General features: G+C 49.5%; 2 long non-coding RNA genes across 5 annotated transcripts; one reads left to right on the plus strand and one right to left on the minus strand.

Moving 5' to 3' along the window:
* The first annotated feature begins 15,999 nt into the window (after positions 1-15,999).
* Positions 16,000-38,511, plus strand: LOC149990048 (uncharacterized). Of its 3 annotated transcripts, none has more exons than XR_016508977.1 (4): positions 16,000-16,160; positions 18,045-18,152; positions 21,447-21,538; positions 38,426-38,511. It is a non-coding gene; the product is annotated as an uncharacterized LOC149990048 (long non-coding RNA). The 3 variants fall into 3 exon arrangements; XR_016508978.1 differs by lacking the exon at positions 38,426-38,511 and adding an exon at positions 28,186-28,222; XR_016508976.1 differs by lacking the exon at positions 38,426-38,511 and adding an exon at positions 25,325-25,384 and having other exon boundaries at positions 16,001-16,160.
* Positions 38,512-43,901: 5,390 nt separating this feature from the next.
* On the minus strand, positions 43,902-56,121 carry LOC149990049 (uncharacterized). Of its 2 annotated transcripts, none has more exons than XR_016508988.1 (4): positions 55,964-56,121; positions 53,972-54,079; positions 50,586-50,677; positions 43,902-43,938 (listed from the first exon to the last, which is right to left on the minus strand). It is a non-coding gene; the product is annotated as an uncharacterized LOC149990049 (long non-coding RNA). The 2 variants fall into 2 exon arrangements; XR_016508987.1 differs by lacking the exon at positions 43,902-43,938 and adding an exon at positions 46,740-46,799.
* Between the last annotated feature and the right edge of the window lie 15,523 nt (positions 56,122-71,644).

Consider the following 71,644-nt stretch of genomic DNA (forward strand, 5'->3'; position numbering starts at 1 on the left):
ACCAAAATCTGGTGTCTGTTTATGCGGTTCTGAGTGTCCTCCAGGCCCATTAAAAAGTGTGGCGGGACCGACTGTGAATATAAGTGGTTTGTCCACAAGTTCAGGGCCCCTATGTGATTTCAAGTTGAGCACTGACATGGCTTTAGATTTCAGAGATCCAAACCAGTTTCACCACCAAAGGAAGGACTCTTTTACTAATCGACTAATAAAAAGGAATGAAGGCCTCAATTATAAAGAGACTCTATGGTCTTCTTGGGTTGGAGTAGAGAAACAACACAAAGTATTTCCAACCTAAGGACTTGTGTTAGGAATCACATATGCAAACTCTAAAATCAAGAAGGAAGTGATTTGAAAAACATACTGCGGTCTTACCTGTTAGAACAGAAGTAGCTGAGAGAAGACAACGCGGGAAGAGAGGCCGATTAAGCTGGAGCAGGGTGTCTCAGTCCCGGCGCTGTGCACCTTTTGGGGCTGGACTGTAGGGCACGGTGAAAGCTGAAGTTCCAAAAGGAAGGCCAGCTCGCTTGGGCGGGATCAGGTATTTGCAAGGTCTTGCCTGGCCGAATATGAGGGCTGGAGCCGCGCCGGCTGGAAACAGCAGGAACAGGGGACATCCTGACTACTAGGTTAGAGCAGGAGCTACTTGCGAGATATCTGAGAACTTACTTTTTTTGATGTTATTTGTTGTGTTTATTGTTTTACTTTTTGTCTTGAAATGAGTTTGCGCAGCCCTGACGAACCGGTGCCGCGAGTCGGCTGGGCATCGTCCAGCAAAGTGAAAGGTCATCCATTGGATTCGCGGTCAGGTTCAGTCCCCAGGCGGGCTGCATTCCAGATGTCCCCCATGATCCCCAGCCTGGCCCACCTGCACCCAGCCCTCGCTCCCCCTCCCCTGGCCTTCCCCACACTATTTCCTGTGATGAACTGGGCCCATCGCTGCTTTCTCCATCATCACTTACAGCCAGTGCCACCGCCTTCGGGAAAACACAGTCATTTATGTCATATTTACAGATTCTAGAGGCATCTAATCACTCAGGTCAAAGGATGTCTCACTCATTATCGGGACTATACAAAAGACTCCTAGGGCAATGAAGCAGGTTTCACTCGGTGGCATAAAAGTTTGCTAAGATCATAGAAGCATCACAAAGTACCTCAATCCTTCTGACCGGCTGAGGTCTTCTGCTCCCGTCGGTGTGTATTACTTTGCTTGCAGCTTCTCCATCTCCGGCTGGGGCACGGGTAGGCGCATGCGAACGTGGCTTCTGTCAAAGACTCCGCCGCTGATCCGACAGGCGGGGCCACCGACCCTACACCGGCCACCGCTGGCTCTCCGATGGCTCTCCGACGGCTCTCCTACCTCTGCTGCCGCTGGGACCCGGGCCGGCGGCGGCTGGAGCGGGGGCGGCAGGAGCGGTGCGTGGCAGCGGCTGGAGTGGTAGCGGTGGCGGGGGTCCCAGTGGCAGAGGAGGTAGGAGAGGCCGACGGAGAGCCGGGGGCGGCCGGTGCAGGGTCGGTGGCCCCGCCTGTCGGATCAGCGGCAGAGTCTTTGACAGAAGTGGGGACGGCGGCGGAGGTGTATCGGCGGGAGGGCCCCGAGCGGCGGCGGCGGGAGGGGCGGTGGCCGATAGCACTTCCACCGCCGCCCCAGCTCCCGCCGCCGCCGTCCCCGCTCCCGCCGCCGCCACACCCCGGGTCCCTCCGCGACCCCACCCCACCCCCCCACGCTCCCGCCCACCCTCCGACGGCCTCTCCTACCTCAGCCGCCACTGGGACCTCCGCCGCCGCCGCCACTGCTCCCGCTACCCGCCGCCCCCAAGTCCCACCGCCGCCGCCCCGGGTCCCAACGCCTCCGCCCCCCGGGTCCAACCGCCGCCGCCGCCGCCGCCGGGTCCACCGCCGCGCCCCGGGTCCCGCCGCCGCCGCCGCCGGGTCCACCGCCGCCCCCCGGGTCCAACCGCCGCCGCCGCCGCCGCCGGGTCCACCGCCGCCCCCCGGGTCCAACCGCCGCCGGGTCCACCGTCGCCCCCCGGGTCCCGCCGCCGCCGCCGCCGCCGGGTCCACTGCCGCCCCCCGGGTCCCACCGCCGCCCCCCGGGTCCAACCGCCGCCGCCGCCGCCGCCGGGTCCACCGCCCCGGCCACTGCCACCGACCGATATCACCTCCGCCGCCGCCACTGCTCCGGCCACCACCGCCCCCGGGTCCCGCCGCCGCCGCCGCCGGGTCCACCGCCGCCCCCCCGGGTCCAACCGCCGCCGCCGCCGCCGCCGGGTCCACCGCCGCCCCCCGGGACCCGCCGCCGCCGCCGCCGCCGCCGGGTCCACCGCCGCCCCCCGGGTCCCGCCGACGCCGCCGCCGCCGCCGCCGGGTCCACCGCCGCCCCCCGGGTCCAACCGCCGCCGCCGCCGGGTCCACCGCCGCCCCCCGGGTCCAACCGCCGCCGCCGCCGGGTCCACCGCCGCCCCCCCCGGGTCCAACCGCCGCCGCCGCCGCCGCCGGGTCCACCGCCGCCCCCCGGGACCCGCCGCCGCCGCCGCCGCCGCCGGGTCCACCGCCGCCCCCCGGGTCCCGCCGCCGCCGCCGCCGCCGCCGGGTCCACCGCCGCCCCCCGCGTCCCGCCGCCGCCGCCGCCGGGTCCACCGCCGCCCCCCGGGTCCCACCGCCGCCCCCCGGGTCCAACCGCCGCCGCCGCCGCCGCCGGGTCCACCGCTCCGGCCACTGCCACCGACCGATATCACCTCCGCCGCCGCCACTGCTCCGGCCACCACCGCCCCCGGGTCTCACCGCCGCCGCCCGGGTCCAACCGCCGCCCCCCAGGTCCCACCGCCGCCCCCCAGGTCCCGCCGCCGCCGCCGCCGCCGGGTCCACCGCCGCCCCCCCGGGTCCCACCGACGCCGCCCCCGGTCGCACCGCCGCCCCTCCGACGGCCTCTCCTACCTCCGCCGCCACTGGGACCGCCGCCGCCGCCGCCTCGTCCGTCTCCGCCGCCTCGTCCGTCTCCTCCGCCGCCGCCGCCGCCTCCTCCACCGCTCCGGCCGCTGCCACCGCTCCCGCCAGCGCCATCCCCGGGTCCCACCGCCGCTGCCAGGGGCCGACCGCCCCCGCTCCCGGGTCCCACCGCCGCCCCGGGTCCCACCGCCGCCGCAGTCGGGTCCCACCGCCGCCGCAGCCCGGTCCCACCGCCGCCGCAGCCCGGTCCCACCGCCGCCGCAGCCGGGTCCCACCGCCGCCGCAGCCGGGTCCAACCGCCGCCCCCGCCGGGTCCCACCGTCGCCGCCGCAGGTCCTACCGCCGACCCCCCGCTCCCGCCGACCCTCCGACGGCCTCTTCTACCTCCGCCGCCACTGGGACCACCGCCGTCGCCGCCAGGTCCCACCGGGTCCCACCGCCGCCCCCGCCGGGTCCCGCCGCCGCCCCCGGTCCCACCGCTGCCTCTCCCGCTGACCCTCCGACGGCCTCTCCTACCTCTGCCGCCACTGGGACCACCGCCGTCGCCGCCGCTCCCGCTCCGGCCGCTGTCACACACCGCCGCCGCCACCGCCGCCGCAGCTGTAAGTACCCTGCTGGCTGCAACACCAGCCCACCCAACCCGAAGGTCCCATCCCCACGCCCCACCTTCCTTGCTCACACAAGTGACCTGCCCTTTGCCCCCACCCCTGGCTTCCATTGGCCGAGGGCTTTGCTACCTGAAGCTCTGGGCTGCCATTGGCCGACAGGGCCGCCCATCCCGGCCCCGCGCTGCCCCGCTGGCTTTCTCCATCCCTGCGCCCGCCCACCCGGCTGCCCGCCCCGGGAGTGCGTGAGGCTCCGGTACCATTTGCTGCGGCCGCGCGGCGTCGGGGGCACTGGTGGCGGGCAGAGTGCAGGGAGGCAGAGGGCCGAGGAGGCCCCGTCCATGGGCCCGCGATGGCTGGGCGGCAGGGACCGCGGGCTCTGTGAGGGCGCGGGGCGCGGGGCGGAGGTCCCCGGGGGCGCGCGCGCGGTGCATCCGGGTACCGTGGTGGCAGAAAAGGCCTGGCTCGCAACCCCGGGGACTGCATTCCAGAGGCAACGGTAGATGTTTCTCTCCCTTTCTCCTTCCCTTCGTCTCGCTCTAAAAATAAATGAAAGTCTTTACAAACCAAGTTTGTGCATTTCAAAAGCTTTCCTAGGCAACCCAAGACGAAGTAGACTACCTGAGGCATTTAGTTCACTTTATTCCCTACTTACACTAAAATAAACAGACCAAAGGCAGGCCTGAATAAAAGACTTCATCCTATCAATTATGTTGCTTAACAGAGTTATATTAATTATGACTCTTTCATATTGAATTCCAACACCTATCCCATTTCATCTCCCATACCAACAAATCAGAAAAGCAAAACACAACAAAGAGATAACACCCGTAGAGTCTACAATGAGCTTAGGACCAAGGCCTAATTCCATGCCCTGGGTTCTATGGATGTGTATATACACAGTCAGTGCACATCTGTACCTCTTGTCAGTTAGAGACCCTCGGTTACCTGTCGCCAGTCTGCATGTTCTCTTCCCTCACAAGGCCCACTCCCTCTTTTACATTCCTCAGGAGAGTCTGTTTGTTTTCAAATCCTGAGGGTTTCGTGTATTGTCCTTTTCACTGCTCTGGCACTGACTATCTGAGAGCCGTGCTAATGAGAAAAAGGCCTTCAGCTTTCCATTGCCTTTGGCTTTTACTTCTGACACTGTTGACAGATGTCCCCCGTGGTCCCCAGCCTGGCCCACCTGCACCCAGCCCTCGCTCCCCCTCCCCTGGCCTTCCCCACACTATTTCCTCTGATGGGCTGGGCACATCGCTGGTTTCTCCATCATCACTTACAGCCAGTGCCGCCGCCTTCGGAAAACGCAGTCATTTGTGTCATATTTACAGATTCTAGAGGCATCTAATCACTCAGGTCAAAGGACTACTGACACTGATGCTTAACTCGTTGCAAAACAACTCTGATGCTGACAGTTTACATCTGTAAAGAGCCGTGCAGAAACAAAGGGCTCTGTACCATTTAGAGATCATTACATTATGCTTTTCATGTTACACTGACTTAGTGAGGTAACTGTTTCCAAAATGAGTGAAACGAAAGAACGGAGAAGGAGAAACGCGAAGGTAGAAACCATTGGAGAACTGAGGTCCTAATATTTCCTGTGGAGTGGTTGGGGTACAAATGAAGAGCGAAAGCTGACAGGCACATTCCTCAACCAGCTAATTTTGTAGATATAGGAATGGAGACATTATCAGAAACTGCATCCCCCAGTTCCCAGGGTGGGATCCTGGTCCTCAGGTCTGGAGAAAGCAGAGCAAGACCTCTTTGCTAATGATCGTGTAGGCAGGTCTGTTCTAAAGCCGTCTGAGAGCTCCCTGAAGGCTGGAAAAGCTACGGGCATTGCTTGAAGCCGTTAAGCTGGCCAACAACCCATAGCTGCCTGGACCAAAAGATTCTGGTGGAGGCATAATAGCACAGGTGGCAAAATGCCTATGGGCGGAAATTGGGGAGAGAGCTTTTATTGGGAAATTAGAGCACTCAAAATCACCCATATATTTGGGGAATTTAGAAAGCCACATGCATGTCTCGGGTAAGACGCTTGCTCAAAAATTACCTTTGAAGAAATAAGCTTTCACTTTGGGCTGGTCCCTGGGCTCAGTACAAACCCGGCTGAGTGCTGAGGGACAGCCCTAACAGCCAATCTTCAAAGACTGAGAAAAGGTTTACTCTCTCGTTTTCTGGCTCCTGGTATTCAAGGAGATCTCTGTCCAAACACTACCCGAACATACGCTGAGGAGCAGTCTTCAGTGACCACGCATAGCAACAAATACATCCTCTGTAAAAAGAGTTCAGTAAACCCCTGAAAAATGGACTACTATAACCTTCGACCATCACAAAAAAATAAGTCAAACCCTGGACAAGGGGAAGATCTGACTTCCAAAGTTACAGCATAAGAGTAAGACACGCCATTTTCAAGAAGAAAATCACAAGGCATTAGCAAATTTAAAAACTATGGCCCATTCAGGAATAAATATACTGACTGAAACAATTCCTGAGAAAGTTCAGGAAACAGACTAGTCAAAGACTTTAAACAACTGTTTGAAATACACTGGAAGAGCTTAGAGACCACAAAAAATTAAGACACAGCATACCTAAACTAATGGGATGAAGAAAAAGCACTTGTGAGAAATAATGTGCGCCAGTAAACACCTACACTAAGAAACAAAAACAAAACAAAACAAAACAAAACAAAAAAACTTGAACTCTGGCTGCGGTGGCTCAGTTGGCTGGAGCATCATCCCATAACTGGAAGGTCATGAGTTTGATTCCTGGTCAAGGCACACACCTAGGTTGTGGGTCCATTTCTTGGTCAATGCACGTACAAAATGTCAACCAATGGATGCTTCTCCCTCTCTCTCCCTTCCTGTCTTTCTCTAAAAAGCAGTAAAACAATCATCAAGGGAGGATAGAAAAAAAAAGAAAGAAAGAATAAAAGACTTGCAGAACACTATTAAACACTGAAGAAGAAGTAACCTTGACATCTTTCAAATTCTTCCAAAACAGAAAAGAAGGGAACTCTTCCTAACTCATTCGATGAGATCACCAGTTCTTTTTCCTACCAAGGCCAGATAAAGACACGCCCCCCCCAACTTATAACGGCCAGGATAAATTTTAATGAGCATAGATGAAAAACTTCTCAACAAGATACTAACAAACTGAATCTGAAGCATGTACCAAGGTTTATACACCGTGAGCAAGTAGGACTTATCCTAGGAATGCAAGAAGGTCAGTATGAGAAAATCAATCCATACAATAGACACTAATGGAATGAAATTAATTACTGACCACCTCAATAGACACAGAAAAGGCATTTCACAAAATCTAATGCTCTTTCATGATTGAAAAAATAAAAGTGAGAAAACCATAAGTAGATTAAAAAACACAAACAAAACAAAACACTGAGGAAACCATGAACAGACAGGAACTTCCTCAACATAATAAAGGTGACCTATGAAAACCCCACAGAAAACAACAAAATCAATATTGAAGGGCTGAAAGCTTTCCCACCAGGATCAGGAACAAAACAAGGGTCCTATTTTCACCACTGCTATTCATTACTACACTGAACTTCTAGCCAGAGCAAGTAGACAGGGAAGAGAAACAAAAGGCATCCAAATCGGAAAGGAAGAAGTAAAATTATATCACTGATGGTATGATTCCATATATATATATATATATATATATATATATATGTCTATATATATATATATGTCAATATATATATATATATATATGTCAATATATATATATATATATATATATATATATATAATCTTTCAAAGAATCTACCAGAGATCTACCTGTGGCAACAACAAATGAAATGAGCAAATTTGCAGGTCATAAGATCAACATACAAAAATCTGTGTGTTTCTATACACCAGCAGTGACAATCCATGAAGAAAATTAAAGAGCAATTCCATTTCAATGGCATCTCAAAGAACTAAATACTGGAAATAAGCTTAACCAAGGAGATGAAAGTCTTGTACATTGAAAACTATAAAGAATGCAGGAAATCAATTTAAAATGTCCAAATAAATAGAACGGTATTCCGTGTTCATGGGTCAGAAGACAAATGATCGAGATAGCAATACTATGAGGACAGATTCGATGCGATTTCAATCACAATGTCATCCCCCTTTTTACATAAATAGAAAAGCTGGTCATCCAATTCACATGGAATTGCAAGGAGCCCAAAATAGCCAAAGCAAAGTCGAAAAACAACAAAATTAAAGGGCTCCCACTTGTGAAAAATATGTGCCCAGAATATGTGAAAAACCTTTCAATTAAAACAACAAGACAAAAACCGCCCATTTAAGTGAGAAAGACGTCTGAAGATTCTGCCCCAAAGCAAACCTGTGCATGCTAATCAGCACAGGAAAAGAAAATCCTCATTCATCACTAGGAAACCACAAATCCATACCCCAAGGAGATACCAGTGGTTACCTATTAGAAGAGTTGGCATAAAAAACAAACGTTGACACTTGTCAGACCTTTCATGGCACGTGAATAAACAAACTGTGGTACAGCCATGCGACGAAATACAGGTCAACAAGAAAAAGTAACACACTGCTGATTTAAACAGGAATGAATCTTAAATGAATCATTCTGAGTTCTTCTAAAATATCAATTCTAAACGAGTAATTGGGGCCCTGCAGCCCTACCAGAAGCAGAGGCGGATTGAAGGGTGGGCGCAGCGGGCGCGCACCCTGGGCCCCGACTTCTGAAGGGCCCCGCAAAACCCCAACTTGACACTTTCCTCTAATGACACCAAGTTTGCTTTCATTACTACGCTGCATAAAATATGGGAAATGCGGATTTTTCTTTTCCCTGGCTCTCTCCTTGTTTTTAAGGGGCCCAACCAATATCTACTTCCCCGTCGGGGGCCTCCACCCGCCTTAATCCGCCTCTGACCAGAACTCAGGAACTGCAGTGCTGAAGAGGGGAGGAGGCCGTCAGGCTGAAGGCCACTCCGGGGAGCAGGGGTCCCGGCCCGGCTGCCAAACCCAAGGGGCACCTTTGGCATCAGCACCTGGGAGACTGTGCTCTACTTTTTTGTCCCCTCAAGTCATACAACATGACATAATGTAAGAGGAGAAAGTCGGCCATCACAGGGACGCAGATCCTTACCGTTTGTGCTCCTCTTCTTTGATTTCTCCAGCTCCCAGCTTCCTCCTTTCCCAGAAAGCCCACAAGGATTCCTCCTTCTTAATAGCCTGCACCGCGCCTTCATTTCCAACCTCCTGTTCTCTATGCAGCCTCAGAGAGGAGAGCTAGGGAGCTGGGGTGGTGTCCATGGGGATCACCCCGCTGTCAGAGGCTGGCCTGGCGCCCGCACCGACTGCCCCAGGGATTGGTAGGCTGGTGGTCTTCTGAGTTGTTGCCGTGTGCCCAGCAGAGGCAGGGCCCCTGGGGGTGGAGGCTGAGAGGGACACCACGGTAGAGGCCACCGTGCTGCTGGTGGTGGTGCCCAGCCCTTGGCTGGAAGCATGGGAGCTCTGCTTGGGTGCAGGTCCGTGGGTGGGCATGACGGCGGGCGCAGCAGCGCCTCCCAGTGTAGGCTTTTTCCCAGCCCTGGCGCCAGGGGTCGTGACCAGGGTGCCCTGGCGGGTGCGCTTCCGGGTGTTGTGTCCGGAGCTTCCCCCAGGGCGCTGGGTGGCCGTGCCAGACGGGCCTGGAGCAGATGACGAGGCGGCCAAGGCAGGCCTGGGGCCGGCGTGCGTTCCCGGGGGGGCCTGGGCGATGCTGCCCAGGGCTGGCTGGCCTACAGTGGAGACTGGGGCCTGGGCTGGGCCTGAGGCTCCCCGTTTTCTGCCTCGAGAGCTGGGTGGAGCCCCCGAGGGAAGTGCATAGGGAGCGGGGCTGGTGTCCATGGGGGTCACCCCACTGTCAGAGGCTGGCCTGGGAGGTGGGCTGGTGTCCATGGGGGTCACCCCGCTGTCAGAGGCTGGCCTGGGAGGTGGGCTGGTGTCCATGGGAATCACCCCGCTGTCAGAGGCTGGCCTGGGAGGTGGGCTGGTGTCCATGGGAATCACCCCGCTGTCAGAGGCTGGCCTGGCAGCCAAGCCTGCCGATGTGCAGGCCGAGGGGCTGGCGCTCAGCACAGAGGTGACTGGAGCACCGGCGGACACAGGGGCACTGAGGGCAGGCACAGGCTGCGGGCAGGAAGGCACAGGCTCTGGAGCCCCGCAGCCCGAGAGGGCCCACGCCTCACCACGCAGAGCCCTGAGGATCCGCCACCGCGCTTCTCGGTCTCTGTCCAAATCTTCTGGGGTGACCCTGTACCCGGGGTCGGGACCTGGTGGCAGGCTTAGAGGGGGCCCTCGCCTGCGCGGGAGCAGGCAGACCTTCCTTTTGCGGTGCCTGGAGGGTGCTGTGTCCCCTCTGGTGGCACCCCGGCCCTGCTCAGGCTGGCTCAGCCTCCGTGGCAGGGCGGCAGCTGAGGAGGGAGCCCCAGGGCGCTGCTGCCTCAGCGTCTTCCCGGCCCTCTGGGGCAGCCCGGCTTGGCAAGGGGCGGCACGCCTCCCCCTCTCCACCGGAGGGCAGCCTCGGGTGGAGCTATAGGAGCTGGTGATGGGGTTCCTCTTCCTGCAAAGGCAGGGGGAGCCCCTCACGGAGGCCTGGGACTTACCGCGCCTTCCGTCTTCCCGGCCCTGCGCCTGCAGGACGCCCTGCAGGGGCCCAGGCCTCAGCACTGGGGCACGGAGGCCTCCCTGGGCCCCCGGGAGCCTGCAGGTAGGCGGGGCTCCCTCACAGCCCTCAGCCTCACTCTCTGGCACAGTGGGCTCCCCCCCCTCCTCACCTACCTCCTCCCCGTGCCCCCCACAGGCCCACTGGTACAGGGACCTCAGGATCCCGAGCAAACGCCACAGGCTCTGGGGGATCCTCACACAGACACTCACGAAGGCTGCAACACCGCATGTGAGCAGGTGCTGGCGGGCTGGCCCTGCAGGAGGTGGAGGAGCGCGGACAACTGGGTGCCGCTGGCGGACCAAGGGAAACTGGCCACCTGGGGGAGCTCTGAGCTGGCCCCCTGGTCCCCAGGGCGGGGGGTGGGGGCAGAGTGCACTCAGGCAGTTGCCCATTGGGCGCGTCTGGGAGCTCTGTCCGGGAGCACAGAAACCTTCCTCAGCAGCCAGCGAGAGCTCGCCAGGAAGTATCCGTTGGGGCTGTTGCCTGGATACACTTGGAACTCCCCGGTGGGGGGGCGCGGGGAGGGCGGGCACGAGGGGGGGGCGTGGGGAGGGGGGGCGCGAGGATGGGTGCGCGGGGAGGGCGGGCACGAGGGGGGGCGCGGGGAGGGCGAGCACGAGTGGGGGGCGCGGGGCGGGCGCGAGGAGGGGGGGCGCGGGGAGGGCCGGCAGGAGGAAGGCGCTCGCGCCAGCTTGCCCAGATTCTGTGGCAAGGGCGCGCCCAGACGCCTCTCGAGGTCGCTTCCGTGCTTCTCCACCTCGAGCTGGGGCACGGGCACCGGCCGCCGCGGGCCCTCCGACGGCCTCTCCTACCTCCGCCGCCGCCGCTGGGACCGCCGCCGCTACCACTCCAGCCGCTGCCACCCACCGCTCCTGCCGCTCCCGCGGCTCCCGCCACTGCCGGCCCCGTTCCGATCGCCGGCGCCCCCGTTCCCGCTGCCGCCGGCCCCGGTACCACCGCCGCCGCCCCCGATCCCGCCGCCGCCGCCCCCGCTCCAGTCGCCACCGGCGCCGGTCCCAGTGGCGGCGGAGGTAGGAAAGGCCGTCGGAGGGCCGGTGCGGGGTCGGTGGCGCCGCCTGTCGGATCAGCGGCGGCGTCTTTGACAGAAGCGGGGACGGCGGCGGAGGTGCTACCGGCGGGAGGGCCCGGAGCGGCGGCGGAGGAGGCGGGAGCGGGGGCGGCGGGAGAGCCGGTGGCCCATAGCACCTCCGCCGCCTCCCCAGCTCCCGCTCCCGGCGCTCCCGCCGCCGCGGCCGCCGACCCGGTCCCACCGCCGCCGCCCTCCCAGCTCACGCCGCCGCCGGCCCCGGTCCCACTGCCGCTACCCCCGATCTCTCCACCACCGGCTCCGGACGCAGCGCCGCCGCCCCCGCTCCCGCCGCCGCCGGCCCCGGGTCCCACAGACCCCGCTCCCGCTCCAGCCGCCCCTCCGAAGGCCTCTCCTACCTCTGCCGCCACTGGGACCGCGTCCTCCGCCGCCGCCGCTCCTGCCGCCCCTCCGACAAGTTCTCCTGCCTCTTCCGCCGCTGGGACCGGGGCCGGCAGCGGCTGGAGCGGTAGCGGCGGCGGCGGAGGTAGGAGAGGCCGTCGGAGGGCCGGTGGCGGGCGGCGCGGGGTCGGTGGCGCCGCCTGTCGGATCAGCGGCGGCGTCTTTGACAGAAGCGGGGACGGCGGCGGCGGTGCTATCGGCGGGAGGGCCCGGAGCGGCGGCGGCGGAGGCGATGGGAGCGGGGGCGGCGGGAGAGCCGGTGGCCCATAGCACCTCCGCCGCTGCCCCAGCTCCCGCTCCCGGCGCCGCCGCCCCGATCCCACCGCCGCCGTCCCCGCTCCCGGCGCCGCCGGCCCCGGTCCCACCGCCGCCGTCCCCGCTCACGCCGCCGCCGCCGCCGCCGCCGCTCCGGGCGCTCACACCGACCGCACCTCGGCCGCCGCACCCCCCCTTCCGCTCCCGCCACCGGCGCTCCCGCTCCCGCCGCCCCTCCGACGGCCTCTCCTACCTCCGCCGCCGCTGGGGCCGTCGCCGCCGCCGCTCCCGCTCCGGCCGCTGCCACCCACCGCCTCCTCCACCGCCGCAGCTGAGAGTGCTCTGCGGGCCCCACACCAGCCCACCCAACCTGAAGGCTCCATCGCCGCGCCCCACCTTACGCTAGTGACCTTACACGGCTGCCCTTTGTCCCCGCCCCTGGCTTCCATTGGCCGAGGGCTTTCTTTGGTAGCCGAAGAGCGGCGCTGCCATTGGCCGAAAGGGCCGCCGATCACTGCCCCTCTGGCTTCCTCCTCCCCTGCGCCCGCCCACCAGACTGCCCCGCCCCGCCCCGCCCCGGGAGTGGGTAAAGGCTCCGGTGTCATTTGCTGCGGCCGCGGGGCGCCAGGGGCACTCACTGGTGGTGGGTCCGACCGCAGGGACCCGCAGCGGCCCGGCACCTGAGAGGCGGGCCGAGCACAGGGAGGCAGCGGGCCCAGGAGGCCGCGTCCATGGGCCCGCGACGGCCGGGCGCTAGGGACCGCGCGCTCTATGACTTCTCTATATAAGGACTTCCTAGTTACCTTTTGTTACTGGTTTCTAGATTAACTGCGATGACAGCAAGAAACATACTTTATACAGTGTCGAGCTCTTAAAGTTTATTGAAACATGCTTTATAGTTAAATAGAGTCAGTTTAAAAAATGTTCCAAGTGTGCTTTTCTGCTGCCATCTCGTGTATGTCTTCAGCGTAACACCTTAGTGCAGGTCAACGGGAATGTTGTTGGGTATAGTGTCATGTGTATGAACGTTGACTCCAATGTGCTGTTTGTATTAAGTTGTTTATATCCTTACTGATCTTTTGTTGGCTTCTATTGTTTCTGAAAGAAGTGTGTTTATCCCTGGATGAGAGAAGTGTGTTAAATCTATTATGATTATATATCTGACCCTTTCTCTTGATCTCTTTTATAATTCCAGTTTACATTAGGGAGTGCATGCAAATTTGGAACTTCTTGATATGAAGTGCTTTTTATTTCTAGGAATGCTTTTTATTTTATTTTATTTTTTTTGTTTTTCAATTACACTTCTCCCATTTTCCCCCTATTTTTCTCCCCCACCTAGCCCACCCCTTCTCCCACAAACATCTACCTCCCCGTTGTCCATGTCCATGAGTCATTTATACACGTTCTTTGACTAAACCCTTCCCTTTCTTATCCCCCTTCTCTCCCTCCCCCCTCCCCCCTCTTGACTGCTATAGGAATGCTTTTCGCCTTCCAGTTGACTCAATGTTATTATATAATTTTATTTTTGTTTATGATTGCATAGTATACCTTGTCCCATTTTTTCATGTTCAGTGTCTTTATACTTTCATATTTTAAGGAGTTGTCAGTGTTTTATATTAGTTACGAGTGGCTCTTAAAACCCATAAAGAATTGGTTTTGATGGGGGAGTATGATGTAGGGGTCAACTCTTTTTTCACATTCAGTTTTCTAAACACCATTTACTATAGGATCCATATTTTCCCGCTGATCTAAGGAGACATCTTTATTGTTGAAAACTTCTCTATCATTTTGAGTCTATTACTGGAACTTCTGTTTCATCAGTTTGTCCGTTCACAGACCATTATCACATTCTTGTAATGACCATAGCTTCATAATACAATACACTTTTATATCTACTTGGGATAACTTCTATTCATTACTTTGGTTTTTCAGAATTTCCTTTTAAATTCTTTATTTTAACAGGTAAGCTTGTTTGGAAAACCTTTCTAATATTTATTATAGATTATATTAACCATATAAACAATTATGAGAAATTGACCTCTATGCATGATTTTTCTAATCAAGAATATGTTGTTACTTTCCACTTGCCCAACTTTCTTTTATTTGGGTAGCACTTAAGAATCTGTTCATCTAGATCATGAAAATTTTTAAGTTGGTTTTGTTGCTATTGGTTCTTTTCTTTGATTGTATCTTTAAATTACTCTTTGTCTATATAAAATATATTTATTTCTGCATGCTATTTACCCCCTTTACTAAATTGTATTATTTGTACTGTCTTTAAAAACACTTGGTTTATTTTTAGAGCAAGGGGAAGGGAGAGAGAAAGAGGCCGGAGGGAACATTCAATGTGTGTTTGCCTCTCATAAGCCCCCAACTGGGCACCTGGCGCACAACCCATGCATGTGGCCTGACTAGGAATCAAACCGGCAACCCTTTGTTTCTTAGGCCAGCACTCAATCCACTGAGCCACACCAGCCAGTGCTCTTTGTAACAGTTTTTAAGTTGATACTTGTGAGTTGTCAAGCTAAATAAGATATCATGCAATAATAAAATTATGTTGGTTTAGCTATATAAAACGTGAAAATGAGTTAAAGCTCAGAAGAAAACATGAAGAAATGAGGAGTTGAACTTTTGTGTTATAATCATGTTAATAATTGAATACATTAGCGTTTTAAATTAGTTCGGGACCCGGAGCAATGGTGTTCTATCAATCTGAAGTGTTTTGTAAGTAGAAGTGTGCCTTGTGTAGGCTATCTGAGGATCTCACAATACTGCAAACGTTCACATTTTCAAAGAGGAGAACATTAGATGGCGAATTCTGGAATCTAAAAGAGTATTCTAAGTAACTTTAGGAAAGTCATTAAAGAGCGATTTATGGGCAATGAAAAAGCAGCAGGTGACCCTCAGGTGTGTGCTGTGGTTTATGGCAGTGCGATTCAGTCTGCTAAGGCGTCAGTCGCCTCAGCCTCTGAGTTTTTGCCGCTGCTTCGCCAAGGACGCTCCTCCCCGGTCTTTGTAATGTGGCTCCCTTTTCTCGTGGTGGTTGTCCTTGAGCTCTCAGCTTCCATGCCGCCTTTCCAAAAAGAGGCACGATTTTGCAGAGTCACGTGTTGTTACTATTCTAACTTGACTCTTCATCATGCTCCATATAGAGCAGGGTTTCTCGTTCTCAGTACAATGAGTAATTTTTCTCGGTATTGTACATGTTTATTAGCATTCATGACCTCTATTCACTGCATGTGAGTAACAGCCCCCCCCCAACCACACCCTAATGACAAGCTAAAAGATCTCCACACAGTCCCAAATGTCCCCCTGGGGGCAAAATCAATCTCTGGTTGAAAACCATTGATCTTGAATCTTTGATCATTTTTGGAACCTCAATGATCTAGCCTTGGTATGCAATATTCCTATTATCATTCTGTTCAAATGATTTCTTAACCCGCATTGTGTTTTATTTTGGGAGGGTAATTTGAAGTGTATTTCATGACTTTTAAGTACTTTTTAGTTACTCATTTCTAGATTAATGGCAATGACAGCAAGAAACACTACACACACGTATATAAATGAATGCACAGATATAAATTTCAAGCCTTTGAAATTTGTTGGCACTTGCTTTATATCATAATATGGTCAGTTTTGAAGAAGTTACAAGGCCGCTCAGAAATCATCTGTCACTTGCAGCTTTTGGGTACAGCAGAGTACTTTCACAGCCTCCCCGAGGTCCTCACCCCCGCAACGGCCGGCCCGCTTCCGGAACCCTTCTCAGTCCGCAGCCTGTGCCGGTCCCCCGCCCGCCGGTGCCCTCCCTTCCCTCCCAGCGGCCGCAGACGCCCCGTCCACACGTACGCGTGCGCGGATGACCACCCCGTCCACACGTACGCGTGCGCGGATGACCACGCCATGGGCACGTACGCGTGCGCGGATGACCACCCCGTCCACACGTACGCGTGCGCGGATGACCACGCCGAGGGCACGTACGCGTGCGCGGATGACCCCACGCGCGCGTGCGCGCAGATGACCCCACGTATGGAGGCGTGGTCGGCGCAGGGCTCAGGAGGGGCGTCAGCTGCGGTGCGCGGGCGGCGAGCGCTCAGCGAGGACAGCGGAAGGGGGCGGCGCGGGCGCGCTCTGTTCCAGAACGGCGGGAGGAGGACGAGTGACTCGGAGGCTGCCAGGTGCGGGCCTGGAGGGGTGCGACGGGCGGAGGTGAAGGCGGGGCTGCCGTCCCGGCAGGTCGGGGTGGCGGTGAGGAGAAGCCCAGGTGAGAAGGCGGACGGAGGCGCGTCTGGAAGGAGGGCCGGAGCCCTGTGAGCCGTGCGGGAAGAGGTGGGCCGGGGAGAAGGCTGGACCGGAGACGTCCGCGGCACGCGGTGAGAGGGGGAAACTGGAGGCGGGGTGGGGGGAGGGCCCGGGCAGAATTGGGGCGAACAGGAGCGGACTGAGGCCTGCGGAGCGGAGACCTGTCGGTGGGCGGAGGTGACAGAGACCCCGAGAGGCTGGAAGGAGAGCTGGGGAGGCAGGGCACGGGACAAGGGGCCCGCCGCTCCCACAGGTTTGGGGGTTCCTTCCCCGTGCGGAGGAAGAGGGAGCAGAGCGAAGCAGCGTCGCCGCAAACCGGCCCTCCCGCCAGGCCTCAGCCGTGACCGGGGCGGGAGGGCAGGTCGGGCGGGTTTGCGCAGCTGGCGCCGGCTGGGGGTTCACGGCGCTGTGCTGGCCAGGGCCGCCGGGCTGCTGCTCTTTTCTCCCGGGAAGAAGAGAGACGGGGACCCTGGCGCCCCGGGAGCGTGGTCAGGAGCGCAGGACTTCTCCGGTTGCCAGCGGAGCCGGAGGAGGGAGGGAGCGGTGAGCCGTGCTGCCCCCTGGGGGCCGAAGCGGGCGCTCTGGGCGTGCGGGCGAGGGGCCGGGGCCCGCGCGCGGCGTCTGGGCAGCGGGCTCGTGGCGTGGGCGCTGTGCTCTCCAGACCGTTCTCCTGCTGCTCCGGGGCCGGGAGGGAGACGTCCTGGGGTTCGTGTCTCCACTGCAGCTGGAATGTCCCCCAACGAATGGATTTAAGCAGGACGGCTAGAAGGGGACCCAGGGCCCGGCTGAACTGTGCGGCGCCGGCCGCCCCCGTGTCCCAGGGGACTCCCGTGCGCCGGCGTCTCGCGGGTCCCCGGGCTGGCTCTGTGCTGTCAGGCCGCGTCCGTGGCTCCGCGCGGTGCCGCTGGGCCGAGGTGCTTCACCGGCTTCTGCAGCCCCGGGGGGCGCCTCCGGGGACCGGGAGGCGCAGGGGGGCGGCGGGAGCGTCATCTACAGAGGGCCCGCAGAGTCGGCTCGGTGAGGACATTCGTGGGGTTTTGAGGTTTTTGTGTGGCGTCAGGGAGAGTTTGGGTGAGGGTTAGGCGGACAGAACACAGGCTTGTTTGTGTTTTGCTGCAAATGATAGACAGATTTAGGCGATTTGAGACTTAGTAAACACGTCTTGTGGAATATTAAAAATGTGTGCTGTGAATAAGTAATCTCTAGAAGTGATCGAATTTGTTTATCAGTGTCAACCTAAAGAATACTGGTGTCCCAGAGAATTGACAATTTCTTACTCTTAGTTTTCACAAGGAATTAAAATTTTTTAAAGGTTAAGAATTCAAGTGAAAGGTCCAGAAAAAAGCCGTAAAGTACTGTGTGTAAGAGAAAGGTATTGAGATACGGGCATGTATATTTCAGAGAAATGTAATTAAGTTTGTTCTAAGTGAGGCTGGTTGTGCCAGAGTGGACAGAGGAAAAGCAGGACAAAAGCTGAATGTCAGGAGGAAAGTGGAAGGTCCGTGATGAGAAATGCAGAGAGAGGACGTTTTCTATACGGTGAAGCCGAATACGATGGGACGAAATTCCATTAAGTAAATGAATGTAAATATGAAAAGTGAGCTGACGTAGAAGCACGGTTCAGTTCTATTTTATTTTGTTGAAATGACAAAAATTTTCCCATATTGTGTAGCACCAGATAAGGTAGTATGAGAGTTTTTCTGCCTATAAAACAGAGATACTATGTTTCCTTAAAATGTTTCTGCTTCATATCGTTTCAGTCAGGTCTTTGATTACTAAAGAAGACAGTCTTCTGCATCCTAAGAACCGAAGATGTGATAATCACATACTGACCCAGAGCTGCTGTCACAGGACCCCTGCTCTCTCAGGTAAGACCCCTCCTGACACTCACAGGACTCAGAGGGGCAGTGACTGGACACCCCACACTCCCTGCCAGGACTCAGAGCTGACATTCCAGCACCCCCTAATCTCTCATGCTGGACTCCTCCACACCGTCCCATGACCAGGGCTCCGTACTCTCTCCGGTAAGACCCCTCCCGGCACTCAGAGAATCCACGGCTGAAGTGACAGGAGTCTCTATGCAGGCAGAGAGAGTGGAACCCCCCACAGGCTCAGATGCACACTCCAGGAAATGCTCTTCCCTGCTGCCATCTAGTGCACATCCTGAGACCGGCGCCTATGTACTCAGCAGCAGCTCTTACCATTTTGCAAGGGCAATATGAATCTCCAAGGCAACTCACGCCACACCTTGCTCGGGATGTCTTACAAACGCATCCGTCGTGGTAGGGCCCGCAGTACCTGTGGCAGGACCCGCTACTCTCACGTGACACTCCTCTCCATGGTGGCTCGGGGGATAGTGTTGCAGCTATGTAGGTGAGATGGAACGCTCTGAAGCCGTGTATAAAGTAAGGAAAGGATTTTAATAATGACCAGGAGTTGGGCAGACCCTGAGCCGGCCTCTAACATGCTCCAACCTGCAATGGAGTCTAAAACGCGGAGTTTTTATACTGATGAGGCCCCCTTTGCTGCTTCTTTGGCGGGAAACGGCCTTAGGAAGAGGGGGCTGGGCAGGACTGCAGGAATGTCTTGGCAGTAACAGGAACAGAAATTGGCAAGGCTATAAGGTTATCTCTGGTGGCAGCATAGCTCTTCAGCCAGGGACGAACTCCCTGCGAAGCAATCTGTCTTCAAAGGGCTAGACATTCTGCAAAGCACAACCTTCACAAATGTTCTAAACCAGACACAAGTAAATGGAAGGTGATAGAGGCTGAGGTCCTTTTAGCTTGTAAATCACCAATTGCTACACTCCTTCTGACATTCCTCTCTTCAAGGCTTTTTAGCAAGTCCTTGCTACTTTTTACAAAGAACATCTGAAGCCCCTACGTGTTTACGTATTTAGCAGACCTTTGAAACTTTTTACAGGGACTATTTGGTGCCCCTACAACAACATCCACTATTCTGTCTGGTGCGACCTTTCCCCAAACTAACAAGACATACAGCCAGTTTGACCAGACCCCCAGTTCTCCCAGAGAGAGCCCCCTGTTCACAATCACAGAACTCAGAGCTGAAGTGACATGGCCCCTTACTCTGTCAGGTGGGAGCCCCTCCTCATACTCATAGGACCCTGAGCTGATGTCACTGGACCCGCTATTCTTTCTGGGTGAAACCCCTCACCACATTCACCGGACCCAGAGCTGACGTGACACAACCCCTTTTTCTCTCTGATGGGACTCCTTCCAGTGCTCACAAGATGCAGCGCGATTTTCAGAGGACCCCCTACTCTCCCAGACTGGCCGCCTCCACTCACAGGACCTACACCTCATGTCACAGATCTTGCCCTACTCTTGGGTGGAACTCCTCATCACAGTAATAAGACTCCACACCGAAACAACAGGGCTCCTCACTGTCTCTGGTGGGTCAGCCAACGACCACAGGAGCAAAGGCTGAAGTTACCGTACCCTCTGCCGTCTCAAGTGTGACCGTACCCGACAATCACAGGACCCAGAGCTGATGGGACAGGATGACCTACACTCTAAGGGAGGGGCCCTTCCCCACACTCAGGAGACCCAGAGCTGATATGACAGAAACCACTGTTCCCGCTGGTGGGACTGTTTTCCAAACTGATAGGAGACAGAGCCAATGTGACCGGACACCCTACTCTCTCTAGTCAGACCCCTCCCCGCAGTCACTGGACACAAAGGTGAAAGGTCAGGACATTCCATTTTACAGGGAGACGCCTTTCTGACCCTCACAGGACACAGTTGTGTAGTAACAGGACACTCCAGCCTCTCATGTGTGATCCTCCCCATATTCCAATGACCCAGACCTGATGTCACAGGACCCACTATGCTCTCAGGTGGGGCCCCTCCCCTTGCTCATAAGCCCCAGAGCTGACCGGACACAACCTTTGATTTTCTTTGGCGAAGACCCAGAGCTCGCATTACAGGGCTCCATGCTCTCTTAGGTAATACTTCTCCCAACAGCCAGAGGACCCAGGGCTGATGTGGCAGGTCGCCCTGCCGTGTCAGAGTGGGGCCCCTTTGTACACTCTGCTGCACACTGCCTGCCATCTAGTGCGCATCTGTGGAATAACAGCCGAGGCGAGGCCGCCAGGAAATGCTCTTTTTCGTTGCCATCTTGTACATCTTGGGAATAGCACCTTTTTTCGAAGCATCTGCTCTTATAATTTTGCAAGGAGACTTGAAGCCCCAAGGCACCTTACACCACCACTAGCTCAGTATGTTGTGTACACCCGTGTTTCCATTCCAATTCTAATACTCTTCTGCACGTGGGGTTTCTGACTCTCATGTGAGTGAGGTTCCCATGCCTACGTATGTCTAAAATTTGGTTATTTTCATTGGCTAATCTGTGTCATACCTATTGGGTTATTGGACCAGCCTAAAGATTCTTGAGGTTAGAGGAAAGATTGCTTCTCCACCACGTAGGCAAGCGAGCAGTGAGGTATTTAATAGGTAAATTTGGGGAGTACATATATGTCACCATTTCCTTAAGTAAGGTTTAGCAATTTAGCTAAAGCAACTTATTCTCAAAACTGAGTGATTATGTCAGTGAAATATGGAACAAGGCACCATTTTAGCTTGTGGCTATAAACCTTTTATTCAAACTTTCAAAGGTGGTAATGAAGGGGGCCAGAATTTTCTACTCGGCATGTTGATTTTAAACTGGCTGTTAAGAAAGGAAAGACTGAGAAATTACTTATGTTTATCATCTCAGTTCTTCCTAAGCAGTTTAATGGCCAAAATTTGGTTTAGGAAAAGAGCTTTAGCACAATCACCTTAGCTTGAGACAGTAATAGTCCTAGCAAAAGCCCGTCCACCCTCTTATCTTACTTCTTGTGTGTTATAGTCTTTGGGGGGTCGCCGAACAAAAATTAACCTGCCAGGTATGCTGCCTTTTTTCTAAATTAACCTGAATGTACCCATTTCACCATTAAAGTCCAAGACTCTGTTCTTCCGTTTTCCAAAATGTCCTTTATACCCGATATCACCTCATTGTGTTTGGCATTCATTTCAATATGAATTCCCCTTGTGCATGTATTAAACATTGAGTATCTCCTCTTAATCTGATTGTGCGAGTTTGACTACTATCTCAGGTGTCAGAATTTAGAAGGTATGACAAAAGTAGTTTTTAATCTCCCACAGTTTTGGTGAGCCGGCGCGGTGACATTCATGGCAGGGACACTTAACTTCTGGAAGGTGCAGCAGCCGAGAGATCATGGACATCTCTGGCAAAAGTAAGCACTATTTTTTCTTGTTGTTGCTCGTCTTTTTGGTTTATTTCTGCAGGGTTTGGCGTTATTTAGTAATTCTGTGAGTTATTTTCCTCTCTTGTACATTTACATTGGCCTGAAAAATATTTGTGACACTAGCTGCTCCGACTTAGTGAGTCACACGAGCTCTTCATTAACTCTCAGCTCTGCTCACAGGGTGAGGACTTGGTTCTGCTCCTGCATCTGGCCCCTGGCAACTGGGGTCCATTGTCCAGCTCCAGCTCTGGAGTCTGGCTATGGGTTCTTGCTTACAGATGTGGATTCTGTCTCCAGGGTCCGTGGCCCGGGGTCGAATCTGTATTTGGCTGTGTGTCTGGGAGCTGGGGTCTCTTTGGGTGTGTCTTTGTGCGCTGGGTTTGTGTGTGGGGTCCACGTGCAGTTCTGGCTCATGAGTCTGATGTATGGAAGCTGGTGTCCAGAGTTCGCTGTCAGTCTCTGGTGTCTGGTGTCTGGCATTCAGGGTCCACGGTCTGGCTTGGGTCTTGGAGAGAGTTTTTGGATTGGGGCAGGGGTCTGGGGTTCAGCTTTTGGTTCCGAGTCTGCTCCAGGGTCCAGGGTCCTGAGTCCAGGGTCTGTGTCTGGAGTCCTGAGTGTGTCCTGGGTGTGTGTGAACTGACACCAATTCAATGTCGACAGGAGTTCCAGAGGTGGGATGCGTTGAAGAAGGAAAGCTTATTGAGTGCAAATAGCTCGGTTTTGGTACTGAACGTCTGTGAGTGGGTGCACAGCCGTTAAGAAACCCAGGATTGTTACGGGTGAGTTGTGAAGCGGCACTGCCGCGGGTCAACTCAGTGGTGCCGCTTCTCAGTTATGGAGCGTCACGGCTGTGGGACAGCCCGGGGACAGACTCCCTCAGGCTGCGGTTCTCAGCTCTTCGCTATTTATGTGAGTTCTGTTCCCATCGTTTCCTCTTTGCTCTGCCACCTTGGCACAGAAAGCAGCACAAGTTTGCAAAGGAGCCCCTCTGGGTGACAAGATCAGTGCAGGTGAGCAAACAAAAGGCTTCTGGTGTGGTTATTTTTAAATTATGCCATGTTTTCCTCTAGAACTCCTTTTTACCCAAACCGAGAAAGCCTTTCTTTGTTGCAGGTTACTTACATTATCTAGGAGAATAAAAATGTATTCAAAATCCTACCCAAACAGGTTAACTGCTACTGTTATAAGTTTAGACCCTTCAAGACATCTCTACTTGCATAATTATATTCTTCTGCTTCCTCTGGATTTAATTTTTGTTACTCTGGGTTTGTGATATGATGCAAACCTTGTGAATTCCCATAGGTTCTTAAAATATTACTTCTGTCTTAACTATATTTTTTAGATTTTATTTATTTATTTTCAGAGAAAGGGAGGGAGGGAGAAAGAGAGGTAAAGAAACTTGGATGTGTGAGAGAATCATCCATCGGTTGCCTCTCTCATGCCCCCAACAGAGGATCCGGCCACGGCCCAGGCATGTGAAGCAACCGGGAATCAAACCTGCATCCTTTTGGTTCGCAGGCCAGCGATTAACTCACCAAGCCACACCAGCCAGGGCTCCAGTAGGTTTTAATGCATTTCTTCTTATTATTCAGTTCCAATTATTTTTAACTACAACTGCGATTTATTTTGAGAGTTATTTAGAAGTGTATTTCATATCTTTTAAATGTAGGGATTTCTACTTACCATGTATTACTGATTACTCTGTTAACTACAATGAGAACAAGAAACTCACTTTATATAATTTCAACCCTTTGAATTTGTTTGAAACTTGCTTCAGACTACAATAGGGTCAGTGTAACAGACGTTCCAGGCGTGCATCTCTGCTGTCATCTCTTGTTCATTTTGGGAATCACAGCGTCGTGCAGGTCAGCGGGGAAAGTTGTGTGCGCTTGGTTGTCTGTGAATGTTGACTCCAGTTTGCTGCTCACGTTCCTTATATCCTTACGGAATTTTCTGAGGGGGTCTATTGTTTCTTAACGAGGTATGCGCTATCCCTAATGATTATAAATTCTTCTTTGTATCTCTTCTATATAATTTGAGTTTATTATATTGAGTATGTTGTGAATGTGGATCTTCCTGGTAAATTAAACTTATTTATATGAAGTGCTCTTCCTTTCTAGTATTGCTTTTTGCATCGAAGTCTGCTGGATGGTATTATGTCATTTTCACTTGGTATGTTTGCCTGATACAGGGTGAGACAAAAGTAGGTTTAGAGTTCTGAGTACAAGAAACAAAATTTGTTGTTGTATTATTATTCAGTGTTCATACTATTAAACCTACTTTTGTACCATCCTGTATAGCTTTTCCCATTCTTTCACTTTCAGTCTTTTTGGACACTGTGTTTTAGGTGACTGATGTTTTTGCCCAGTTTTTGTCTTGTCTTTTTATTCTGTGAATAAGTTCTTTTACAGAGTAGTCTTTAATTTTACAAATTATACATTATAAATCCATTTCTTCATGAAACTTCATGTCCAAAAGTATACCTGATTCCTGGCTGATTTTGTTGAAACGGATCACTAAAAATCCAACTTAGAGATGAGGGGCGGGGCCTGTCTTAAGGTGAAAGGCGGAATCGGGCTGGAGGCGAGAGGCAGGGTCAGGCCAAGGATGTGGGTCCGCGCTGGGTGGGAGACTCATTGAGGCTGGCAGGCCTGAGGTGAGGGCAGTTGTGGAGGAGAGATGAGCAACTAGGTGGTCCTGAGATCAGGCGCTGCCCGCCGCCTGTCTCCGTGGGTCATGAAATGACACTCATGGCCAAAGGTGATGCAAGCAGTGAAATCCAGGGAGGTCAGGTGAGCTGCGTGGAGGTATGAGGTGAGGGGATTGGGGAGCGGCTACAGCCAACCTGTAAGGAGCAGAAGAGGGTGGCCAGAGTGTTTGTGGGGTACACATCTCAGGTCTCAATTTAAGCGACACTTCCTGTGGGACAACTTTTCTATTTCAATATAGATACTACATTTAGAGAGAACTTTGGTAAATAGGTATCATCATTCTTTTATCCAAGAACTTGATAATGCTTTTCAGTTGTTAAAGTGTCTGTTATTGGGTAGCATTTTCCAATTTTGTTCATGCAGATCTTGTGCATGGTTGTTAAGTTGATTCCCAGGTTTTTCATTGTTTACATGTTTTGTTGTTAGTTTTTTTAAAAATTATATCTTTAACTTACTATTTCTAGAAATAAAATTTATTGCAGCATGTTATTTCCCCTTCGTTGTAGTAAATTCTATTTGTAATACTTTTTAGTTGATTCCCATTAAATATCAATGTAAATATGCTATCACTCAACAATGATCATTACATTCTTGTAAGCGTATATGATGTAGGAATAGTTAAAACATGTAAGAAAAGAGAAAATGAGGTTCTGTTAGGAGCTAGAAAATATTTTCTGTTAGTCACAAATATCTCCACGACTAAAGAATAGAGTAACATCATTCTTAGCATTTTAAACTAGGCCATAGCCTGGACACATGGTATTATAGAAATCCAAAGTACTTTGTTAGTGGAAACGTGCTCCAGGTAGGCTCTCTGAGGAACACACGACATAACAAAGGTCCACACTTTGAAAGAGGAAAACTTTTGATGGTGAATTCCGGAATCCAAAAGAGTAAGGCCGTTTGTTCTAAGTGACATTATGAAACAGTTATTCAAGTGCTTTGTGAGCAATGAAAAGAAGCAGTGACCCTCAGATGTCTACTGTGTTTATCACAGGGTATAGGAGACTGAATTGTAGTCTCCTAGGTTGTCAGATCTTGTTTTGCCTCCTACTCTTTTCAGGTGACTTCTCAGCCTGGGACAGTCCTCCCCGATATTTGCAGGACAGCTGGCCTTTTTTGTTCTGTAAGTTGCAGACTCCATGCTGCCTAATCAAAGAAAGGCAGCATTTCTGGCCTAGGAAGCAAAGTGACATGCTGTTTTAATTCGAGTGGACTCTTCATGATATAGAGCAGGGTTTCTGGACCTTTTGGGCCAGGTAATTCATTCTCCTGGGGGACTGTCCTCTGCGTAGTAGGTGCTTTTTGGCATTCATGACCTCTGTTCACTGCATGCAGATAAGACCCTCCCTTCCCCCACCCTCATGACAATCTAGAATGGCTGCAAACATTGCCTGGTGTCCCCTAGGGGGCAAAAATCACTTTTGTTTGAGAACCACTGATTTTGAAGCTTTTATCATTTTTGAAACCAGAATGATCTGGCTTTGGTATGCAGTATTATTATTTTTCCATGTCAATTACTTTCTAACTCCAACTGTGACTCATTTTGGAGACTTATTGGAAACATCTAATATAGGGATTTTCTTGTTACCTTGTTACTGGTTTCCAGGTTAATGGCAAAGAAGGCAATAAAGGTAGTTTATGTGGCATTCGTTGGAACTTGCTTTACCGCTTCCGTCAGTTTTTGAAAAGTTCTAAGTGTGCTTGAAAATCATTGGTAATTTGTGTTGTTTGTTGCAAGTTCCTTAAACAATGAGAAAAATAAAAATTACTCAGAATGCTACACTGAGAGGTAAAAACTAAAATAAAATAAAATTGTAATCATTTTATGTATGTACCCTTCCAGACATGTGTGCAGTCAGTGTTTCCTTCCGTTTCCACTGGATTTCATTTGCTATTTTAGGTTCCTAATACGCGTGCAAAAATGCTCACACGTCCGCCCTCAAAGGGTTGTTTGACGCTCACCGCTGGTAGCGATGGGGCTTGGCCAGCGCCGCGTGGAACCCGTAAGTTGGGGAAGTCAGAGCACATCCAGGGGTCCCCTACTTGACCTCAACCCTCCTCCACTCCCCCTTCCTCCCCACCCCAGGGTCGGCCCACGTGTGTGCTTCAGCCAGCCCTGTCTTGAGAAGGTTATGATCTCGTGGTGAAGAGAAGTGAGCAGATCAGTGACTGCAGACAGCATAGAATGACCGGTGTCCTGGTATGGATGCGTGTACACACACACACACACAGACACACACTCACACACACACACACACGCTCAGACACACACACTCTCACACACACACTCAGACCCAGGCACACACTCATACTCTGGGGAAGGAGAGGAAGTTAATCTCTGTCTTCAAGGTGCTTTCAGTCTAGTGGGAGAGATCGCAGAAATAACTACACCCTGTGACGTGCTGAAAGGAAACAGCCTCGCTGGCGGGAGGGGACAGACCTTCCGGTCTCCACTTAGCAGCTCAGGGTGGCAGTCTCTCCAGGTCCTGCCCTCCCTTGTTGTCCTTCATCTCCTAGGTGTAGCCTTCTGGGGAAGATGTCGCATGGTCTCAGTGTGCGTTTATCTAATCACTAGTGATGCGCGGCATCATTTCATGTATTGTCCGTTTCTGTATTTTTTAGTAGGAAGGAAATGCCTGTTTACACCCTTTGCCATTTTTAAATGGATTCATCTATCATTTTATTGTTGAGCTGTAACTGTTTAAAAAAGATTCTGGGCTACTATCTCCTTATCAGATACTTGATCTGCAAACCTATTCTTCTATGCCCTAGGCTGTTTTACTTTATTGGTGGTGTCCTTTGAATCATAATTTTTAAACTTTTGACAAAGCCCAATTTATCTTTTTTTTTCCCTTGTGTTGATTCTGTCTTTGGTGTTTTATCTGAGGAATCATTACCTACTCTAAGGTCAAAAAGTTTTACACCCATGATTGATTGGATTTTAAGATCGGTGTGTTAATTTCTGCATAATAGGCAGCTTGGATTATCTAGGGAAACCAGTTGAGGAAGTGTTGTCACTTTAACAATATTAAATCTTCCTGTCCATAAACATGAGTTTTTATTTATTTAGGTGTAATTCAGTTCCTTTCAATGATGTTTTGTAGATTTCAGGGAACAGATCTTCCAGTATTTTCTTGAAATGTTTCCTAAACACTTTATTCTATTTGGTGCTATTATAAATGGAATTGTTTTTCTAATTTCCTTTTCAAATTGTTAATTTCTAGTATATAGAAAGACAATGGGTTTTTGTATATTCATTTTATATCCTTCAAGCTTTGTTTTTATTATAAAATACCAAGTAATTTACATTGTAATTGAATTTTGTTATGCTCTATTGAATTTTTGGGTTGTTTGAATGTATTTCTTTGCTCCAATAGTCTGAGTTTTTTGTTTGTTTTCTTGTTTCTTTTAGAATTCCTTATGATTTTCCACATACAAGAACCTGTCATGTAGAAGTAGATAGTTTCACTTCTCCCTCTCCAATCTAGATGCCATTATCTTCTCTTTTCTTTTTATTGATTTTTTCAGGTGACATTGGTCAATAAAATTATGTAAGTTAAAGGTGTACAATTCTATAACGCAATTTAGGTATATTGTAGTGTGTGTTCACCACCCCAAATCAAGTCTTCTTCCATCACTCTTTATCCCCCAGCGACCTTCTCCTACCCCTCCGCACCCTGCTTTTTCTCTGGTAATCACCACAGTGTGGTCTGTGTCTATGAGTTTGTTTGTCTTTTTGCTTAACCCCTTTATCTTTTTCACCCAGTCCCCCAATGCCCTCTCCCTGACAGCTGTCAGTCTATTTTCTGGACCAAGGAGTCTCTTTCTGTTTCGTTTGTTAGTATATTTTGTTCGTTAGATTCCACATGAAGGTGAAATCATATGGTACTTGTCTTCCTCTGACTGGCTTATTTCACTTAGATAACATTCTTCAGCTCCATCCATGCTGTCGCAAAGGGTAAGATTTTCTTCTTTTATATGGCCGATTAGAATTCCATTGTGTAAACGTACCACGGCTGTTTCCTCCTGTCGTGTACTGATGGGCACTTGGGCTGCTTCCATGGCTCGGCGATCGTAAACAATGGTGCGATAAACACAGGGGTGCGTGTATTGTTTCAAATTAGTGTTCTGGGTTTCTTCAGATATATTCCCAGAAGTGAGATGACTGGGTCAGAAGGCAGATGCATTTTTACTTTTTGGAGATAACTCTACACTGCTTTCCACAGTGGCTGCACCAATCTGCATTCCCACCAAGAATGCACAAGGGTTCTTCTTTCTGCACATACTCAGAAGCACTTGTTGCTGATTTCTTGATGGTGGCCATTCTGACAGGTGTGAGGTGGTATCTCACTGTGGTTTTAATTTGCATTTCTCTGATGATTAATGAAGTTGAGACTTTTTTCATATGTCCATTGGCCATCTTTGTGTCCTCTTTGCAGAAGTGTCTATTGAGAATCATTGTCCATTTTTTAAATTGGATTGTTTATTTTGGTGGTAGTTGTGGAGTTTTTAATAAATTTTAGATATTAACCCCTTATCAGAAGTACCTTTGGTGAATATGTTATTCCATTCAGTAGGTTGATGGTTTCCTTTGCTGTGCAAAAATTTTTAGTTTGATGTATTAATAGTTGGGTTTTTTTTTTCTTCTTCTTCTTCTTTTTATCCCTTGCCTGAAGTGATGTATCAGAAAAAAAAAAAATCGCTACAGGAAATGCCTGGGATTTTCCTCCCTATATTGTCTTCTTGGATTTTTATGGTTTTCAGTCTAACACTTAAGCATTTTATCCATTTTGAGTTTATTCCTGTGTGTGGTATGAGAGGTGATCTAGTTTCACTTTTTTGCACATATCAGTACAATTTTTCCAATGCCATTTATTGAATAGACTCTCCTTACTCATTGTATGATTTTGTCTCTTTTGTCAATAGATTAATTGGCCGGATAGGTGTTGGTTAATTTCTGGGCTCTCCTATTCTGTTCCATTGATCTAGGTATCTGTTTTTAGGCCAGTTCCATGCTGTTTGATTACTCTGGCCTTGTCCTATAGTCTCACGTCAGGTAGTGTGGTTCCCAAAACTTTTGTTCTTTCACAAGATTTCTGAAGCTAGTCAGGGTCTTCTGTGGTCCATATAAGTTTTAGGAATATTTGTTCTACTTTAGGGAACACTTTTTGTATCTTGATAGGAATTGTGTTGAATCTATAGATTTCTTTGGGTAGTATGGACATTTCAATGATATTAATCCTCCCTATCCATGAGCACAGTATGTGCTTCCAGTATTTGTACCATCCTCAGTTTTGTTCTTCAATGTCTTATAATTTTGTGAGGACATATCTTTTACAATCTTGGTTAGTTTTATTCCTAGGTATTTTACTCTTCTTGAAGCAATTGTGAGTGGGATTGTTTTATTCATTTTCCTTCTGTCAGTTTCCTATTTGCATATAAAAACGCAACTGATTTCTAAATATTAATTTTTTATCCTGCTAGTTTGCGGAATTCATTTATCAATTCTAAGAGTTTCTTAGTGGAGCACTTGGGGCTCTCTATGTACAATATCATGTCATCTGCAACTGAAGACAGTTTGACCTCTTCCTTTCCAATTTGGATGCTTTTTACTTCTTCTAGTCAAATTGCTGTGGCTAGGACTTCCAGTGCCATGTTGAATAAGAGAGGAGAAGTGGATATCCCTGCCTTGTTCCTGATCCTAAGGGAAATGTTTGTCGTTTTTGCCCATTGAGTATGATGCTGGCCTCAGGTTTGTCATCTATGGCCTCTATTATGTTTAGGTATGTTCCCTATGTGCCCACTTTGCTGTGAGTTTTCTTCATCAAAATTGGTGCTGGATTGTATCATGCTTTTTCTGCATCAATTGATATGGTCATGTGGTTTTTATCCTTCATTATGTTGATGTGGTTAATCACATTTATGGATTTGTGAATGTGGTACCAACCTTGAATTCCTGGAATAAATCCCACTTGATCATTGTGTGTGATCTTTTTGAGGCATTGCTGTATTTGATTTGCCAATATTTTGTTGATGATTTAGCATCTTTGTTCATCAGGGATATTGGCCTATGATTTTCTTTCTTTGAGAAATAAGTCATTTAAAGAAAAACAAAACAGTAAAACTGTCACTCTTTGCAAATGACATTAGACTACATAGAAAAACTCAAGAGAATCAAACAAAAAATGAATAGAATTAATAAAAAAATTCAGTGAGATATCAAAATGCAAAGTTAATATATATAAATGTGTCACATTTGTATAAAATAACAAAACAATGTGAAGATGAGTCCTCAGTGGTGTGAACAGGTGGGTTGGGCATCAGCCTGCAAATTGAAAAATTGCTGGTGTGATACACACTCAGAGTACATGCCCGGGTTAAGGGCCAGGTACCAGCCTGAGGGCCTGTGAGAGGCATCCAGTCCACGTTTTTCTCATACACCAATGTGCCTCTCCCTCTCTTTCTCCATTTCTTCCTCTCTCTCTAAAAAATAAATAGATGAAAACTTTCAAAAATCTGAAGAAGAAATAAGTTCAATAATAGTATTTACAACTACATGAAAAAGAATTAAATGCCTGGAAATTAACATAATCAAAGATGTGAGAGGTGCTTGAATCAAAGTTATATGACATTGAAGAAAATTTTGAATAGAACATGAGAGAACTAGAAGAACAGTTTATGCTCACAGAGTAGAAAGGTTAAATTTTTAAAAATGACCATACTTCCCAAAGCAATTTACAGGCTTAATGCAGTATTTGTTAAAATACCAATTTTATTCTTCTCAAAAATTTGAACAAATAATTTTAAAATTTATATGGAACAACAAAAGATCCCAAATAGCCAAAGCACTCCTGAGAAGAAAAAAAGAAGCAAAAACTTGGAGGTATCACGAAACGAGATCTCAAACCACACTACAAAGAAATAATAATCAAAACAGGATGTCATTGGCAAAAAAAAAAAAAAAAATCCCACAAAGATTAATGGAAATAATAGAGAGCCCAGAAACAAACCCTCCCCCATAAGGACAAGTCGTGTATGACAAAAGATGTAGAAATCTACACTGAAACAATGACAGTTCCTTCAAGTGATCTTGAGAAAACACGACAAATACATGCCAAAAATAGACCTAAACACTCTCTTAAACACTATACAAGAATACTCTTAAACTGAAGCCAGCCCTACACAATTTTCCCAGAATCCCAACTGACACCAACCGTGCCCACCTATTTCTGTCTTTAAGCCGATTGCAGATTTTCCCACATCTGTTTACCTTCCAGTTGACACCAGCCTTGCTCACAGTCTGCAGTCCAACTGATGATGGCCCCAACAGTCTGATCCCAAACTACCTCTCTTCTTATCTTGTTTATTCACACACCTCATTTTTTAAAAAAGCTCAAAACCTGAGATCACAAGTGTTAGAGAGCACCAGTGTTGGAACACCCCTGTTGCTCATGTAAAACCTTCAAAGAAGGTGTCCCAGGGAGAAACATTAGAGATTCTCACTCCCAGTTGTCTTAAGACTGGGTCTCATTTATGGCCTCAGCTCTTCCCAGCTTTCCACCTGGGACAGCATCTGTCTCTCTGGTTAATGGCCCCTGGGCCATGCTACCAAGCTTTCTGTCCTCCTGAGCCTCACACCCCTCATGCCATAGTTCTGGAATCACATGACAAAATGTAGCAACTCGGAATTTTTACCAAATTCCTCACACAGAACACAGCTTTGCCCCATCACAGAGCCACATCCACAGGCTACAGTGCCTTCAAACTTATACATATTTTGAAGACTGAAGGACAGCAAGCACTTCGTATGCATCTGCATTGGGGCTTTTCAAGGAGAGCAACTATTGACATTGTAGGTCAGAGTGTTCTTGTTCTGGACGGCCATCAACCGAATCAAAGAATATTCATTGGGTCCTTTAACACAACCCAAAATATGGTAGTCCCCAAGTCCCCAAAATTGGTATTAAAAAAGGAGAAGAGACAGGGAAAGAGAAAGGGGAGAGGCAAAGAGAGATAAAATAAAAGATTGAAACAGAAGTAAAAAAAGGAAAACAACTCAAAAAAGTTTATGAGAGAAAAGTGACATTATTGTTAAATACAACTTGCATGTGACTTCATATCACCTGGCTGTATCGTGTGCTGGAGTATGTGGTTGGCAATCACTCAGTGGTGATACAGAGATGTGCATATCAGGAGGCAGGGTCCACTCGGAGCCATTGTGGCGTCTGCCCATCATGCAGGCCCACATGACACACAAGGTCTGATCCTAAGTATGACAGGACAACATAAAAGGCTTATATGAAATAAAGGATAATACCTTTGCTTTCCTAACTTCAACCTCTTTAAGGGGAAGACCTAAAAATGTGGCCCAGGGCAGTATGACCCTCTTAGGATCACATTGCTGAATCCCAGGCCTAAGCCCTTCTTTTAATTTTGCCATCTTTGAGTTTTGGGATCAAATCCTTGAAACAGTGGCCCACAGATAGTGTGGGTTTTATGTTATACACACCTGACAATGTATGTAGGGATTAGTCTCTTCTGTCATCTCCACTGTGCAGGTAAAGTTACTCGGGAGGGCCAGGAAGACTCATGGATTATGCGGGAAACTAAGCAAGTCAGAAATCGCAGGTCTAAATGCAGCTGTCTCTCCTGAAAGCCAGGACCCTGGATTCATTATGAAGAAGGTGTGGGGAGAGCTATGTTGGGAATATTTGCATATTTATGGAGGTGCTGGCAGTGAGCTCTTGAAAGTGCTGAGGGGTTTACAGGCAAGTCTGGTGATTGGAGAAGGCCCATGGGATAGAATGTTGAAGAAGTTGTTTCACTTCTTTGGTGATAGAACAATAAAGGTGTTAGAACCCTGGTAACCAAGCACCCACATTTCCGAGGCAGGCCCCTGACTACCTGCCTTCAGTAAAGACAGTTGAGAGAGCAGGATGTTTTCCCATTGTCTCCAGACCTTCTTAGGCTTCGGCATTTGGAAAGCCTGTAATAAAATTGTTTCACTCACGGTAGACAGTGGCTCCAACCTCTTGTTTAACAGCTGTGGTCAGTGAGCAGTGAGCAGCCTTGGGTCACGTATGGCAGCTCAGGGCAGGCCACCCAAGGTAAGGCCACATCTGTCATCTCACGTGGGAACCTTCCAGCCCCTGCCACTTCTGTGTGCTGGACTGGGTGAAACTGCAGGTAATTGTTCACAGCATTCTTGAATGATTCTAATCTGTGGTGTCAGATAAAGCATTTTTTATAATTTCTGATTATTTCTATTTTTTCTGCTGGATGAGTCTTACAGGAAGCTTGTCAATTTCATATATTTTGGAAAGAATCAGCACTTGGTTTTACTAGTGTCATCTTTTGTATTTCAATTGTATTCATTTGCACTCTGATCCCTGTTATATTCGTTTCTGCTACTTAAGTATTCTTTCTGGTTTGTTCAAGAATAAATTTTAAAGTTTTTAAAAGAGTTTCTCCTGGTGAGATAAACCCGTACAACTATAAATTTTCCTCTTGTAAGTGATTTTGCTGTATCCCAGATTGAGTTAGGTTGTTTTCCAGTTTTCCTATGTCTCTAGGTAGTTTCTGTTTTGGTTTGTTATTCTCTTTGATCTGCTGGTTATTTACAAACATGTTGTTCAGATGCTTGTACTGCTTTCTGTTTTATTTTCTTGATATTTTATTTCAACTTCCCTACCAATGAGGTCAGAGAACATGGCAGATATAATTTAACATTTTGGACTTTATTTGTGGCCTAGTACAAGATCTTTCTTGGGAATTGTTTCATGTGCATTAAAAATGCATAAAATGCAAGTTTTTGCCTTAAATGATCTATAAATGTCTACCAAATCAATCTAGTCTAAAGTGGAAGGTAAGGACATTAGTATCTTAAATATTTTTAGCCTCACCTGAATATATGATTTTTAACTGAAAGGAATTTAGACAGAAAGGAAAAGAGACAGAGGAGTAGAGAAAGAGAAAGAGAGAAACTTTGATGTGAGAAAGAAGTAGTGACTGGTTCCCTTTCCTGTGCAGCTTGACTGAAATTGACCGTACAACGTTGGTATGTGCCCTGATGAAAAATTAAACTCACTAGTCATTGGTGCAAGGGATGATGCTTAAACTAAATAGGCCACCTCGCCAGGGAAAGTTCTTAAATTACTTAAAGTACTGTATTTTAAAATAACATATATTATAAAAAAGCATCTCATACCACATTTAATTTTCAAAGGAAACATGAGGAGACTTGAATTGGATGGTGAACACACAATACAATCTACACACGCCTTATGATAGAATTGTGCACTTGAAACCTGTATAATTTTCTTAACTAATGTCCTGCCAGTACATTGAATTAAAAGTGTTAAAAATAACCTTTTGAGGTAAGTGCTTTTTAAATCATGGTGTTACAAATGAGAATACAAAAAGAGTTCACTACTTTAAATTCACATGACTCATATGTGTCAGGTTCACGTTTGAACATGACATTCCCTTCCTCACCTCTCCTGCATATCTTCCAATAGTGCAGCAGTTAAACTCAGAGAGAGTTAAAACAAACTGATAAAAGGAAATGGGGTGCTCTCGTCAGGGGTCTCTCACCAGGATTTGTACAACTAACTCGGTGGAGCTCACTTTAGTGGTTTTGGCTGTACATTCTCTGAATGGCACAGGTTGGTGATCTAAAGTTGAGTGTGAAGGGCACCAGGGCCAGCTCAGAAGCTAGCGTGGGAAAGAAAGGAAGTGGTCACGCCCTCAGACACACGTGGACCATATGCCCGTTTGTGCCAGGCCCTTTTCATATACAACTGTATGCTCTCTTTTTCAAGCCATGTTCTGTAGATACATGAGGTCTTTTAAACGGATCCAAAAATCATTTAATTTTGCACATGATCTTGTGACCCATTTTTCTGGTCACCATTTGGACATGCCTACAGATGCACAGAAGACTATGAGGATTCCAATCGTGACATACAAGACAGAGACCTCAAATGATGTCCAGGTGACGGTCTGACACTTTGGCTAAAACCGAAGCTCAGTATTGTGCCCACTTCTCTCACTGAGTCATGCTGCATGTCCCAGATATGCCTGCATGTATCAGGTGTTCATATGCACAAGTGCAAGAGGAACTAAATTACCAAATTGTCCCAAATAATTGAGTTGTCCTGAGGCTTCACTGCTGCTTCCAGGGTTCCCTGATGTGGCCACATATAGTACAGGAAAAAGAGTCCCATAGATGACATCTCCAACTGCATGACAGGTTCCTTTCAATGTGCATTCATTTGACTCTGCATGTGATACTCCTAGTTCATGAAGGCCCTGCCTGAGACACTTACCATAACACAGTGTAAGATGGAGACACAACTATTGATCTTCAATTTTGGTCACAGAATCAGGCAGCAAACAAACTACACATCATTGGAGGTCTCCTCCACATATGTCGTATATATATTTTTAGCATATTTGGATCTGCAGGCATTTTCTAAATGTGGACTTAACTGATGAATCACAGAAATAAATATAGGTTAGTGACCTTTTGAGTCCAGAGAAAGGGCCTCTTGTTTTTACAGTATATATGTTGGGAAAAGAAAATGGCATTATGGGTGAGAAGGGCCTGGAAATACTCTGGCTTTTGTCCAAACTTTTTGTAAAATCGTGGCCACTTTGTGCTTTTTTTCACTTCAGCTGGTGGTCTTGACCTTGTGCCTTTTCTCCATCAACTTTACCGGCTTCATCCTGTGCCATACAGAGGACATGCTGCTACACTCTGTGAAGTTCAGACCCACGGAGTCTGTTGTACAAACGCTAGTGAGAACCACTTACTCAGAGCCACCTAATACTCTTTCCAACCTTTCTTCTTAATCTATTTAAATTACCTTTCTGTACAATTAGAGGATATAGGTGGCTGGGGAAACAGACAGTTCCAGGTTGAAAAATGGGAGGTGCCACAGGTGAGTGTTATGATTTTAAAGTAGTTAAAATGCCTTGTAATTTCCTCATCCATTATCTGAGATTGGAAAAAGCATTTATTTAAAAGGGTCAATTTGATAGTTCAGTGTGGTATGAGATTATTAAAGAACAACACTCTTATTTTAAAATACTGCATTTTAGACAATTAAAAAATAAAAACAGACTTAACTGCAAATCAGGTTTGATTGATAAATATTTATAGAACATTGCATTTACAACTGCAGGGTGCACATTTTTCCCTAGATTACATGGAAACTTTCTGAGATAGATCTTATACAAAGGGAAAAAACAATCTTCAGTAAATTAAAAAGTTTTAAGCTATAGTAACCGTATTTTCTGACCACACTGGTAAGAAACTAGAAATGAAATATAGGAAAAAACATAATAAAAAAAAGGATTGGGAGACTGTAAAACATGCTATCAAGTCCCTAGTAAATCAAAAATGGAAACAAAAAAAAATCCAACAACAACAGTTAGACAAATAAACATTTAAACATGGCCGTAGAAAACCTGGATTTAGTAGAGCTGTTATAAGTGGAAACTCTATAGCTATACCATTCTAACTATAGAGCAGGAAAATATCAATAAAATCATTTGAATTTATTTCTAAATACCTTAGAAAAAGAAGTACCAAAACAAAAAAGTTAGTTGTAAAATAAAATGAAAACCAGTGCCATAATAAATAAATTTTTAAAAAACAATAAAAAATAATAATAAAACGAATGGCTCCTTCTTTGAACTGTTAAGTAAATTTGAAAAACCTTTAGTAAGACTCATCAGGCACTAAAGACAGAAAAAAAGTAATAAATCAGAAAAAAATGAAACTATAATCCAAACTACCAGAACAGAATTATTCAACATCAGCAATTATATAAAACAGATTTGACAATTTAATAAAATGGAAAATTTTTAGATCTTACACTTTTGAAGCTAAACCAGAACGAATCACATAATCTGAACAAACCAATGACCAGCAACAAATTTGAATCACTAATCAAAACACCTAAAAAACAAAAGCCCAGGACTAGATAGAACTACAGGAGAATTCTAGGAAATATTTTAAAAATAATTAGTATATATCCTTCTCAACCAACCCATAAATTGATGAAGTTTACTTCCAAATATATTTCATGAGACCTGAATTATTTTGATACCAAAGCTAAAGAAAGACACTGCAAAGAAAGAAAATTACAGGCCTATATTCTTGATAAATGTAGATGCTGAAATTCTCAACAAAATAGTAGCCAATCAAATTTGACTATATTAAAATGATTCTATATTCTGATCAAGTGTGAATTATACCAGTGATGCAAGAATGACCCAGCACCCAGAGAACAATAGATGTGACTCATCACATGAAAAAGGAAATAAAAATGAAAAGCATATGAATATTCAAGAAATACAGAAAAAGTACTAGTATACAATATGCATTAGTAATAAAAATATTTCAAAGAAGGTTTGTAGAAGGAAATGATCTAAGCTTCATAAAGGCTGCATATGACAACCTCACAGCTAGCAGTATACTCAACTGTGAAGTAATTGAAGTTTTCCTTTTCAAATCAAAACCAAGTCAAGAATGTTCGTTCTCATTATTATTTTTCAAAATAGTAGTGGAATATTTAGACATAGCAATCAGAGGAGAAAAAGAAATACATTTAAGTAAAAAAGAAAGAATTAAAATTGTCACTATTGGTAAATGACATGATACTCTATATAGAATTTCCTAAATAATTCAACAGAATTAATAGAGTTAATAAAATAATTCGGCAAGAAACAAAATACAAACCGAATATACAGAAATCTATCACATTAATATAAACAATAAAAGAAAAATCAAAGTAATCCCTTTTCCATTTGTGTGAAAGAAATAAATGCCTGTGAATTTACATAACTAAAAAGTTGAAAGGGGCCTTTGCAAACTTTGCTCTTTCTCACTTCCTCTCTCCTTCTTTCTCTCTCTCCTCTGTTCTTTCTTCAAGTTAGGAAGAAAAAGTGTGGCACCTGCTCCTCAGGTGGAATCGTTCTAGACTGAGGCAAAGAGAAAAGTACTATCCTACTCATCCTTTGTCTCTTTTGTATACTTACTTGTTCTACAACTTACAAAGAAATAGTAAACTATTTAAAAAGGGAAAAATATATCAAACATCACAACTTCATTTTTTTAATCCTCATGCAAGTGTATTTTTTTCATTGCTTTTAGAGAGAGAGGAAGGGAGAGACACAGAGAGAGAGAAACATCAATTGGTTGCTTCCTGCTACATGCCCCGACTATGGGTCAAAACAATCACCTGGGTAAGCACCCTGACTCGGCATCGAACCCACAACCTTTCAGTCCACAGGATAGTGCTCCAACCAGCTCAGCCACAAAGGGCAGGGCCACGACCTCATTTTCATTTCAATATGTTATTTCGACACAAAACATAATTTATTATTTTTAACACCCTGGCTTTAAGGAGGCTACCATAGCCATTATATTTTAATAGGCTCTTCTTTGTTTATTTTGTTTCAAATCTGATGATTACCTTATTTGACATATTCTCAGGAACGAGGGGTGAATACACTATTTAACAATGATTTTCAGCTTACTAAAATGTTCTTCCAGCCCTGGCTTCTGTGGCTCAGTGGATTGAGCATCGGCCTGCGAGCCAAGTGTCGCTGGTTCACTTCCCAGTCAGGGCACATGACTAGGTTGCACGTCAGGACCCCTGTTGGGGGCACGAGTGAGAGGCAACCACACAGTGATGTTTCTCTCCCTCCCTTTCTCCTTTCCCCTCTCTCTAAAAATAATATAAAGAAACAAATAAATTATTTAAAAACATAAAAAAACAAAATAAAATGTTCTTCTGCAGACTTTTCCTCCATTGCTCCCCCACAGCCCATCCCCTCTCCCACAGTTCAACCCCCACCCTGTTGTCCATGTCCATGGGTCATTTATAGCAGTTCCTTTACTAAACCCGTCCACTACTGACCCCTTCACTCCATGCGCCCCTCTCCCCTGGTGCCTGTTACTCTGTTCCTTGTTTACGTGTCTCTGGTTCAGTTTTGTTCATTTGCTCGTGCTGTTCATATGGTATTTTTCTCTTGTTGTCTGGCTTATTTCGTTAAGCATAATTCTGTCCAGTTCCATCCATGTTATCACAAATGGCAGGAGTTCCTGCTTTTTTTCTGCTGCATAGTTTTCCATTGTGTAGATGTACCACGGTGTTCTAACCCACTCATCTACAGATGGGCACTTAGGCTGTTTCCAGCACTTGGCTATTGTAAACAGGGCTGCTATGAACCTAGGGGTGCACAGGTTCTTTTCAATTGGTGTTTCAGGATTCTTCGGGTATAATCCTAGCAGTGGAATCGCTGGTTCAAAAGGCATTTCCGTATTTAGTTTCTTGAGGAAATTCCACACTGTTTTCCACAGTGGCTGCACCAGTCTGCATTGCATTCCCACCAACAGTGCAGTAGGGTTCCCGTTTCTCCACATCCTCGCCAGCACTTGTTGTTTGTTGATTTGTTGACGATGGCCATTCTGACTGGTGTAAAGTGGTATCTCATTGTGGTTTTATTTACATCCCTCTGATGGCTAATGATGCTGAGCATACTTTCATATGCCTATGGGCCCTCTGCATATCCTCCTTGGAGAAGTGTTTGTTTAGGTCCTTTGCCCATTTTTAACTGGGCTGTCTTCTTGGTGTTGAGATATGTAAGTTCTTTTTATATTTTGGAGATCAGTCCCTTATCTGATGTATCATTGGCAAATATATGTTCGCATATGGTTGGTTCCCCTTTCATCTGGCTGATGTTTTCTTTGTTGAGCAGACTCTTTAGTTTGATGTTGTCGCATCTGTTTGTTTTTTCCTTTACTTCCCTTTTTTTAGGAGAAGTGTCAGTGAAAATATTGTTACGTGGGATATCAGAAATTTTCCTGCCTATGTTTTCCTCTAGGATTTTTATGGTGTCATGTCTTACATTTAAGTCTTTGATCCATCTTGAGTTTATTCTGGTGTGTGGCATAAGTTGCTGGTCTAGTTTCATTTCTTTGCATGTCACCATCCAGTTCTCCCAGCACCATTTGTCAAAGAGGCTCTTCTCATGCCATTTTATGTTCCTTCCCCCTATGTTGAATATTAGTTGACCATAGAGGCCTGGATTTATTTCTGGGCTCTCTGTTCGGTTCCATTGATCTATATGTCTGTTCTTATGCCAGTGCCAGGCTGTTTTAATTACAGTGGCCTTGTTGTATAGTTTGATGTCAGGTGTCGTGATACGTCCTGTTGCGTTCTTCTGTCTCAAGATTGCTGCGGCTACTCGGGGTCTTTTTTGGTTCCATATAAGTTTATGAAGTATTTGTTCTAGGTCGGTGAAATATGTTGCTGGTATTTTAATAGGGATTGCATCGAATCTGTACATTGCCCTGGGTAGTATGGATGTTTTAATGATGTTTATTCTTCCCACCCATAAACATGGTATATGCTTCCACTTATTTGTATCTTCCTTAATTTCTTTCTTCAGGGTTATGTAGTTTTCTGAGTACAGGTCTTTTACCTCTTTGGTTAAATTTATTCCTAGGTACTTTATTTTTCTTGTTGCTATAGGAAATGGAATTTTTTCCTAGTTTCTATTTCTAAGAACTTATTGTTGGTGTAGAGAAATGCCTTCAATTTCTGAATATTGGCTTCGTACCTTGCTGTTTTGCCAGATTGACTTATTGAGTAGAGTAGTTTTTTCGTGGCGTCTATAGGGTTTTCTATGTATACTATCATGTCATCTGCAGTTAATGACAGTTTTACTTCTTTTCCAATATGGATGCCTTTTCTTTCTCTTCTTGTCTGATTGCTATGGCTAGAACTTCCAAACTACGTTGAATAGGAGTGGAGAGAGTGGACATCCTGGTTTTGTCCCTGATCGCAGGGGAATGCTTTCAGTTTTTGTCCATTCATTGTGATGTTGTCTGCGGGTTTCTCATATATGGCCTTTATTGTGTTGAGGTATGCTCCCTGTGTTCTAAGTTTCCTGAGTGTTTTCATCATAAATGGGTGTTGTACTTCATCAAATGCCTTTTCAGCATCTATTGATATGATCATGTGATTTTTGTCTTTCATTTTGTTTATGTGGTGTATTACATTTATTGGTTTGCGAATATTAAACCATCCTGGCATCACTGGGATGAATCCCACTTGATATTGGTGTATGATCTTTTTAATGTGTTGCTGGATCTGATTTGCCAATATTTTGTTGAGGATTCTAGCATCTATGTTCATCAGCGATATTGGCCTGTAGTTTTCTTTCTTTGTTGTGTCTTGACCTCGTTTTGGAATTAGGGTAATACTGGCTTCATAGAAACAGTTTGGGAGTCTTCCCTCTTCTTGGATTTTTTGGAATAGTTTGAGAAGGGCAGGTGTTAGTTCTTCCCTAAATGTTTTGTAGAATTCGACTGTGAAGCCATCCGATCCAGGGATTTTGTGTGCCTGGAGTTTTTTGATTATTGTTGCAATTCATTCTTTGTTATTGGTCTCTTCAGACTTTCTGCTGTTTTTCTTTAAATGACTTATTTCTCAAAGAAAGAAAATCATAGGCCAATATCCCTGATGAACAAAGATGCTAAATCATCAACAAAATATTGGCAAATCAAATACAGCAATGCCTCAAAAAGATCACACACAATGATCAAGTGGGATTTATTCCAGGAATTCAAGGTTGGTACCACATTCACAAATCCATAAATGTGATTAACCACATCAACATAATGAAGGATAAAAACCACATGACCATATCAATTGATGCAGAAAAAGCATGATACAATCCAGCACCAATTTTGATGAAGAAAACTCACAGCAAAGTGGGCACATAGGGAACATACCTAAACATAATAGAGGCCATAGATGACAAACCTGAGGCCAGCATCATACTCAATGGGCAAAAACGACAAACATTTCCCTTAGGATCAGGAACAAGGCAGGGATATCCACTTCTCCTCTCTTATTCAACATGGCACTGGAAGTCCTAGCCACAGCAATTTGACTAGAAGAAGTAAAAAGCATCCAAATTGGAAAGGAAGAGGTCAAACTGTCTTCAGTTGCAGATGACATGATATTGTACATAGAGAGCCCCAAGTGCTCCACTAAGAAACTCTTAGAATTGATAAATGAATTCCGCAAACTAGCAGGATAAAAAATTAATATTTAGAAATCAGTTGCGTTTTTATATGCAAATAGGAAACTGACAGAAGGAAAATGAATAAAACAATCCCACTCACAATTGCTTCAAGAAGAGTAAAATACCTAGGAATAAAACTAACCAAGATTGTAAAAGATATGTCCTCACAAAATTATAAGACATTGAAGAACAAAACTGAGGATGGTACAAATACTGGAAGCACATACTGTGCTCATGGATAGGGAGGATTAATATCATTGAAATGTCCATACTACCCAAAGAAATCTATAGATTCAACACAATTCCTATCAAGATACAAAAAGTGTTCCCTAAAGTAGAACAAATATTCCTAAAACTTATATGGACCACAGAAGACCCTGACTAGCTTCAGAAATCTTGTGAAAGAACAAAAGTTTTGGGAACCACACTACCTGACGTGAGACTATAGGACAAGGCCAGAGTAATCAAACAGCATGGAACTGGCCTAAAAACAGATACCTAGATCAATGGAACAGAATAGGAGAGCCCAGAAATTAACCAACACCTATCCGGCCAATTAATCTATTGACAAAAGAGACAAAATCATACAATGAGTAAGGAGAGTCTATTCAATAAATGGCATTGGAAAAATTGTACTGATATGTGCAAAAAAGTGAAACTAGATCACCTCTCATACCACACACAGGAATAAACTCAAAATGGATAAAATGCTTAAGTGTTAGACTGAAAACCATAAAAATCCAAGAAGACAATATAGGGAGGAAAATCCCAGGCATTTCCTGTAGCGATTTTTTTTTTTTCTGATACATCACTTCAGGCAAGGGATAAAAAGAAGAAGAAGAAGAAAAAAAAAACCCAACTATTAATACATCAAACTAAAAATTTTTGCACAGCAAAGGAAACCATCAACCTACTGAATGGAATAACATATTCACCAAAGGTACTTCTGATAAGGGGTTAATATCTAAAATTTATTAAAAACTCCACAACTACCACCAAAATAAACAATCCAATTTAAAAAATGGACAATGATTCTCAATAGACACTTCTGCAAAGAGGACACAAAGATGGCCAATGGACATATGAAAAAAGTCTCAACTTCATTAATCATCAGAGAAATGCAAATTAAAACCACAGTGAGATACCACCTCACACCTGTCAGAATGGCCACCATCAAGAAATCAGCAACAAGTGCTTCTGAGTATGTGCAGAAAGAAGAACCCTTGTGCATTCTTGGTGGGAATGCAGATTGGTGCAGCCACTGTGGAAAGCAGTGTAGAGTTATCTCCAAAAAGTAAAAATGCATCTGCCTTCTGACCCAGTCATCTCACTTCTGGGAATATATCTGAAGAAACCCAGAACACTAATTTGAAACAATACACGCACCCCTGTGTTTATCGCACCATTGTTTACGATCGCCGAGCCATGGAAGCAGCCCAAGTGCCCATCAGTACACGACAGGAGGAAACAGCCGTGGTACGTTTACACAATGGAATTCTAATCGGCCATATAAAAGAAGAAAATCTTACCCTTTGCGACAGCATGGATGGAGCTGAAGAATGTTATCTAAGTGAAATAAGCCAGTCAGAGGAAGACAAGTACCATATGATTTCACCTTCATGTGGAATCTAACGAACAAAATATACTAACAAACGAAACAGAAAGAGACTCCTTGGTCCAGAAAATAGACTGACAGCTGTCAGGGAGAGGGCATTGGGGGACTGGGTGAAAAAGATAAAGGGGTTAAGCAAAAAGACAAACAAACTCATAGACACAGACCACACTGTGGTGATTACCAGAGAAAAAGCAGGGTGCGGAGGGGTAGGAGAAGGTCGCTGGGGGATAAAGAGTGATGGAAGAAGACTTGATTTGGGGTGGTGAACACACACTACAATATACCTAAATTGCGTTATAGAATTGTACACCTTTAACTTACATAATTTTATTGACCAATGTCACCTGAAAAAATCAATAAAAAGAAAAGAGAAGATAATGGCATCTAGATTGGAGAGGGAGAAGTGAAACTATCTACTTCTACATGACAGGTTCTTGTATGTGGAAAATCATAAGGAATTCTAAAAGAAACAAGAAAACAAACAAAAAACTCAGACTATTGGAGCAAAGAAATACATTCAAACAACCCAAAAATTCAATAGAGCATAACAAAATTCAATTACAATGTAAATTACTTGGTATTTTATAATAAAAACAAAGCTTGAAGGATATAAAATGAATATACAAAAACCCATTGTCTTTCTATATACTAGAAATTAACAATTTGAAAAGGAAATTAGAAAAACAATTCCATTTATAATAGCACCAAATAGAATAAAGTGTTTAGGAAACATTTCAAGAAAATACTGGAAGATCTGTTCCCTGAAATCTACAAAACATCATTGAAAGGAACTGAATTACACCTAAATAAATAAAAACTCATGTTTATGGACAGGAAGATTTAATATTGTTAAAGTGACAACACTTCCTCAACTGGTTTCCCTAGATAATCCAAGCTGCCTATTATGCAGAAATTAACACACCGATCTTAAAATCCAATCAATCATGGGTGTAAAACTTTTTGACCTTAGAGTAGGTAATGATTCCTCAGATAAAACACCAAAGACAGAATCAACACAAGGGAAAAAAAAAGATAAATTGGGCTTTGTCAAAAGTTTAAAAATTATGATTCAAAGGACACCACCAATAAAGTAAAACAGCCTAGGGCATAGAAGAATAGGTTTGCAGATCAAGTATCTGATAAGGAGATAGTAGCCCAGAATCTTTTTTAAACAGTTACAGCTCAACAATAAAATGATAGATGAATCCATTTAAAAATGGCAAAGGGTGTAAACAGGCATTTCCTTCCTACTAAAAAATACAGAAACGGACAATACATGAAATGATGCCGCGCATCACTAGTGATTAGATAAACGCACACTGAGACCATGCGACATCTTCCCCAGAAGGCTACACCTAGGAGATGAAGGACAACAAGGGAGGGCAGGACCTGGAGAGACTGCCACCCTGAGCTGCTAAGTGGAGACCGGAAGGTCTGTCCCCTCCCGCCAGCGAGGCTGTTTCCTTTCAGCACGTCACAGGGTGTAGTTATTTCTGCGATCTCTCCCACTAGACTGAAAGCACCTTGAAGACAGAGATTAACTTCCTCTCCTTCCCCAGAGTATGAGTGTGTGCCTGGGTCTGAGTGTGTGTGTGAGAGTGTGTGTGTCTGAGCGTGTGTGTGTGTGTGTGAGTGTGTGTCTGTGTGTGTGTGTGTGTACACGCATCCATACCAGGACACCGGTCATTCTATGCTGTCTGCAGTCACTGATCTGCTCACTTCTCTTCACCACGAGATCATAACCTTCTCAAGACAGGGCTGGCTGAAGCACACACGTGGGCCGACCCTGGGGTGGGGAGGAAGGGGGAGTGGAGGAGGGTTGAGGTCAAGTAGGGGACCCCTGGATGTGCTCTGACTTCCCCAACTTACGGGTTCCACGCGGCGCTGGCCAAGCCCCATCGCTACCAGCGGTGAGCGTCAAACAACCCTTTGAGGGCGGACGTGTGAGCATTTTTGCACGCGTATTAGGAACCTAAAATAGCAAATGAAATCCAGTGGAAACGGAAGGAAACACTGACTGCACACATGTCTGGAAGGGTACATACATAAAATGATTACAATTTTATTTTATTTTAGTTTTTACCTCTCAGTGTAGCATTCTGAGTAATTTTTATTTTTCTCATTGTTTAAGGAACTTGCAACAAACAACACAAATTACCAATGATTTTCAAGCACACTTAGAACTTTTCAAAAACTGACGGAAGCGGTAAAGCAAGTTCCAACGAATGCCACATAAACTACCTTTATTGCCTTCTTTGCCACTAACCTGGAAACCAGTAACAAGGTAACAAGAAAATCCCTATATTAGATGTTTCCAATAAGTCTCCAAAATGAGTCACAGTTGGAGTTAGAAAGTAATTGACATGGAAAAATAATAATACTGCATACCAAAGCCAGATCATTCTGGTTTCAAAAATGATAAAAGCTTCAAAATCAGTGGTTCTCAAACAAAAGTGATTTTTGCCCCCTAGGGGACACCAGGCAATGTTTGCAGCCATTCTAGATTGTCATGAGGGTGGGGGAAGGGAGGGTCTTATCTGCATGCAGTGAACAGAGGTCATGAATGCCAAAAAGCACCTACTACGCAGAGGACAGTCCCCCAGGAGAATGAATTACCTGGCCCAAAAGGTCCAGAAACCCTGCTCTATATCATGAAGAGTCCACTCGAATTAAAACAGCATGTCACTTTGCTTCCTAGGCCAGAAATGCTGCCTTTCTTTGATTAGGCAGCATGGAGTCTGCAACTTACAGAACAAAAAAGGCCAGCTGTCCTGCAAATATCGGGGAGGACTGTCCCAGGCTGAGAAGTCACCTGAAAAGAGTAGGAGGCAAAACAAGATCTGACAACCTAGGAGACTACAATTCAGTCTCCTATACCCTGTGATAAACACAGTAGACATCTGAGGGTCACTGCTTCTTTTCATTGCTCACAAAGCACTTGAATAACTGTTTCATAATGTCACTTAGAACAAACGGCCTTACTCTTTTGGATTCCGGAATTCACCATCAAAAGTTTTCCTCTTTCAAAGTGTGGACCTTTGTTATGTCGTGTGTTCCTCAGAGAGCCTACCTGGAGCACGTTTCCACTAACAAAGTACTTTGGATTTCTATAATACCATGTGTCCAGGCTATGGCCTAGTTTAAAATGCTAAGAATGATGTTACTCTATTCTTTAGTCGTGGAGATATTTGTGACTAACAGAAAATATTTTCTAGCTCCTAACAGAACCTCATTTTCTCTTTTCTTACATGTTTTAACTATTCCTACATCATATACGCTTACAAGAATGTAATGATCATTGTTGAGTGATAGCATATTTACATTGATATTTAATGGGAATCAACTAAAAAGTATTACAAATAGAATTTACTACAACGAAGGGGAAATAACATGCTGCAATAAATTTTATTTCTAGAAATAGTAAGTTAAAGATATAATTTTTAAAAAAACTAACAACAAAACATGTAAACAATGAAAAACCTGGGAATCAACTTAACAACCATGCACAAGATCTGCATGAACAAAATTGGAAAATGCTACCCAATAACAGACACTTTAACAACTGAAAAGCATTATCAAGTTCTTGGATAAAAGAATGATGATACCTATTTACCAAAGTTCTCTCTAAATGTAGTATCTATATTGAAATAGAAAAGTTGTCCCACAGGAAGTGTCGCTTAAATTGAGACCTGAGATGTGTACCCCACAAACACTCTGGCCACCCTCTTCTGCTCCTTACAGGTTGGCTGTAGCCGCTCCCCAATCCCCTCACCTCATACCTCCACGCAGCTCACCTGACCTCCCTGGATTTCACTGCTTGCATCACCTTTGGCCATGAGTGTCATTTCATGACCCACGGAGACAGGCGGCGGGCAGCGCCTGATCTCAGGACCACCTAGTTGCTCATCTCTCCTCCACAACTGCCCTCACCTCAGGCCTGCCAGCCTCAATGAGTCTCCCACCCAGCGCGGACCCACATCCTTGGCCTGACCCTGCCTCTCGCCTCCAGCCCGATTCCGCCTTTCACCTTAAGACAGGCCCCGCCCCTCATCTCTAAGTTGGATTTTTAGTGATCCGTTTCAACAAAATCAGCCAGGAATCAGGTATACTTTTGGACATGAAGTTTCATGAAGAAATGGATTTATAATGTATAATTTGTAAAATTAAAGACTACTCTGTAAAAGAACTTATTCACAGAATAAAAAGACAAGACAAAAACTGGGCAAAAACATCAGTCACCTAAAACACAGTGTCCAAAAAGACTGAAAGTGAAAGAATGGGAAAAGCTATACAGGATGGTACAAAAGTAGGTTTAATAGTATGAACACTGAATAATAATACAACAACAAATTTTGTTTCTTGTACTCAGAACTCTAAACCTACTTTTGTCTCACCCTGTATCAGGCAAACATACCAAGTGAAAATGACATAATACCATCCAGCAGACTTCGATGCAAAAAGCAATACTAGAAAGGAAGAGCACTTCATATAAATAAGTTTAATTTACCAGGAAGATCCACATTCACAACATACTCAATATAATAAACTCAAATTATATAGAAGAGATACAAAGAAGAATTTATAATCATTAGGGATAGCGCATACCTCGTTAAGAAACAATAGACCCCCTCAGAAAATTCCGTAAGGATATAAGGAACGTGAGCAGCAAACTGGAGTCAACATTCACAGACAACCAAGCGCACACAACTTTCCCCGCTGACCTGCACGACGCTGTGATTCCCAAAATGAACAAGAGATGACAGCAGAGATGCACGCCTGGAACGTCTGTTACACTGACCCTATTGTAGTCTGAAGCAAGTTTCAAACAAATTCAAAGGGTTGAAATTATATAAAGTGAGTTTCTTGTTCTCATTGTAGTTAACAGAGTAATCAGTAATACATGGTAAGTAGAAATCCCTACATTTAAAAGATATGAAATACACTTCTAAATAACTCTCAAAATAAATCGCAGTTGTAGTTAAAAATAATTGGAACTGAATAATAAGAAGAAATGCATTAAAACCTACTGGAGCCCTGGCTGGTGTGGCTTGGTGAGTTAATCGCTGGCCTGCGAACCAAAAGGATGCAGGTTTGATTCCCGGTTGCTTCACATGCCTGGGCCGTGGCCGGATCCTCTGTTGGGGGCATGAGAGAGGCAACCGATGGATGATTCTCTCACACATCCAAGTTTCTTTACCTCTCTTTCTCCCTCCCTCCCTTTCTCTGAAAATAAATAAATAAAATCTAAAAAATATAGTTAAGACAGAAGTAATATTTTAAGAACCTATGGGAATTCACAAGGTTTGCATCATATCACAAACCCAGAGTAACAAAAATTAAATCCAGAGGAAGCAGAAGAATATAATTATGCAAGTAGAGATGTCTTGAAGGGTCTAAACTTATAACAGTAGCAGTTAACCTGTTTGGGTAGGATTTTGAATACATTTTTATTCTCCTAGATAATGTAAGTAACCTGCAACAAAGAAAGGCTTTCTCGGTTTGGGTAAAAAGGAGTTCTAGAGGAAAACATGGCATAATTTAAAAATAACCACACCAGAAGCCTTTTGTTTGCTCACCTGCACTGATCTTGTCACCCAGAGGGGCTCCTTTGCAAACTTGTGCTGCTTTCTGTGCCAAGGTGGCAGAGCAAAGAGGAAACGATGGGAACAGAACTCACATAAATAGCGAAGAGCTGAGAACCGCAGCCTGAGGGAGTCTGTCCCCGGGCTGTCCCACAGCCGTGACGCTCCATAACTGAGAAGCGGCACCACTGAGTTGACCCGCGGCAGTGCCGCTTCACAACTCACCCGTAACAATCCTGGGTTTCTTAACGGCTGTGCACCCACTCACAGACGTTCAGTACCAAAACCGAGCTATTTGCACTCAATAAGCTTTCCTTCTTCAACGCATCCCACCTCTGGAACTCCTGTCGACATTGAATTGGTGTCAGTTCACACACACCCAGGACACACTCAGGACTCCAGACACAGACCCTGGACTCAGGACCCTGGACCCTGGAGCAGACTCGGAACCAAAAGCTGAACCCCAGACCCCTGCCCCAATCCAAAAACTCTCTCCAAGACCCAAGCCAGACCGTGGACCCTGAATGCCAGACACCAGACACCAGAGACTGACAGCGAACTCTGGACACCAGCTTCCATACATCAGACTCATGAGCCAGAACTGCACGTGGACCCCACACACAAACCCAGCGCACAAAGACACACCCAAAGAGACCCCAGCTCCCAGACACACAGCCAAATACAGATTCGACCCCGGGCCACGGACCCTGGAGACAGAATCCACATCTGTAAGCAAGAACCCATAGCCAGACTCCAGAGCTGGAGCTGGACAATGGACCCCAGTTGCCAGGGGCCAGATGCAGGAGCAGAACCAAGTCCTCACCCTGTGAGCAGAGCTGAGAGTTAATGAAGAGCTCGTGTGACTCACTAAGTCGGAGCAGCTAGTGTCACAAATATTTTTCAGGCCAATGTAAATGTACAAGAGAGGAAAATAACTCACAGAATTACTAAATAACGCCAAACCCTGCAGAAATAAACCAAAAAGACGAGCAACAACAAGAAAAAATAGTGCTTACTTTTGCCAGAGATGTCCATGATCTCTCGGCTGCTGCACCTTCCAGAAGTTAAGTGTCCCTGCCATGAATGTCACCGCGCCGGCTCACCAAAACTGTGGGAGATTAAAAACTACTTTTGTCATACCTTCTAAATTCTGACACCTGAGATAGTAGTCAAACTCGCACAATCAGATTAAGAGGAGATACTCAATGTTTAATACATGCACAAGGGGAATTCATATTGAAATGAATGCCAAACACAATGAGGTGATATCGGGTATAAAGGACATTTTGGAAAACGGAAGAACAGAGTCTTGGACTTTAATGGTGAAATGGGTACATTCAGGTTAATTTAGAAAAAAGGCAGCATACCTGGCAGGTTAATTTTTGTTCGGCGACCCCCCAAAGACTATAACACACAAGAAGTAAGATAAGAGGGTGGACGGGCTTTTGCTAGGACTATTACTGTCTCAAGCTAAGGTGATTGTGCTAAAGCTCTTTTCCTAAACCAAATTTTGGCCATTAAACTGCTTAGGAAGAACTGAGATGATAAACATAAGTAATTTCTCAGTCTTTCCTTTCTTAACAGCCAGTTTAAAATCAACATGCCGAGTAGAAAATTCTGGCCCCCTTCATTACCACCTTTGAAAGTTTGAATAAAAGGTTTATAGCCACAAGCTAAAATGGTGCCTTGTTCCATATTTCACTGACATAATCACTCAGTTTTGAGAATAAGTTGCTTTAGCTAAATTGCTAAACCTTACTTAAGGAAATGGTGACATATATGTACTCCCCAAATTTACCTATTAAATACCTCACTGCTCGCTTGCCTACGTGGTGGAGAAGCAATCTTTCCTCTAACCTCAAGAATCTTTAGGCTGGTCCAATAACCCAATAGGTATGACACAGATTAGCCAATGAAAATAACCAAATTTTAGACATACGTAGGCATGGGAACCTCACTCACATGAGAGTCAGAAACCCCACGTGCAGAAGAGTATTAGAATTGGAATGGAAACACGGGTGTACACAACATACTGAGCTAGTGGTGGTGTAAGGTGCCTTGGGGCTTCAAGTCTCCTTGCAAAATTATAAGAGCAGATGCTTCGAAAAAAGGTGCTATTCCCAAGATGTACAAGATGGCAACGAAAAAGAGCATTTCCTGGCGGCCTCGCCTCGGCTGTTATTCCACAGATGCGCACTAGATGGCAGGCAGTGTGCAGCAGAGTGTACAAAGGGGCCCCACTCTGACACGGCAGGGCGACCTGCCACATCAGCCCTGGGTCCTCTGGCTGTTGGGAGAAGTATTACCTAAGAGAGCATGGAGCCCTGTAATGCGAGCTCTGGGTCTTCGCCAAAGAAAATCAAAGGTTGTGTCCGGTCAGCTCTGGGGCTTATGAGCAAGGGGAGGGGCCCCACCTGAGAGCATAGTGGGTCCTGTGACATCAGGTCTGGGTCATTGGAATATGGGGAGGATCACACATGAGAGGCTGGAGTGTCCTGTTACTACACAACTGTGTCCTGTGAGGGTCAGAAAGGCGTCTCCCTGTAAAATGGAATGTCCTGACCTTTCACCTTTGTGTCCAGTGACTGCGGGGAGGGGTCTGACTAGAGAGAGTAGGGTGTCCGGTCACATTGGCTCTGTCTCCTATCAGTTTGGAAAACAGTCCCACCAGCGGGAACAGTGGTTTCTGTCATATCAGCTCTGGGTCTCCTGAGTGTGGGGAAGGGCCCCTCCCTTAGAGTGTAGGTCATCCTGTCCCATCAGCTCTGGGTCCTGTGATTGTCGGGTACGGTCACACTTGAGACGGCAGAGGGTACGGTAACTTCAGCCTTTGCTCCTGTGGTCGTTGGCTGACCCACCAGAGACAGTGAGGAGCCCTGTTGTTTCGGTGTGGAGTCTTATTACTGTGATGAGGAGTTCCACCCAAGAGTAGGGCAAGATCTGTGACATGAGGTGTAGGTCCTGTGAGTGGAGGCGGCCAGTCTGGGAGAGTAGGGGGTCCTCTGAAAATCGCGCTGCATCTTGTGAGCACTGGAAGGAGTCCCATCAGAGAGAAAAAGGGGTTGTGTCACGTCAGCTCTGGGTCCGGTGAATGTGGTGAGGGGTTTCACCCAGAAAGAATAGCGGGTCCAGTGACATCAGCTCAGGGTCCTATGAGTATGAGGAGGGGCTCCCACCTGACAGAGTAAGGGGCCATGTCACTTCAGCTCTGAGTTCTGTGATTGTGAACAGGGGGCTCTCTCTGGGAGAACTGGGGGTCTGGTCAAACTGGCTGTATGTCTTGTTAGTTTGGGGAAAGGTCGCACCAGACAGAATAGTGGATGTTGTTGTAGGGGCACCAAATAGTCCCTGTAAAAAGTTTCAAAGGTCTGCTAAATACGTAAACACGTAGGGGCTTCAGATGTTCTTTGTAAAAAGTAGCAAGGACTTGCTAAAAAGCCTTGAAGAGAGGAATGTCAGAAGGAGTGTAGCAATTGGTGATTTACAAGCTAAAAGGACCTCAGCCTCTATCACCTTCCATTTACTTGTGTCTGGTTTAGAACATTTGTGAAGGTTGTGCTTTGCAGAATGTCTAGCCCTTTGAAGACAGATTGCTTCGCAGGGAGTTCGTCCCTGGCTGAAGAGCTATGCTGCCACCAGAGATAACCTTATAGCCTTGCCAATTTCTGTTCCTGTTACTGCCAAGACATTCCTGCAGTCCTGCCCAGCCCCCTCTTCCTAAGGCCGTTTCCCGCCAAAGAAGCAGCAAAGGGGGCCTCATCAGTATAAAAACTCCGCGTTTTAGACTCCATTGCAGGTTGGAGCATGTTAGAGGCCGGCTCAGGGTCTGCCCAACTCCTGGTCATTATTAAAATCCTTTCCTTACTTTATACACGGCTTCAGAGCGTTCCATCTCACCTACATAGCTGCAACACTATCCCCCGAGCCACCATGGAGAGGAGTGTCACGTGAGAGTAGCGGGTCCTGCCACAGGTACTGCGGGCCCTACCACGACGGATGCGTTTGTAAGACATCCCGAGCAAGGTGTGGCGTGAGTTGCCTTGGAGATTCATATTGCCCTTGCAAAATGGTAAGAGCTGCTGCTGAGTACATAGGCGCCGGTCTCAGGATGTGCACTAGATGGCAGCAGGGAAGAGCATTTCCTGGAGTGTGCATCTGAGCCTGTGGGGGGTTCCACTCTCTCTGCCTGCATAGAGACTCCTGTCACTTCAGCCGTGGATTCTCTGAGTGCCGGGAGGGGTCTTACCGGAGAGAGTACGGAGCCCTGGTCATGGGACGGTGTGGAGGAGTCCAGCATGAGAGATTAGGGGGTGCTGGAATGTCAGCTCTGAGTCCTGGCAGGGAGTGTGGGGTGTCCAGTCACTGCCCCTCTGAGTCCTGTGAGTGTCAGGAGGGGTCTTACCTGAGAGAGCAGGGGTCCTGTGACAGCAGCTCTGGGTCAGTATGTGATTATCACATCTTCGGTTCTTAGGATGCAGAAGACTGTCTTCTTTAGTAATCAAAGACCTGACTGAAACGATATGAAGCAGAAACATTTTAAGGAAACATAGTATCTCTGTTTTATAGGCAGAAAAACTCTCATACTACCTTATCTGGTGCTACACAATATGGGAAAATTTTTGTCATTTCAACAAAATAAAATAGAACTGAACCGTGCTTCTACGTCAGCTCACTTTTCATATTTACATTCATTTACTTAATGGAATTTCGTCCCATCGTATTCGGCTTCACCGTATAGAAAACGTCCTCTCTCTGCATTTCTCATCACGGACCTTCCACTTTCCTCCTGACATTCAGCTTTTGTCCTGCTTTTCCTCTGTCCACTCTGGCACAACCAGCCTCACTTAGAACAAACTTAATTACATTTCTCTGAAATATACATGCCCGTATCTCAATACCTTTCTCTTACACACAGTACTTTACGGCTTTTTTCTGGACCTTTCACTTGAATTCTTAACCTTTAAAAAATTTTAATTCCTTGTGAAAACTAAGAGTAAGAAATTGTCAATTCTCTGGGACACCAGTATTCTTTAGGTTGACACTGATAAACAAATTCGATCACTTCTAGAGATTACTTATTCACAGCACACATTTTTAATATTCCACAAGACGTGTTTACTAAGTCTCAAATCGCCTAAATCTGTCTATCATTTGCAGCAAAACACAAACAAGCCTGTGTTCTGTCCGCCTAACCCTCACCCAAACTCTCCCTGACGCCACACAAAAACCTCAAAACCCCACGAATGTCCTCACCGAGCCGACTCTGCGGGCCCTCTGTAGATGACGCTCCCGCCGCCCCCCTGCGCCTCCCGGTCCCCGGAGGCGCCCCCCGGGGCTGCAGAAGCCGGTGAAGCACCTCGGCCCAGCGGCACCGCGCGGAGCCACGGACGCGGCCTGACAGCACAGAGCCAGCCCGGGGACCCGCGAGACGCCGGCGCACGGGAGTCCCCTGGGACACGGGGGCGGCCGGCGCCGCACAGTTCAGCCGGGCCCTGGGTCCCCTTCTAGCCGTCCTGCTTAAATCCATTCGTTGGGGGACATTCCAGCTGCAGTGGAGACACGAACCCCAGGACGTCTCCCTCCCGGCCCCGGAGCAGCAGGAGAACGGTCTGGAGAGCACAGCGCCCACGCCACGAGCCCGCTGCCCAGACGCCGCGCGCGGGCCCCGGCCCCTCGCCCGCACGCCCAGAGCGCCCGCTTCGGCCCCCAGGGGGCAGCACGGCTCACCGCTCCCTCCCTCCTCCGGCTCCGCTGGCAACCGGAGAAGTCCTGCGCTCCTGACCACGCTCCCGGGGCGCCAGGGTCCCCGTCTCTCTTCTTCCCGGGAGAAAAGAGCAGCAGCCCGGCGGCCCTGGCCAGCACAGCGCCGTGAACCCCCAGCCGGCGCCAGCTGCGCAAACCCGCCCGACCTGCCCTCCCGCCCCGGTCACGGCTGAGGCCTGGCGGGAGGGCCGGTTTGCGGCGACGCTGCTTCGCTCTGCTCCCTCTTCCTCCGCACGGGGAAGGAACCCCCAAACCTGTGGGAGCGGCGGGCCCCTTGTCCCGTGCCCTGCCTCCCCAGCTCTCCTTCCAGCCTCTCGGGGTCTCTGTCACCTCCGCCCACCGACAGGTCTCCGCTCCGCAGGCCTCAGTCCGCTCCTGTTCGCCCCAATTCTGCCCGGGCCCTCCCCCCACCCCGCCTCCAGTTTCCCCCTCTCACCGCGTGCCGCGGACGTCTCCGGTCCAGCCTTCTCCCCGGCCCACCTCTTCCCGCACGGCTCACAGGGCTCCGGCCCTCCTTCCAGACGCGCCTCCGTCCGCCTTCTCACCTGGGCTTCTCCTCACCGCCACCCTGACCTGCCGGGACGGCAGCCCCGCCTTCACCTCCGCCCGTCGCACCCCTCCAGGCCCGCACCTGGCAGCCTCCGAGTCACTCGTCCTCCTCCCGCCGTTCTGGAACAGAGCGCGCCCGCGCCGCCCCCTTCCGCTGTCCTCGCTGAGCGCTCGCCGCCCGCGCACCGCAGCTGACGCCCCTCCTGAGCCCTGCGCCGACCACGCCTCCATACGTGGGGTCATCTGCGCGCACGCGCGCGTGGGGTCATCCGCGCACGCGTACGTGCCCTCGGCGTGGTCATCCGCGCACGCGTACGTGTGGACGGGGTGGTCATCCGCGCACGCGTACGTGCCCATGGCGTGGTCATCCGCGCACGCGTACGTGTGGACGGGGTGGTCATCCGCGCACGCGTACGTGTGGACGGGGCGTCTGCGGCCGCTGGGAGGGAAGGGAGGGCACCGGCGGGCGGGGGACCGGCACAGGCTGCGGACTGAGAAGGGTTCCGGAAGCGGGCCGGCCGTTGCGGGGGTGAGGACCTCGGGGAGGCTGTGAAAGTACTCTGCTGTACCCAAAAGCTGCAAGTGACAGATGATTTCTGAGCGGCCTTGTAACTTCTTCAAAACTGACCATATTATGATATAAAGCAAGTGCCAACAAATTTCAAAGGCTTGAAATTTATATCTGTGCATTCATTTATATACGTGTGTGTAGTGTTTCTTGCTGTCATTGCCATTAATCTAGAAATGAGTAACTAAAAAGTACTTAAAAGTCATGAAATACACTTCAAATTACCCTCCCAAAATAAAACACAATGCGGGTTAAGAAATCATTTGAACAGAATGATAATAGGAATATTGCATACCAAGGCTAGATCATTGAGGTTCCAAAAATGATCAAAGATTCAAGATCAATGGTTTTCAACCAGAGATTGATTTTGCCCCCAGGGGGACATTTGGGACTGTGTGGAGATCTTTTAGCTTGTCATTAGGGTGTGGTTGGGGGGGGGGCTGTTACTCACATGCAGTGAATAGAGGTCATGAATGCTAATAAACATGTACAATACCGAGAAAAATTACTCATTGTACTGAGAACGAGAAACCCTGCTCTATATGGAGCATGATGAAGAGTCAAGTTAGAATAGTAACAACACGTGACTCTGCAAAATCGTGCCTCTTTTTGGAAAGGCGGCATGGAAGCTGAGAGCTCAAGGACAACCACCACGAGAAAAGGGAGCCACATTACAAAGACCGGGGAGGAGCATCCTTGGCGAAGCAGCGGCAAAAACTCAGAGGCTGAGGCGACTGACGCCTTAGCAGACTGAATCGCACTGCCATAAACCACAGCACACACCTGAGGGTCACCTGCTGCTTTTTCATTGCCCATAAATCGCTCTTTAATGACTTTCCTAAAGTTACTTAGAATACTCTTTTAGATTCCAGAATTCGCCATCTAATGTTCTCCTCTTTGAAAATGTGAACGTTTGCAGTATTGTGAGATCCTCAGATAGCCTACACAAGGCACACTTCTACTTACAAAACACTTCAGATTGATAGAACACCATTGCTCCGGGTCCCGAACTAATTTAAAACGCTAATGTATTCAATTATTAACATGATTATAACACAAAAGTTCAACTCCTCATTTCTTCATGTTTTCTTCTGAGCTTTAACTCATTTTCACGTTTTATATAGCTAAACCAACATAATTTTATTATTGCATGATATCTTATTTAGCTTGACAACTCACAAGTATCAACTTAAAAACTGTTACAAAGAGCACTGGCTGGTGTGGCTCAGTGGATTGAGTGCTGGCCTAAGAAACAAAGGGTTGCCGGTTTGATTCCTAGTCAGGCCACATGCATGGGTTGTGCGCCAGGTGCCCAGTTGGGGGCTTATGAGAGGCAAACACACATTGAATGTTCCCTCCGGCCTCTTTCTCTCTCCCTTCCCCTTGCTCTAAAAATAAACCAAGTGTTTTTAAAGACAGTACAAATAATACAATTTAGTAAAGGGGGTAAATAGCATGCAGAAATAAATATATTTTATATAGACAAAGAGTAATTTAAAGATACAATCAAAGAAAAGAACCAATAGCAACAAAACCAACTTAAAAATTTTCATGATCTAGATGAACAGATTCTTAAGTGCTACCCAAATAAAAGAAAGTTGGGCAAGTGGAAAGTAACAACATATTCTTGATTAGAAAAATCATGCATAGAGGTCAATTTCTCATAATTGTTTATATGGTTAATATAATCTATAATAAATATTAGAAAGGTTTTCCAAACAAGCTTACCTGTTAAAATAAAGAATTTAAAAGGAAATTCTGAAAAACCAAAGTAATGAATAGAAGTTATCCCAAGTAGATATAAAAGTGTATTGTATTATGAAGCTATGGTCATTACAAGAATGTGATAATGGTCTGTGAACGGACAAACTGATGAAACAGAAGTTCCAGTAATAGACTCAAAATGATAGAGAAGTTTTCAACAATAAAGATGTCTCCTTAGATCAGCGGGAAAATATGGATCCTATAGTAAATGGTGTTTAGAAAACTGAATGTGAAAAAAGAGTTGACCCCTACATCATACTCCCCCATCAAAACCAATTCTTTATGGGTTTTAAGAGCCACTCGTAACTAATATAAAACACTGACAACTCCTTAAAATATGAAAGTATAAAGACACTGAACATGAAAAAATGGGACAAGGTATACTATGCAATCATAAACAAAAATAAAATTATATAATAACATTGAGTCAACTGGAAGGCGAAAAGCATTCCTATAGCAGTCAAGAGGGGGGAGGGGGGAGGGAGAGAAGGGGGATAAGAAAGGGAAGGGTTTAGTCAAAGAACGTGTATAAATGACTCATGGACATGGACAACGGGGAGGTAGATGTTTGTGGGAGAAGGGGTGGGCTAGGTGGGGGAGAAAAATAGGGGGAAAATGGGAGAAGTGTAATTGAAAAACAAAAAAAATAAAATAAAATAAAAAGCATTCCTAGAAATAAAAAGCACTTCATATCAAGAAGTTCCAAATTTGCATGCACTCCCTAATGTAAACTGGAATTATAAAAGAGATCAAGAGAAAGGGTCAGATATATAATCATAATAGATTTAACACACTTCTCTCATCCAGGGATAAACACACTTCTTTCAGAAACAATAGAAGCCAACAAAAGATCAGTAAGGATATAAACAACTTAATACAAACAGCACATTGGAGTCAACGTTCATACACATGACACTATACCCAACAACATTCCCGTTGACCTGCACTAAGGTGTTACGCTGAAGACATACACGAGATGGCAGCAGAAAAGCACACTTGGAACATTTTTTAAACTGACTCTATTTAACTATAAAGCATGTTTCAATAAACTTTAAGAGCTCGACACTGTATAAAGTATGTTTCTTGCTGTCATCGCAGTTAATCTAGAAACCAGTAACAAAAGGTAACTAGGAAGTCCTTATATAGAGAAGTCATAGAGCGCGCGGTCCCTAGCGCCCGGCCGTCGCGGGCCCATGGACGCGGCCTCCTGGGCCCGCTGCCTCCCTGTGCTCGGCCCGCCTCTCAGGTGCCGGGCCGCTGCGGGTCCCTGCGGTCGGACCCACCACCAGTGAGTGCCCCTGGCGCCCCGCGGCCGCAGCAAATGACACCGGAGCCTTTACCCACTCCCGGGGCGGGGCGGGGCGGGGCAGTCTGGTGGGCGGGCGCAGGGGAGGAGGAAGCCAGAGGGGCAGTGATCGGCGGCCCTTTCGGCCAATGGCAGCGCCGCTCTTCGGCTACCAAAGAAAGCCCTCGGCCAATGGAAGCCAGGGGCGGGGACAAAGGGCAGCCGTGTAAGGTCACTAGCGTAAGGTGGGGCGCGGCGATGGAGCCTTCAGGTTGGGTGGGCTGGTGTGGGGCCCGCAGAGCACTCTCAGCTGCGGCGGTGGAGGAGGCGGTGGGTGGCAGCGGCCGGAGCGGGAGCGGCGGCGGCGACGGCCCCAGCGGCGGCGGAGGTAGGAGAGGCCGTCGGAGGGGCGGCGGGAGCGGGAGCGCCGGTGGCGGGAGCGGAAGGGGGGGTGCGGCGGCCGAGGTGCGGTCGGTGTGAGCGCCCGGAGCGGCGGCGGCGGCGGCGGCGGCGTGAGCGGGGACGGCGGCGGTGGGACCGGGGCCGGCGGCGCCGGGAGCGGGGACGGCGGCGGTGGGATCGGGGCGGCGGCGCCGGGAGCGGGAGCTGGGGCAGCGGCGGAGGTGCTATGGGCCACCGGCTCTCCCGCCGCCCCCGCTCCCATCGCCTCCGCCGCCGCCGCTCCGGGCCCTCCCGCCGATAGCACCGCCGCCGCCGTCCCCGCTTCTGTCAAAGACGCCGCCGCTGATCCGACAGGCGGCGCCACCGACCCCGCGCCGCCCGCCACCGGCCCTCCGACGGCCTCTCCTACCTCCGCCGCCGCCGCTACCGCTCCAGCCGCTGCCGGCCCCGGTCCCAGCGGCGGAAGAGGCAGGAGAACTTGTCGGAGGGGCGGCAGGAGCGGCGGCGGCGGAGGACGCGGTCCCAGTGGCGGCAGAGGTAGGAGAGGCCTTCGGAGGGGCGGCTGGAGCGGGAGCGGGGTCTGTGGGACCCGGGGCCGGCGGCGGCGGGAGCGGGGGCGGCGGCGCTGCGTCCGGAGCCGGTGGTGGAGAGATCGGGGGTAGCGGCAGTGGGACCGGGGCCGGCGGCGGCGTGAGCTGGGAGGGCGGCGGCGGTGGGACCGGGTCGGCGGCCGCGGCGGCGGGAGCGCCGGGAGCGGGAGCTGGGGAGGCGGCGGAGGTGCTATGGGCCACCGGCTCTCCCGCCGCCCCCGCTCCCGCCTCCTCCGCCGCCGCTCCGGGCCCTCCCGCCGGTAGCACCTCCGCCGCCGTCCCCGCTTCTGTCAAAGACGCCGCCGCTGATCCGACAGGCGGCGCCACCGACCCCGCACCGGCCCTCCGACGGCCTTTCCTACCTCCGCCGCCACTGGGACCGGCGCCGGTGGCGACTGGAGCGGGGGCGGCGGCGGCGGGATCGGGGGCGGCGGCGGTGGTACCGGGGCCGGCGGCAGCGGGAACGGGGGCGCCGGCGATCGGAACGGGGCCGGCAGTGGCGGGAGCCGCGGGAGCGGCAGGAGCGGTGGGTGGCAGCGGCTGGAGTGGTAGCGGCGGCGGTCCCAGCGGCGGCGGCGGAGGTAGGAGAGGCCGTCGGAGGGCCCGCGGCGGCCGGTGCCCGTGCCCCAGCTCGAGGTGGAGAAGCACGGAAGCGACCTCGAGAGGCGTCTGGGCGCGCCCTTGCCACAGAATCTGGGCAAGCTGGCGCGAGCGCCTTCCTCCTGCCGGCCCTCCCCGCGCCCCCCCTCCTCGCGCCCGCCCCGCGCCCCCCACTCGTGCTCGCCCTCCCCGCGCCCCCCCTCGTGCCCGCCCTCCCCGCGCACCCATCCTCGCGCCCCCCCTCCCCACGCCCCCCCCTCGTGCCCGCCCTCCCCGCGCCCCCCCACCGGGGAGTTCCAAGTGTATCCAGGCAACAGCCCCAACGGATACTTCCTGGCGAGCTCTCGCTGGCTGCTGAGGAAGGTTTCTGTGCTCCCGGACAGAGCTCCCAGACGCGCCCAATGGGCAACTGCCTGAGTGCACTCTGCCCCCACCCCCCGCCCTGGGGACCAGGGGGCCAGCTCAGAGCTCCCCCAGGTGGCCAGTTTCCCTTGGTCCGCCAGCGGCACCCAGTTGTCCGCGCTCCTCCACCTCCTGCAGGGCCAGCCCGCCAGCACCTGCTCACATGCGGTGTTGCAGCCTTCGTGAGTGTCTGTGTGAGGATCCCCCAGAGCCTGTGGCGTTTGCTCGGGATCCTGAGGTCCCTGTACCAGTGGGCCTGTGGGGGGCACGGGGAGGAGGTAGGTGAGGAGGGGGGGGAGCCCACTGTGCCAGAGAGTGAGGCTGAGGGCTGTGAGGGAGCCCCGCCTACCTGCAGGCTCCCGGGGGCCCAGGGAGGCCTCCGTGCCCCAGTGCTGAGGCCTGGGCCCCTGCAGGGCGTCCTGCAGGCGCAGGGCCGGGAAGACGGAAGGCGCGGTAAGTCCCAGGCCTCCGTGAGGGGCTCCCCCTGCCTTTGCAGGAAGAGGAACCCCATCACCAGCTCCTATAGCTCCACCCGAGGCTGCCCTCCGGTGGAGAGGGGGAGGCGTGCCGCCCCTTGCCAAGCCGGGCTGCCCCAGAGGGCCGGGAAGACGCTGAGGCAGCAGCGCCCTGGGGCTCCCTCCTCAGCTGCCGCCCTGCCACGGAGGCTGAGCCAGCCTGAGCAGGGCCGGGGTGCCACCAGAGGGGACACAGCACCCTCCAGGCACCGCAAAAGGAAGGTCTGCCTGCTCCCGCGCAGGCGAGGGCCCCCTCTAAGCCTGCCACCAGGTCCCGACCCCGGGTACAGGGTCACCCCAGAAGATTTGGACAGAGACCGAGAAGCGCGGTGGCGGATCCTCAGGGCTCTGCGTGGTGAGGCGTGGGCCCTCTCGGGCTGCGGGGCTCCAGAGCCTGTGCCTTCCTGCCCGCAGCCTGTGCCTGCCCTCAGTGCCCCTGTGTCCGCCGGTGCTCCAGTCACCTCTGTGCTGAGCGCCAGCCCCTCGGCCTGCACATCGGCAGGCTTGGCTGCCAGGCCAGCCTCTGACAGCGGGGTGATTCCCATGGACACCAGCCCACCTCCCAGGCCAGCCTCTGACAGCGGGGTGATTCCCATGGACACCAGCCCACCTCCCAGGCCAGCCTCTGACAGCGGGGTGACCCCCATGGACACCAGCCCACCTCCCAGGCCAGCCTCTGACAGTGGGGTGACCCCCATGGACACCAGCCCCGCTCCCTATGCACTTCCCTCGGGGGCTCCACCCAGCTCTCGAGGCAGAAAACGGGGAGCCTCAGGCCCAGCCCAGGCCCCAGTCTCCACTGTAGGCCAGCCAGCCCTGGGCAGCATCGCCCAGGCCCCCCCGGGAACGCACGCCGGCCCCAGGCCTGCCTTGGCCGCCTCGTCATCTGCTCCAGGCCCGTCTGGCACGGCCACCCAGCGCCCTGGGGGAAGCTCCGGACACAACACCCGGAAGCGCACCCGCCAGGGCACCCTGGTCACGACCCCTGGCGCCAGGGCTGGGAAAAAGCCTACACTGGGAGGCGCTGCTGCGCCCGCCGTCATGCCCACCCACGGACCTGCACCCAAGCAGAGCTCCCATGCTTCCAGCCAAGGGCTGGGCACCACCACCAGCAGCACGGTGGCCTCTACCGTGGTGTCCCTCTCAGCCTCCACCCCCAGGGGCCCTGCCTCTGCTGGGCACACGGCAACAACTCAGAAGACCACCAGCCTACCAATCCCTGGGGCAGTCGGTGCGGGCGCCAGGCCAGCCTCTGACAGCGGGGTGATCCCCATGGACACCACCCCAGCTCCCTAGCTCTCCTCTCTGAGGCTGCATAGAGAACAGGAGGTTGGAAATGAAGGCGCGGTGCAGGCTATTAAGAAGGAGGAATCCTTGTGGGCTTTCTGGGAAAGGAGGAAGCTGGGAGCTGGAGAAATCAAAGAAGAGGAGCACAAACGGTAAGGATCTGCGTCCCTGTGATGGCCGACTTTCTCCTCTTACATTATGTCATGTTGTATGACTTGAGGGGACAAAAAAGTAGAGCACAGTCTCCCAGGTGCTGATGCCAAAGGTGCCCCTTGGGTTTGGCAGCCGGGCCGGGACCCCTGCTCCCCGGAGTGGCCTTCAGCCTGACGGCCTCCTCCCCTCTTCAGCACTGCAGTTCCTGAGTTCTGGTCAGAGGCGGATTAAGGCGGGTGGAGGCCCCCGACGGGGAAGTAGATATTGGTTGGGCCCCTTAAAAACAAGGAGAGAGCCAGGGAAAAGAAAAATCCGCATTTCCCATATTTTATGCAGCGTAGTAATGAAAGCAAACTTGGTGTCATTAGAGGAAAGTGTCAAGTTGGGGTTTTGCGGGGCCCTTCAGAAGTCGGGGCCCAGGGTGCGCGCCCGCTGCGCCCACCCTTCAATCCGCCTCTGCTTCTGGTAGGGCTGCAGGGCCCCAATTACTCGTTTAGAATTGATATTTTAGAAGAACTCAGAATGATTCATTTAAGATTCATTCCTGTTTAAATCAGCAGTGTGTTACTTTTTCTTGTTGACCTGTATTTCGTCGCATGGCTGTACCACAGTTTGTTTATTCACGTGCCATGAAAGGTCTGACAAGTGTCAACGTTTGTTTTTTATGCCAACTCTTCTAATAGGTAACCACTGGTATCTCCTTGGGGTATGGATTTGTGGTTTCCTAGTGATGAATGAGGATTTTCTTTTCCTGTGCTGATTAGCATGCACAGGTTTGCTTTGGGGCAGAATCTTCAGACGTCTTTCTCACTTAAATGGGCGGTTTTTGTCTTGTTGTTTTAATTGAAAGGTTTTTCACATATTCTGGGCACATATTTTTCACAAGTGGGAGCCCTTTAATTTTGTTGTTTTTCGACTTTGCTTTGGCTATTTTGGGCTCCTTGCAATTCCATGTGAATTGGATGACCAGCTTTTCTATTTATGTAAAAAGGGGGATGACATTGTGATTGAAATCGCATCGAATCTGTCCTCATAGTATTGCTATCTCGATCATTTGTCTTCTGACCCATGAACACGGAATACCGTTCTATTTATTTGGACATTTTAAATTGATTTCCTGCATTCTTTATAGTTTTCAATGTACAAGACTTTCATCTCCTTGGTTAAGCTTATTTCCAGTATTTAGTTCTTTGAGATGCCATTGAAATGGAATTGCTCTTTAATTTTCTTCATGGATTGTCACTGCTGGTGTATAGAAACACACAGATTTTTGTATGTTGATCTTATGACCTGCAAATTTGCTCATTTCATTTGTTGTTGCCACAGGTAGATCTCTGGTAGATTCTTTGAAAGATTATATATATATATATATATATATATATATATATTGACATATATATATATATATATATTGACATATATATATATATAGACATATATATATATATATATATATATATATATATGGAATCATACCATCAGTGATATAATTTTACTTCTTCCTTTCCGATTTGGATGCCTTTTGTTTCTCTTCCCTGTCTACTTGCTCTGGCTAGAAGTTCAGTGTAGTAATGAATAGCAGTGGTGAAAATAGGACCCTTGTTTTGTTCCTGATCCTGGTGGGAAAGCTTTCAGCCCTTCAATATTGATTTTGTTGTTTTCTGTGGGGTTTTCATAGGTCACCTTTATTATGTTGAGGAAGTTCCTGTCTGTTCATGGTTTCCTCAGTGTTTTGTTTTGTTTGTGTTTTTTAATCTACTTATGGTTTTCTCACTTTTATTTTTTCAATCATGAAAGAGCATTAGATTTTGTGAAATGCCTTTTCTGTGTCTATTGAGGTGGTCAGTAATTAATTTCATTCCATTAGTGTCTATTGTATGGATTGATTTTCTCATACTGACCTTCTTGCATTCCTAGGATAAGTCCTACTTGCTCACGGTGTATAAACCTTGGTACATGCTTCAGATTCAGTTTGTTAGTATCTTGTTGAGAAGTTTTTCATCTATGCTCATTAAAATTTATCCTGGCCGTTATAAGTTGGGGGGGGCGTGTCTTTATCTGGCCTTGGTAGGAAAAAGAACTGGTGATCTCATCGAATGAGTTAGGAAGAGTTCCCTTCTTTTCTGTTTTGGAAGAATTTGAAAGATGTCAAGGTTACTTCTTCTTCAGTGTTTAATAGTGTTCTGCAAGTCTTTTATTCTTTCTTTCTTTTTTTTTCTATCCTCCCTTGATGATTGTTTTACTGCTTTTTAGAGAAAGACAGGAAGGGAGAGAGAGGGAGAAGCATCCATTGGTTGACATTTTGTACGTGCATTGACCAAGAAATGGACCCACAACCTAGGTGTGTGCCTTGACCAGGAATCAAACTCATGACCTTCCAGTTATGGGATGATGCTCCAGCCAACTGAGCCACCGCAGCCAGAGTTCAAGTTTTTTTGTTTTGTTTTGTTTTGTTTTGTTTTTGTTTCTTAGTGTAGGTGTTTACTGGCGCACATTATTTCTCACAAGTGCTTTTTCTTCATCCCATTAGTTTAGGTATGCTGTGTCTTAATTTTTTGTGGTCTCTAAGCTCTTCCAGTGTATTTCAAACAGTTGTTTAAAGTCTTTGACTAGTCTGTTTCCTGAACTTTCTCAGGAATTGTTTCAGTCAGTATATTTATTCCTGAATGGGCCATAGTTTTTAAATTTGCTAATGCCTTGTGATTTTCTTCTTGAAAATGGCGTGTCTTACTCTTATGCTGTAACTTTGGAAGTCAGATCTTCCCCTTGTCCAGGGTTTGACTTATTTTTTTGTGATGGTCGAAGGTTATAGTAGTCCATTTTTCAGGGGTTTACTGAACTCTTTTTACAGAGGATGTATTTGTTGCTATGCGTGGTCACTGAAGACTGCTCCTCAGCGTATGTTCGGGTAGTGTTTGGACAGAGATCTCCTTGAATACCAGGAGCCAGAAAACGAGAGAGTAAACCTTTTCTCAGTCTTTGAAGATTGGCTGTTAGGGCTGTCCCTCAGCACTCAGCCGGGTTTGTACTGAGCCCAGGGACCAGCCCAAAGTGAAAGCTTATTTCTTCAAAGGTAATTTTTGAGCAAGCGTCTTACCCGAGACATGCATGTGGCTTTCTAAATTCCCCAAATATATGGGTGATTTTGAGTGCTCTAATTTCCCAATAAAAGCTCTCTCCCCAATTTCCGCCCATAGGCATTTTGCCACCTGTGCTATTATGCCTCCACCAGAATCTTTTGGTCCAGGCAGCTATGGGTTGTTGGCCAGCTTAACGGCTTCAAGCAATGCCCGTAGCTTTTCCAGCCTTCAGGGAGCTCTCAGACGGCTTTAGAACAGACCTGCCTACACGATCATTAGCAAAGAGGTCTTGCTCTGCTTTCTCCAGACCTGAGGACCAGGATCCCACCCTGGGAACTGGGGGATGCAGTTTCTGATAATGTCTCCATTCCTATATCTACAAAATTAGCTGGTTGAGGAATGTGCCTGTCAGCTTTCGCTCTTCATTTGTACCCCAACCACTCCACAGGAAATATTAGGACCTCAGTTCTCCAATGGTTTCTACCTTCGCGTTTCTCCTTCTCCGTTCTTTCGTTTCACTCATTTTGGAAACAGTTACCTCACTAAGTCAGTGTAACATGAAAAGCATAATGTAATGATCTCTAAATGGTACAGAGCCCTTTGTTTCTGCACGGCTCTTTACAGATGTAAACTGTCAGCATCAGAGTTGTTTTGCAACGAGTTAAGCATCAGTGTCAGTAGTCCTTTGACCTGAGTGATTAGATGCCTCTAGAATCTGTAAATATGACACAAATGACTGCGTTTTCCGAAGGCGGCGGCACTGGCTGTAAGTGATGATGGAGAAACCAGCGATGTGCCCAGCCCATCAGAGGAAATAGTGTGGGGAAGGCCAGGGGAGGGGGAGCGAGGGCTGGGTGCAGGTGGGCCAGGCTGGGGACCACGGGGGACATCTGTCAACAGTGTCAGAAGTAAAAGCCAAAGGCAATGGAAAGCTGAAGGCCTTTTTCTCATTAGCACGGCTCTCAGATAGTCAGTGCCAGAGCAGTGAAAAGGACAATACACGAAACCCTCAGGATTTGAAAACAAACAGACTCTCCTGAGGAATGTAAAAGAGGGAGTGGGCCTTGTGAGGGAAGAGAACATGCAGACTGGCGACAGGTAACCGAGGGTCTCTAACTGACAAGAGGTACAGATGTGCACTGACTGTGTATATACACATCCATAGAACCCAGGGCATGGAATTAGGCCTTGGTCCTAAGCTCATTGTAGACTCTACGGGTGTTATCTCTTTGTTGTGTTTTGCTTTTCTGATTTGTTGGTATGGGAGATGAAATGGGATAGGTGTTGGAATTCAATATGAAAGAGTCATAATTAATATAACTCTGTTAAGCAACATAATTGATAGGATGAAGTCTTTTATTCAGGCCTGCCTTTGGTCTGTTTATTTTAGTGTAAGTAGGGAATAAAGTGAACTAAATGCCTCAGGTAGTCTACTTCGTCTTGGGTTGCCTAGGAAAGCTTTTGAAATGCACAAACTTGGTTTGTAAAGACTTTCATTTATTTTTAGAGCGAGACGAAGGGAAGGAGAAAGGGAGAGAAACATCTACCGTTGCCTCTGGAATGCAGTCCCCGGGGTTGCGAGCCAGGCCTTTTCTGCCACCACGGTACCCGGATGCACCGCGCGCGCGCCCCCGGGGACCTCCGCCCCGCGCCCCGCGCCCTCACAGAGCCCGCGGTCCCTGCCGCCCAGCCATCGCGGGCCCATGGACGGGGCCTCCTCGGCCCTCTGCCTCCCTGCACTCTGCCCGCCACCAGTGCCCCCGACGCCGCGCGGCCGCAGCAAATGGTACCGGAGCCTCACGCACTCCCGGGGCGGGCAGCCGGGTGGGCGGGCGCAGGGATGGAGAAAGCCAGCGGGGCAGCGCGGGGCCGGGATGGGCGGCCCTGTCGGCCAATGGCAGCCCAGAGCTTCAGGTAGCAAAGCCCTCGGCCAATGGAAGCCAGGGGTGGGGGCAAAGGGCAGGTCACTTGTGTGAGCAAGGAAGGTGGGGCGTGGGGATGGGACCTTCGGGTTGGGTGGGCTGGTGTTGCAGCCAGCAGGGTACTTACAGCTGCGGCGGCGGTGGCGGCGGCGGTGTGTGACAGCGGCCGGAGCGGGAGCGGCGGCGACGGCGGTGGTCCCAGTGGCGGCAGAGGTAGGAGAGGCCGTCGGAGGGTCAGCGGGAGAGGCAGCGGTGGGACCGGGGGCGGCGGCGGGACCCGGCGGGGGCGGCGGTGGGACCCGGTGGGACCTGGCGGCGACGGCGGTGGTCCCAGTGGCGGCGGAGGTAGAAGAGGCCGTCGGAGGGTCGGCGGGAGCGGGGGGTCGGCGGTAGGACCTGCGGCGGCGACGGTGGGACCCGGCGGGGGCGGCGGTTGGACCCGGCTGCGGCGGCGGTGGGACCCGGCTGCGGCGGCGGTGGGACCGGGCTGCGGCGGCGGTGGGACCGGGCTGCGGCGGCGGTGGGACCCGACTGCGGCGGCGGTGGGACCCGGGGCGGCGGTGGGACCCGGGAGCGGGGGCGGTCGGCCCCTGGCAGCGGCGGTGGGACCCGGGGATGGCGCTGGCGGGAGCGGTGGCAGCGGCCGGAGCGGTGGAGGAGGCGGCGGCGGCGGCGGAGGAGACGGACGAGGCGGCGGAGACGGACGAGGCGGCGGCGGCGGCGGTCCCAGTGGCGGCGGAGGTAGGAGAGGCCGTCGGAGGGGCGGCGGTGCGACCGGGGGCGGCGTCGGTGGGACCCGGGGGGGCGGCGGTGGACCCGGCGGCGGCGGCGGCGGCGGGACCTGGGGGGCGGCGGTGGGACCTGGGGGGCGGCGGTTGGACCCGGGCGGCGGCGGTGAGACCCGGGGGCGGTGGTGGCCGGAGCAGTGGCGGCGGCGGAGGTGATATCGGTCGGTGGCAGTGGCCGGAGCGGTGGACCCGGCGGCGGCGGCGGCGGCGGTTGGACCCGGGGGGCGGCGGTGGGACCCGGGGGGCGGCGGTGGACCCGGCGGCGGCGGCGGCGGGACGCGGGGGGCGGCGGTGGACCCGGCGGCGGCGGCGGCGGCGGCGGGACCCGGGGGGCGGCGGTGGACCCGGCGGCGGCGGCGGCGGCGGCGGGTCCCGGGTGGCGGCGGTGGACCCGGCGGCGGCGGCGGCGGCGGTTGGACCCGGGGGGGCGGCGGTGGACCCGGCGGCGGCGGCGGTTGGACCCGGGGGGCGGCGGTGGACCCGGCGGCGGCGGCGGTTGGACCCGGGGGGCGGCGGTGGACCCGGCGGCGGCGGCGGCGGCGTCGGCGGGACCCGGGGGGCGGCGGTGGACCCGGCGGCGGCGGCGGCGGCGGCGGGTCCCGGGGGGCGGCGGTGGACCCGGCGGCGGCGGCGGCGGCGGTTGGACCCGGGGGGGCGGCGGTGGACCCGGCGGCGGCGGCGGCGGGACCCGGGGGCGGTGGTGGCCGGAGCAGTGGCGGCGGCGGAGGTGATATCGGTCGGTGGCAGTGGCCGGGGCGGTGGACCCGGCGGCGGCGGCGGCGGCGGTTGGACCCGGGGGGCGGCGGTGGGACCCGGGGGGCGGCAGTGGACCCGGCGGCGGCGGCGGCGGCGGGACCCGGGGGGCGACGGTGGACCCGGCGGCGGTTGGACCCGGGGGGCGGCGGTGGACCCGGCGGCGGCGGCGGCGGCGGTTGGACCCGGGGGGCGGCGGTGGACCCGGCGGCGGCGGCGGCGGGACCCGGGGCGCGGCGGTGGACCCGGCGGCGGCGGCGGCGGCGGTTGGACCCGGGGGGCGGAGGCGTTGGGACCCGGGGCGGCGGCGGTGGGACTTGGGGGCGGCGGTAGCGGGAGCAGTGGCGGCGGCGGCGGAGGTCCCAGTGGCGGCTGAGGTAGGAGAGGCCGTCGGAGGGTGGGCGGGAGCGTGGGGGGGTGGGGTGGGGTCGCGGAGGGACCCGGGGTGTGGCGGCGGCGGGAGCGGGGACGGCGGCGGCGGGAGCTGGGGCGGCGGTGGAAGTGCTATCGGCCACCGCCCCTCCCGCCGCCGCCGCTCGGGGCCCTCCCGCCGATACACCTCCGCCGCCGTCCCCACTTCTGTCAAAGACTCTGCCGCTGATCCGACAGGCGGGGCCACCGACCCTGCACCGGCCGCCCCCGGCTCTCCGTCGGCCTCTCCTACCTCCTCTGCCACTGGGACCCCCCGCCACCGCTACCACTCCAGCCGCTGCCACGCACCGCTCCTGCCGCCCCCGCTCCAGCCGCCGCCGGCCCGGTCCCAGCGGCAGCAGAGGTAGGAGAGCCGTCGGAGAGCCATCGGAGAGCCAGCGGTGGCCGGTGTAGGGTCGGTGGCCCCGCCTGTCGGATCAGCGGCGGAGTCTTTGACAGAAGCCACGTTCGCATGCGCCTACCCGTGCCCCAGCCGGAGATGGAGAAGCTGCAAGCAAAGTAATACACACCGACGGGAGCAGAAGACCTCAGCCGGTCAGAAGGATTGAGGTACTTTGTGATGCTTCTATGATCTTAGCAAACTTTTATGCCACCGAGTGAAACCTGCTTCATTGCCCTAGGAGTCTTTTGTATAGTCCCGATAATGAGTGAGACATCCTTTGACCTGAGTGATTAGATGCCTCTAGAATCTGTAAATATGACATAAATGACTGTGTTTTCCCGAAGGCGGTGGCACTGGCTGTAAGTGATGATGGAGAAAGCAGCGATGGGCCCAGTTCATCACAGGAAATAGTGTGGGGAAGGCCAGGGGAGGGGGAGCGAGGGCTGGGTGCAGGTGGGCCAGGCTGGGGATCATGGGGGACATCTGGAATGCAGCCCGCCTGGGGACTGAACCTGACCGCGAATCCAATGGATGACCTTTCACTTTGCTGGACGATGCCCAGCCGACTCGCGGCACCGGTTCGTCAGGGCTGCGCAAACTCATTTCAAGACAAAAAGTAAAACAATAAACACAACAAATAACATCAAAAAAAGTAAGTTCTCAGATATCTCGCAAGTAGCTCCTGCTCTAACCTAGTAGTCAGGATGTCCCCTGTTCCTGCTGTTTCCAGCCGGCGCGGCTCCAGGCAAGACCTTGCAAATACCTGATCCCGGCCAAGCGAGCTGGCCTTCCTTTTGGAACTTCAGCTTTCACCGTGCCCTACAGTCCAGCCCCAAAAGG

The sequence above is a fragment of the Furipterus horrens genome, unplaced genomic scaffold, assembly GCF_987537825.1.
Source record: "Furipterus horrens unplaced genomic scaffold, mFurHor1.1.pri manual_scaffold_33, whole genome shotgun sequence".
In the NCBI taxonomy this organism is placed as follows: Eukaryota; Metazoa; Chordata; class Mammalia; order Chiroptera; family Furipteridae; genus Furipterus; species Furipterus horrens.